General features: G+C 43.0%; 1 protein-coding gene across 1 annotated transcript; it reads left to right on the forward strand.

Moving 5' to 3' along the window:
* Positions 1-4,988: 4,988 nt before the first annotated feature.
* LOC147885137 (uncharacterized) lies at positions 4,989-56,101 on the forward strand. The gene is made up of 13 exons (XM_087397556.1): positions 4,989-5,257; positions 5,715-6,805; positions 7,530-7,639; positions 16,170-16,275; positions 16,386-16,474; positions 16,566-16,643; positions 22,875-22,939; positions 25,698-25,764; positions 25,874-26,056; positions 41,719-41,775; positions 42,079-42,174; positions 55,392-55,568; positions 55,697-56,101. Exons 2-13 carry the CDS (start codon positions 5,722-5,724, stop codon positions 55,721-55,723), a joined length of 2,139 nt encoding a protein of 712 aa, XP_087253682.1. The 5' UTR covers positions 4,989-5,257; positions 5,715-5,721; the 3' UTR covers positions 55,724-56,101.
* The last annotated feature ends 15,988 nt before the right edge of the window (positions 56,102-72,089 follow it).

Here is a 72,089-nt window from a genome sequence, read left to right on the forward strand (position 1 = left end):
GAACTGATGTATTGAAAATGCTACTACAATGAATGGATGCTCAAGAGGGAGCCAATATGACAAAACCCTAGGGCTAAATGCCCCAACTGGACTAAGTATCCTAACTGTCCTATGCGGTACATGTAGTAACTGTACCATCTAACCTAATTGACTATAACTAGGCCTACAAGGTACATACAAGGAATGAATGGCACCTATGGATAGCCCATAGAATGGCCTACAAACCCCCCTCCATGGTATGGGCTGAAGTATCTTGGACATGACTAAGAATATGTGAATATCAAATGTCATGGTTGAACATGTTCATCCTATAGGGATATAGCAACCTATGATTATACAGAGTACAACTCATCAAGTCACAAAGGTACTAAGCTTGAAGCTTGCCACTGAGAAGCTTCAATGTTAGGTCGAGGAAGAACCTTTGTAAAAAGATCTGCCAAGTTGTCTTCAATGGTAAGATAAGACAACTGAATATCACCTACTAATAATCTCTCTCTGACATAGTGATAGTGAACCTCAATATGCTTTGTGCCCCCTTTGTGCGAGCATGGAAAATAGGATTCCGTGCAACAACCAAAGCACTCTAACTATCAATGAAGATGACGGTAGGAGCATCTAACATGCATAAAGATGTGCAAGTAACTTTCAAAGCCAAACACACTCCACAGTAGCTGTAAAAGCTACTCAGCTTCACAACTGGAAGTAGCAATTGTACTCTGCTTCTTGCTGAACCAAGAAATGCATGAAGTACCAATCATGAAACAATTGCCACTATGTGACACAGGGGTGTCTGAATAGCCAGCCCAATTACTATTAGTGAATCCATGCATAACAAGTGAAGAATCAACCTCATCAAGAAGGCCCAAATGCTGAGTGCCTTTGAGATACCTGAAGACACACTTCACAGCATGCCAATGGTGGATAGAGGGGCTGTGCATATATCTACTCAACTGTGAGACTGCACACTAAAGATCGAGTCTTGTTTGGCATAAGTAAATAAAAAAACCAATGGCCTACTAATAGAGAGTGACATCACATGCAACGCTGTCATCCTCAAAAGAGAAGTAAAAACCAAGCTCTAATGGTGTGGATACTAGCTTGCAATCCTCAAACTGAAAACGTTGCAAAAGCTGTCCAATATACTTGGATTGTGATATGCCCCACTCACTACTAGCAAATTGGATGCCCAGATAGTAATGCAAAAGACCAAGATCAGACATAGCCAATGTCTTTTGCAAATCAAGCTTTAAAGCTGCAATTTGCTCAGCATGTGTCCTAGTCACAAGCATGTCATCCACATAGAGTACTAAAATCAGCAAATCTATCCCCCTCTTGCAGATGTAAAGGGTAGCCTCTATAGGGCTATTCTGAAAGCCAAATGTGAGCAAGTTAGTATGAATCCTGGAATACCAAGCCGAGGGGCTTGCTTCAATCCATAGAGGGCTTTTTTTAAGCGGCATACCTTGCTTTTAGAACCTTCAACCTCAAAGCCAGGAGGTTGGGAAACATAGACCTCTTCCTGCAAATGCCCATGAAGGAAAGCTGTCTTGATATCAAGCTGATGGACGTCCCAATGAAAGTGGGCAGCAAAGGCAATAACAATGCGAATAGTAGTGATATTGGAAGTGGGGGCAAAAGTCTCCTCAAAGTCAATGCCTTACTTCTAAGCATAGCCCTTAGCAACAAGACGAGCTTTGTCACGGTCCACTGAACCATCAACTTTCCATTTAATCTTATAAACCCACTTAGTTCCAATGGCATTTTTGCGAGGAGGCAAGTCACACAACTCCCAAGTGTCATTTTGATAGATAGAATCCAATTCAGCTTGCATAGCCCAACCAATAATCATTTTGAAAGGCATCCTTGCATAAGGGCTCTTAATTGCATGCTATAGCAACCAATGCACAAGCAACCAAATTAGCATGCTCTTTTTGGACAGCTGCTCTAGTATGGGCTGGCAAAGGAGTAACTTGTATGCTGTCTTTCAATGTGTCAAGGAGCCAATAGGGGAACTTCTTGGGCTCCCGGATTTTAGCTCTTTCGTGGTCAAAAGCCATGTGCATAATGTCCTAATCAAGTTGAGGCATAGCAAGTTGTAAAGGAGGTTGAATATCATGTTGCACATGTGGCTGCAACTGACCAATATATGGAGGAGGTATAACCTCAAATGTGACATCATCAAGAGCATTTGATGAAAACAAAGGCATCAAGCTATCAAAGATATCTGGGGCATCAACAATGGGATGTTTTTTACAGTCCAGCAAAGGCATATTGGAGGATTCATCAAATAAAATATCCCTACTCACAAAACACTTGCCTGTGCGGGGCTAGTAGAGCTTATAGCCCTTGCTTTCTGAGATATACCTAATAAAAATGCATTTGATAACTTTATCATCTAGCTTTGTGCATGTCGAAGAAGGCACATGGGCATATACCAAGCATCCAAAGTCCCCATGTGAGAAATCTGAGGCTTATGACCTATCGAAGCCTCATAAGGTGTGATGGTCTACAATGCCTTTGTGGGACATCTATTTAAAATGTAATTAGCACACATAACGACATCCAACCACAACTTGTTAGGCAAATACTTGCCTTTCAACATACACCTTGCCATCTCCATCATTGATCTATTCTTCCGCTCAGCAATGGGATTCTATTGAGGAGTATAAGGCACCGTGCACCGATGATGAATGCCATGTGAGGCCAAAAAAATAGCAAACTCCTTTGACATATATTCAACCCTGTTGTCTATATTAAGGTGATGTGTAGCCCACTCTCATTCTCAACCAAGGCAATAAAATGTTGGAAGCATGTAGAAACTTCAAATTTGGATTTCAAAGCAAAAATCCAAGTATACATGGTGAAGTCATCAATGAATGTAACAAAATAATAGAATCCTCTAAGAGCTGCAACCCTCGTGGGTCCACAAACATCACTATGAACCAAATAAAGCTTGCGTGAGGCACCAACTCTCCCATCCTTGGGAAATGCAAAACAGTGCATCTTACCAAGCAAGCAGGGTTCACAAACATGCTTTGAAGGCATATGCATTTTTAAAGATCAACAACCATATCATCCCTATATAACTTCACCAAATCCCCAAAGTTGACGTGATCAAACCTCTCATGCCACAAATGGGTGTCTGCCATGGTAGAATGCAACATCATCGAAACATCTCTCATAAGCATTAAGTCGATGCAAACCTCTAATCAATGTGCCAGTCAAGGCCATGGTAAAGACGTGTGTAGCACCATACAATGCACACCAAACACCATAAAAAAGACCCTGATAGCCACATGTAGCTATGGCTAAAATAGAAATGAGGTCCTTGCAAATGCCTAGAACATAAAGCACATTCTCTAGTGTGACAAGACCATCAGAAACATAAGTAAGAGCAACTTGCCCAACACCTTTCACTGTATATGATGCATTATTGGCACATGTGACACTGCCCCCCTTAGATGTATGCTCAAGTGAGCCGAATAACTCCCTGCAGGAAGTAATGTGGTTACTAGCACCACTATCAAAGAACCAAGCATAAGATACATCAGAAACTATCGTGCAGGCATCATGAACATCAGGATTATACTGACATGCAACCAAAAAAGCCCAATGCTGGTCTTGTGCAAAATTAGCTGACTCATGTCGATCTTCTGGAGGAGGAGTGCCAAAACTGCAAGACTAGACTCTTTCTTCTTCTTTTCAGATGCAATTCTCTTCCTACATTCAAAGATATCATGCCCAGGTTTCTTGCAATAGTTACATCACTTCCTCTTCTTGTTATCCCCCAAAGAAGAGGCACCATGAGAGTGACTAGCATGTGAATGAGGGGATTTAGCAGTAGTTGAAACCTTGCCTTTGCCCTTGTTTTTATGTTGGGCAGCAAAGGCTTGATCTCACTAGCCATAGAAGCATTGCAATTTGCAGGGCTTTGTTCCTCCTGAAGGAGAAGAGCAACAAGCTGGTCAAAGGAATAATGGTTGGAATTGCCACCTACAACCAACCTCAGCGTAGTAGCAAACCCTGATAAGAATCAAACAACCCATGAAGGGTATTAGAAACAAGATGAGAATCAGGCATCACCTCATCAATATTAGCCAATTGCTTTTTCAAATCCTTCACACTACTAAGATAGGCATCCATATTACCACCCTCTTCAAGCTTCAAGTCCTTTAACTGCTTACAGAGATAGGCAACCCTCGCCTCATTCCGCACCTGATGTAAGGAAGCAAGCTGGTCCATGTTTGCTTTGTTGTCTTGCAAGACCGCATATGAGGGATACTGGCCCTTTTCACTAAAAGAGCAATCAAGGCATGTGCTTTGGCATCACGACAATCCCACTGAATCTGCTCCTACTCACACACCCAAACTCCCACATTCAAGGAAAGGGGTGGCCATAGCCCTATACACAACAAAGCTAAAACATCCCATGTGGAATTAGATGCTAGCAAGTTGCTCAACATGTGGTTTCCCCTTGACATATGAGGCCCCTTACACACCAAGCACCCATGCATGGGAAATAGGGGCATTTGGGTACGTGGTTGCCATGTGTTTGAATGCACAAAAAGGGGAGTGCCCATGCAAATGGGTAGCCTCAATGCCCCTTGTCCAACCCCTGCCCATTTGAATTTTGTGCTAGCAATGGCATTTCAATGCTCTTCAGCTAATGGGATTCTTATTTGTTTGGTATTATTTTGTTCCTTTTTTCCCTTTGACAAATATGGGGCAGTGTATAGATGCCTTGAGCTACTGCCCATGGGTGATGTGTGTGTAAACTTGAAAGTGTAAACACACCGGTGCCTACCGGCATAAGGGAAGGGTTGGATCCTTGAATAGGGGGGCACCCATGAGCTTGGGCAACAGAGACCCCTTGACCAACCCCGACCATCCCCGATAATTGGTCTGCAAGACTAGAGCTGCCAATCAAATTTCGTTTTCATCTTAGGCAATTTGTCAGGTACTTGATTTTTGTACCCACCCGTCTGCAACACACACCGCCCAGCCCGGTTCTCGGATGGGCGGGCATAGTGGTGTAGCCGCCCTGAGATGTCATCATAGCGAGTCCACGTGGCGGTAGATGAAGTAACATTCTGCGATTTGTGATTCTTCCATTTTGGCATTTGCCAGGTTCTTCATTCATTCATTGCCAGCATCATCTTCAACAACAAGGTGCTCTGCGCGACCGATTTTCACCGATCGCTTCTCAGAATCTGCTGCCTCTTTCGTATCATCGACATTGCCTTCTTTCGCGTATCAGGTCTGTGGCAGCGCGCATTCGCTTTTCTACATTTCATCTGCATTGGATTTGAAAAGTTTTAGCTGTGTCATTCTTTCGCGCGTCACATGAAGATAATGCAGCGCGCTGAAATGCAATACTTGCAGTTTCCCGTCCCGCCATTTGCCCGAGGTTAACTAATAGAGACTGCAACATGTAAGTCCCAATGAAATGCTGCGTATAGTTTCGTATAGGAATACTCATGCAGTATAGTTTGCGGTGGGATGAAGACGATGTCCATTGACCGGATCATTAGGAAAAGTCGGGTTGCTTACTGCCACAAGGTAGAAGCTGCCTCGCTAGACACAAAGGTCATGGAGTAAATCTGTGCATTTAGCACTCAGTCCAACATGCTTTTAACCTACTTGGACGATGAACTGTTATGAACCGAATCTGGAATTTCTATACAGCACCACTCATTGAGTTTTTCCTGAAACAGAGGTATCATGGCTTGCATTTCTGGAGTTCCAAACGATGAATCTATTGATGCGCTTGCAAGAAACTTTCCTGATGGAGATGCATTGCCTGACGGATTTTCTGAGTGCTTAGCACAAGCACCTGGCGATGATGTTTCAGCCACGGACCTTTCAGAAGAATCTCCTGTATTTCAAGAAGGTGAAGTTCTCTCAAGGGAGAGTGATGGTGTTTTGGAGATGAAGGCAGAAGAAGCTTCCAAAAGAGAATCTATACAGGCTCTTGCAAGAAAGCTTCCTGAAGGAGATGCACTGCCCGATGGATTTTCTGAGTGCTTTACAGAAGGCTATGATGTTTCCGCCATTGATTCTTCCTCAAAAGAATCATCTACACTGCAGGAAGGTGAAGATTTATCTGAGGAAAGAGGGGCTGTTGTTCTGGAAATTAAGCGGGGGGATGAATCTATTCAAGCGCTTGCAAGGAAGCTTCCCGAAGGAGATGCACTGCCTGATGGATTTTCTGAGTGCTTTACAGAAGCATCTGGCAATAAATTTTCAGACGTTGATCTTTCCAAAATATCATCTGCATCCCAGGAAGTTGAAGTGCTCCCAAACGAACGTGAAGGTGTTTCGGAAATAAAAGTGGAAAGCTCGAGGGGTCTGGGGATCTTACCAGCAGAGTTTACTGACAACTATGGGGTGACCGGCTCTCTTGCTTCCAGCCAGAGGTTTCCTCCCGAATCAAGTGACATATCAGTGGATGTGGAAGGTGGGTCTCCTTGCTCCTCTCCTTCAGATAGGAAGAAAGACAGAAGGGAGAAACTTAGACGCTTCCCAGTTCAACTTTCTGATAAAGATTCATCGAACCATATGAATGAAGAACTTGTTGATAGAAAGGGGGATCAAACGTCAGAGGGTCATGCAGATAATTCTGAAAGAACATGTGTAGGGACCGATTTGGACACGTGGTCTGATTCAAACACAAATATGTCTGCAAGACTGCATACTGATACTACCTTGTTAAGCACCAAGAGTGGGCCAGATTTGCAGGTTTCTCAGAACATTGACAATAAGCAGTGTGTTGATAACTGTGGAGATAAAGCTGCAGAGGAAACAAGTATGTGCTTTTTTAATATCTCAGACTTTTTGTGAGGAAGATGAATATGCATAAGGCTGCTGCTGAATATTTGTATATTAGAAAAATAGGGAGTGGTCTTGCTTTTATTTGAAACTACATCTAATAAACGTATAATGCAAATTGGCATCTTTTGTGTCTTCATCTGTTAGTCTAATACAACATTGGCTGCTTTTGTGCTGCATCTTCATCTGTTAGTCTTATTAACTTTGGCTTCGAGCTTTACTTGAGTGCAAATACTTACAGCCTCTCTCTCTCTCTCTCTCTCTCTCTCTCTCGCTCTCCCATCCCTCCACCCCTTTCAATAAAAACATCTACTGACTAATATTCTGCAGCTCCTTTGGGGGGCAGAATGTTTAGCTCATTGCCAAGGAAAAAATTGTGTACGTGCATGGGTTCAATACAACATCAAATGGATGTTCTAAGGTCCCTGGTTTGTGCCATGAGTGCTAAATTTACTCACGATCATCATTTACATCTCATCCTCTCTCTCTCTCTCTCTCTCCCTCTCTCCTGGATATAGCTTATTTATAGATGCCAGGATAACCCTTTTGATGCTGGTTCAGCTAGAAGATTTAACCATGGTTTAGAAAACAGAAATTTAAGGCTTTATGACAGATATTTTACTCAGCTTTCTATGGTGAAGAACTATCTTTAATACGCTATAGTTTTGAGGGATTTGACATTGCTGCTTTCCTGTAAATAGCCAGCGGAAGTCAGCAAGGGGAAGCGGATACCAATAATGCAGTGCTTGTTGAAGGAGGGCTTTGTTCTTGTGAGACAGTGCAGCTAAAGGAGCACGATGTTGTGCCCAAGGTGATCAGCATCTTAGATTATGAATTGCTAAATTATTTTTAAAAACAACAAAATTATGTCACTGGTATATTTTGAGTGCCTAGATTGAAGTGGTTTTAACAAGTTTTTTCGCTAGGCAAATGAAATACAGATCTGTATTATACTGCTAGACTGGTCACGTTACAGGCAAATTTAAGGCAAATGAAATATTTACGAAAGGGCTAGTACTCTGAATCACGAGGGGGCTCATCTGTGTTCTTTGTATGTCATGGTAGTTTTATTTCTTGTCCTTGTCTGCAAACATGATAGAATCTGAAGGATAAATCTCAGAAATGTAAGGAAATCCTTTTTCAATCTCCCAGCCTTGCACGCCTTTTAGTTTCCTTGATCTGCTTCTACTCCATATAGTCCTTCAAGTCCTAAAATTTTTCCTTGGAGAATCATTGGTTTTATCGTGGCACCCGCTGCAGGGATGTTTTGCTGTTTCTCTGCCTTCCCATCTTGTATGAATTTCCAGAGGCCTAATCACTGTATAGCCTTAATTTTTAAAGCTTGGGCCAGAGCCCAGGCACCTATTTCAATGTGTGCCCTGAACCTCAGAACCTCATGAGCAAACATTGCTTGGTTGCAGAATCAACAGTGGTGGTGTGTCCAGTGTTAATTTTAAAAGATTGGCCAGGGCCCAGGCACCTATTTCTCATGAGCAAAGATTTCTTGATTGTGTCCACTGCCCACCTGAAGGCCCTTTGGTCATGTTTTGGTTTGTTTCTATGAGATAAAAGCCCCCTTAGAAGATAAGACCTGGCCATTTCCCTAGCTTTGAATGTTATGGTTATGGGCTTCTGGTTTGGGACATAAGAGAACTGAAAACCTGCAGTTATGTGAGTTAAAAAGAGGAGCAGGAAATTTGTCTAAATGTATGCATGAGTAAGCATTCAAAGCCAGATCTGTGAGGGAGAAGCAATGATGTCAGTCTCGCATTGTTCTGCAGGATATTAGATGGTGGAGCACGAGAGTCCCCCCTTCAACAGCAGCTCCATTCAGCAGATATGTCCTTGGAGGAGGTGTCATGGCAGAGGTTTAGGGTGATTGGCAAGGGAAGCATTGGGCTATAGATCAGAACCCAGCTAAACCTAGGCAATCTGCGAGGAAGAGGCAATGATGTCAGTCTCTCATTGTTCTGCAGGATATTAGATGGTGGAGCACAAGAGGCCCCCCTTCAGCAGCAGCTCCATTCAGCAGATATGTCCTGTGAGGAGGTGTCTTGGCAGAGGGTTAGGGAGATTGGCAAGGGAAGCATTGGGCTATTGACTTAGAACCCAGCTAAATCTCACTACTCCCAGTGAAGTCGGGAGGGTTGCCCACTCAAAGAGACTCAGGGGAGTAGTTTTGGTTAGAGCAAGCCCTCGGCTAGAGTTGGTGCCAATTCTTCTCCGATACTACCCACATGAGGACGCATTCAGTTTCCTCCTCTCCATGGTGACCCTTGTGTGAGGTGGTGGCCTCAGTAGGGAATTCTAGTTGCTGACCTCTCCAAATCTTGGACCTGGCTCTAGTCGTGAGGAATGTAATATTTCTTACTTTCATGCTTGTCGATTGCCAGCTGGCCCATGGGTGGAGCAAATGGGGAAAGAGCAATGGGGCAGTCAAAGAGGCTGCATTAGAAAACTCACAATATCTGAGGGAACATACTCAAGGTCATTGCTCACCTCTGAGTTCCTTATAGAGGGTAACTTGCTTTTCAGTTCGAGGCTAACAGAGGCTCCCCAACCTGCATAATAGAGGGGGCTTGGAGGTTGTCGTAGTGCACCATTCGGGTCACACCATTCCCCACCCAGCACTTTGATTGCCTACCCAAGGATGGTTTGCGGGAGATGGTGGATAGGATCACAGTTTGGCTTAGGTGGGTCGCCTATTGCAGCTGATGGGTGGACATGAAATTTAACCTACAGCCACCTTAGTGAATGTTGGGCCTGGTATGCATAGTTTACACACTGCTCTCGACTTGGGAGCAGGGCTAAGAACGCTCTTAGTGTGCATGTTTTTGGAAATCTTGTCCTTTAGGCACCTTTTATACTTTCACGAATAGAGGAATCAAATGGTTGTACGGTCCCGAACACTGGCTGTTAGTGTTTGCTTCAAGGATACTTTACGCAGTGAGCTAGAACCTTGAGATACCAACTACAAGCAGTCTGCCTTTTTCTTGTTTCAGTGTGCCCTAGTGGTCACCTGATCATTGTATGGTCTCTGGAAAGCATACTAGAAGTGATTCATTTTTCATTGAAAACAAGTTGCTGATCAATGGATGTGTGTGAAAGTTTGTGTGTACATGTGTGTTATATTGATTGTGCTCACCATTGGGTGCTGCTGATGTCACTACGGATGTCAAAGTGGCGAGTTTGTGTTACTTCCCACATATGAAGAGAGCTCGGGGGAGTGACAGCTATAGTTATTAGGGGGAATGACATCACAGGGGCGTGAAATTCTAAGTACTTTAATGTACTACAAGACCGTGACAACTTTGGTTTTAAAAGTCCAAGTGTGGGCTTAATAATGTGTAATTAAACGCGGCATGGTGCCTAGCACATAAGCGTAATTAATCCCTACGCCCAAAGGCATTCCAAGGAATTAAAAGAGTGGTTGTTGGAAAATGATAACGTGGCATTTTTAATGGGTCCCCTAGAGGGCCATGTACCTTCAGTGGCCCCCCTAGAGTTCCAGGTGGCTCTAGTGCCTTCTACATGCTCCTTTGCTATTTCTAGACCTTCTGGGCTTTCTAAACTTCACATGTGTGGTTTTCTCTCTCATCTTCTCCCTTTGTTGAGATTTTGGACTAGTTTTTTAGGCTCCTTCAGCTGAATTCCGTTTTTCTTCATAACTCCTCACCTGTTTGGATTCCTCGACTTTCGTTTGGCCCGATGGCTTCCCCTCTGCCTCCCCTTCGCAGTGATATGCTTTTTTTCCCTCCGTGCGTTTGGTAGAACGGGCAGAGCTGAGCATTTCTTTTGCTTGTCGAATTTGCAAAAGTGGCTTTTTCTGGACCTTTTTGCTTCTATAGCGTCTTGGGTCTCTCCTCTTGCAAAGCTACAGCTTTTTGTTGAATTTTGAGTGGTCCCACGTGCTGGTTGACTGGTTTTTCTCAGTTTTGGAGGACTTTCCAGCGATGAAACTTCTCCAAAACCTTCTCAATGCTTTCCTCTCTAAAGCACGCTTCTTTTGAGCCCAAGAACTGCCACTTCTTCACGACAAAAGTGCTTCTTTTCGCATTTTTCAGTGGAATTCTTGCTGGTCGGCTCTTGTAAATGCTCTTTCTTCATGCCTTTGCACTCCTCTTTGGCTGAGAATGCAATTGAGCATTGGCTACTATGTCCTCTTGGTGATTGAGGACTTGGTTCGAGTTTTCAGGGCTTGGTGAGTTGTGATTTTGCTGCTGCAATTTCTTTTTGCCATAAGCTATTGGTTGGCCTTATGCGCCGCCTCTTTCTTGGTTTAGTTGGGCACTTCGCTGATTTTATATTGGAGCTTTGAAAAGCTTTGTGAATGCCAACTGGAAACCACTCAAAGAGAGTCCAGTTGGGGTGCAGTGTGATTGCATCTTGACAGCCAATGGATGCACTCGGAAAAGAGAATGCCTTTGGATTGAGCCTATGGGTTAAGTGCTTATGTGATGGTGTTCTATGCTTGAAAGCCTTGCGAAGGCTCAGTGAATTGGGGCTGCGTGCTCAGTTGCAGGGAAGGTCTCCTAGATGCAACTTGTAATCATTTCACTGTGAAATATAAAGAAATACCGAAAGGGGCGCGACGGTGTTTGGGGCCAATTAGGTGCACTTGTCTATGTTTGTTGAGCAGGGGCATTCTAGCCTCCATCCCTTTTTCAGTGGTTTTGTTTGTGAACAACTGGGTAAATGCCAAATGGTGATCATGCAATGGTTAATGGTTGTGATATATGCTTTGTGAGCTGTAAATAAGTGCTGAAGTGATTAAAGGTTTAGTTTCATTGCCCTTTGAGTGATTAGAGGCTGGTTTCATTGGTTCCATTGCTGGGATACCACACACTCTTCCTCAAGAGGTGGGCCTCGGTGGTTTGGTGGAATGATATCTTTGCTGCACTTTTTGACAGCTGAATATTACAACCATAAACATGGTGAGTACCCATGAGCAAGAGAGCTCCACAACTCCTCAAAGGAGAAGGCAGGAAAGCCTTAATGATCCAGCTAGTGTACAGCTGCAGGGAGCACAACAAATGCCTTTTGAGCAGGCCACACATGAAGCTACAACTGAGTTCAATGGTAATACTAGTTCCAGCAGTGAGTCAGATGATGCTACTATGTTGAATGCACATCTTGCAAGTGCAGTGACTGCTTTGACTCAGCTGACTCAAAATTTGGCTCAGATTGTGCAAACAAATGCCAAGAAGAAGAAGAAATCAAGAAGGCACAAGCACGGAAAGAGTGAGTACGCACATGCATCAGCTTCTCATGGCGGACCACACACTCATGCATCAGTTTTCCATGAGGGACAACCATAAAAAATGACTCAGAAAGTGACTTCCAAGAGAGAGGAATCCCCCAAAAGAGCACTTGAGAAAGAGGTACAAAAAGTACAGCTAGTGCAACAGTATGAGCAGCTAGCACAAGGCCTTGGTTTGGGTACTTCTACTCCTCAAAATAATAATGTGCAGTCCATAAATGTGGCTCAGCCACCTCAGCCATATTTGAGGCAGCAACCTGAATATTTTGGTACAGATTCTATCTTTGATGCTATGTTGATTTCACCGCCAATTGGGCATAGAAAGCAAGCCATGTATGACGAGTTTTCCAAGAGAAAGAAATTCAAACATTTTAAGGCTTCTTAGAGCTCCTTTTCAAGGCCTTTTCTGACCTCGATTGAGCCCACTTGAGCTGTGTTTGTCATCAATCATTGTCTTGAGCCTGTCCATTGACAGTTTGGAGCAGCTAGTCTGAGCTGACCTAGTGCATTGCAGGCAAACAATTTGCAAGGTCGGGACATCTATGATGACTGTTATACTTTAGACATTTAACTTTTTAACATGGGGTAGTTGTAGGATGTGGGAATGTTATTCTCTACAGATTGGAAACATGCATATGGAATACAAAAGACGGGAAATAATTCAATGTTAGAACTAAGGCCTATGCAGCCCAATGTTGAGCTTTAATGCAAACATGTAATTAGTCAATGCCTAGCATTGACAAAGACAGATGCAAAAAGGGTTGTTGATAGAGATGCAAGGAAATGAGATGACATTCTATGCTGAAATTGGAGGTACAAATTGACATGACCACGATCGCTCTTGGGAATCCGGACCTACACACAAGCACAAACAACTGATCATAGAACCACAAAGAGAGGCACATGCATGCTCCCTCTCTTATCAAAATAAATTATGCATCACTTGACCCTTTAGACAAATTGTAATGGAAGAAAGGCACCAACCACCATATATGGGACATAGGGGAGTGACTGCCACTTTACTAGTGATAGCAAGAGAATTTCATTGGCCTACTATAAGAAAAGATGTGAATAAGTTTATAGCCAAATGCATCACTTGTCAGAAGATAAGAGCTACAAAGGAAAGACTCCTAGATTGCTAATGCCTTTGCCTATTCCTACACAACCCTGGGAACAGATATCCATTGATTTCATAACAGGTTTGCCTACTACAATGAATCAAAATGATATGATATGGACGATAGTAGATCGCTTTAGTAAGCAAGTCTATTTTATCCCAAGCAAGAAGACTTTAACTGCTTAGCAAGCTGCACATATATGCATCAAGCATAGTTGCACATCCGCGACACGATCCAGGATTCAGACGAGCAAGGAAGAGCTAGACCTGCTTTGACTTGCGTGAATGAAAACTAAACCCTTGGGCCCCTTATAGGCTCTAGCCCAGTGTTGTTAAAAATAGCAAGAACCCTAACTCGTTTGTTGTCCTTGCAACCCAACCTGAGGCCTCCCCAGGCTAGCAAAGCTAGTCCTGTGCGCCTAAGCACATGTCAGATACGATCCATGCACATGACATACTCCCCTTCCTCTAAGAACTCACTCCTGAGTTCAAAAGAAAGTGCAGAAACTCCCTCTGAAGGTTAGTCAATGTCTCCCATGTAGAGTTCTTCTCGACGCGATCCTTCCACTTAATCTTGTATTCTGTGATCGTCCTATTTTCAACTCGATTTACGAAATCGAAGAATACCCTCGGGCTCGTGTGGTATAAAGGTTAAATCTTCAACCTCTTTAAGTTCCTGAGGAGTAACTAATTGATCCTCAGCACCTAGTACTTCTTTTAGTCTACTGACATGAAAAGCTTGAGGTATCTTTACATCAGGAGGTAAATCCAACTCATATGCAACTTGGCCAATTCTTTGGATAACCTTGAATGGACCATAGTATCTGGGGGATAATTTTCTAACTCTTCCAGTATTGAAACTCTTGGATTCCTCGGGAATACGCAAGTATACCATCCTTAATAGAAAACACTATAGGAGAACGTTGTCTATTAGAATAAAATCTATCCCAGTCTTGGGCACTTCTAATAGACTCCTTGGCAAACTGCAACATCTCTTGCATGTCTTGCAAGAATGTTTTTGCAACATCCTTCTTTATTCCCTTGAATCCGACCATTACTGGAGACTTAGGTTGAAACCCGTACATAAGCATAAAAGGTGTGAATCCAGTACTAGAATGCTTTGAACTGTTCCCTTGACGACTGCCTCTTGGAAACATGCCCGAAGCATATCCTCCAGATTTTGGCTTACAACTTCTGTCTGGCCATCAGACTGGGCATGTTTAGAGGAACTCAAATTAAGAGCGGTATCCAACTTGTCCAAGAATTCACTCGTAAACTTAGATTCCCTATCACTGACCATGTCAGCCAGCAACCCATATAGATGAAACAATTGGTCAACGAACCGTTGAGCCAATTGAGTCGCTGTGATCGTGGATCTAATAGGTAGAAATCTAGCCATTTTTGTCAAGTGATCCACGATAACCCTTATGGAATCATGACCCTTGCGCGTTCGTGGCAATCCCGTAATAAAATCCATGGAAATAGCAAGAACCCCAACTCGTCCATTGCCCTTGCAACCCAACGTGAGAATCGCCTGCCTAGCCCCTAGCCTCCTAAGGGTATCAAAGCTAGTCTTGTGCGCCTAAGCACACATCAGATATGATCCATGCACATGACACAAATGCCATAGATCAGCCAACTATTGTTGAAGCTATGATACCTAGAGGGGTTATGACAAACACTAAGCGGGCCTATTTAAATAGATACTAACGCTTGTATCAGAAGTCTCCGACTGTGAACTATGCTTTGATGGTTCAGATTCAACAAATCATGGAATCGAGGACCTTTGAGGAAGCAAAGGCAAGTCCAGAGCGGTGGGCTGCCATGGAAGTAGAAATGGAAGCCATTCTGAAGGACCTCACATGGGACCTGGTTGCAGACCTCGAAAGAGAAAGATCTTTGGAACCAAGTGGACTTATCGTGCCAAGTACAAATCCGATGGGAACTTGGATAAGTACAAAGCAAGACTTCTCGTCAAAAGCTATGCACAGGCCGAGGGAGTTGATTGTTTGGAGATTTCCCCTCCACCCTTATAAATAGGGGGCATTGGCACACTCCTCCTTATTCAACTGAAGCCTGATCCTATGCTACACAGGAAAAGGATTGTCAACTTCATAGTTCCCTACAGTTCTCAGACTTCAGTGTTTTGAGCAGTCCCTTCTGACTGTGGTTTTACCAGAATTCTGCTAGTAGATTGTAGCTCTGTTAAGAGCAGTTTTTCTTAGTTGTGTGGATGAATATATGCTCCACTATCTTCTGCTTCAGATTTCTGAGTGTGGGGTTAGTGTGTGTGCAACAACAGTGTAAGAAATCCGAGAGAGATTGATTGTATTTCCGCTGCGTAGAGTTACTCATTGGGCATCTCGTCCATGAAACCAACAACCTTGGTGGTTCTGAGCTTTATGAGTGAACTCCCAATTTCTGACATAGTAAAGACTGCACAGATTTTGTTCAGGATGCTAACTGGGGAAAGAGACTCAACTCTTCCATGATAAAGTTTTTTGCTGTAATAGCAGACAGTCAAATTGCTTAAGAGATGTCCATAATACTTGCACATTACTGGGTTTTTCCTTCTGTTCATATTTAAGTGATGTAAATGTCTCTTTCAAATAAGAGCTGTGATGCATGCATTTGATTAGCTCTCATTTTGGGTGCCAGCTGACTGTATATGCCAGATTGGGACCTGATATTTGAAGGATTACATTAACATATAGCTGATGTGGCATGATGTGGCGTGCTAATGTAGACTGAATCCCAAAATACAAAAATTCAGGACTCCAGACTAGTCTCTTGGCTGCACAGTAACTCCATGTCCCGTTTTGCATTCATAAGGGGCATAATGCAATAAGGATCATGGATATCCCTCTCATGAGTGCAAAAGCTCATGATTAATAGATCTAGGTTAATACTCCATAGAAAACTTTTGCAAGTTAGGCGTCTAAATTGAATGTTTTATCCTCTCAGGATAAAGACAGGGAGACAGAGGGTGACATTCATGTTACTGCACTGGAAGATGAAATTCTCAGTCTACGCCATCAGAATGAGCTTCTGATCACTGAGAAAAAGATTAGTAAGTTTGTCTGTTGCATGGACTATATCACTGCTGTCATGTCTTGTTTTGTGCACAAGAAAGATTGTATCCATGTAGAAAACTCGTTACAAGTGCACCGTGTTTTGCAGCTTCTGTGGAACTAGCTAAAAGTCTTTTGATCAGGGAGAAGCTCGAGTCTCTGTGCAGGGAATTGCAAAGACAAAACAAGCAGCTCAATGTAAGATATCTTCTCAATTATAGTATTGCTTTCATGTCAATGGTTTTTGTAACAGTAGATAGCTGGTAAAAGTACATTCATGTTTTTCCAGGAAGACTGCAGAAAGATTGCTTCAGAAGAGCAGCAGAAGCGATTGGATCTGTCTACAAGATTTCATGATGCTATTAAGGTTTGTGGACACTGGATGCTGAATCTAGTACTGTTAATGCCTTAATATTACGCTGACCTGCAAACTCCTCAATCTACAAGGTAGAAAATGCTGCTAGCCCCTCTTGCAGGAGAAGGGAGGGGGAAATACCCCAATTCCTTTGTAGCGCTCCTTTCAAAAGAAAGAACTGTTAGAATTATAGATATAATTCAGCAGTGACCAATGTAATTTAATAAGCTAGTTAGGGGCACTTTTCCCTCTTTAGGAGGTTTTTCCCCTTAACCGCAGTTAGTTCACTAACTATGGTTAGTGACTACTAAGGTTTTGTCACTAGGACAAAACCTTATCTCTCCACATTTATCTCACATTTGGTATCAGAGCAATTGATCTCGCTCCCTGCTTCTTCCCCGTTCAGCTCCAGCCTACAGCCCACGCTCCTGCTGCTGCATCTCGCCCGTACAGTCCGTACGACTGTACGGAATCCGTACTTGGTATCTGCACATCCGTACCCTGCCGTACCGTACCCGCCGTACAGATCTGCAACACGCGTGGTCGTCGTACATCATCGTCCGTACAAGTGCCGTACGGTTTGTCGCCAGACTGTACGGTTCGTCGTACAGTTCCGTACCTGCGCGTACAGTTCGTTGCCACTAGTTGTACAGTTTGCTGTCACTGTCTGTACCAGCACGTACCTTTTTCGTACTGGATCTGTGTTTTCGTACCGCACTGCGGCGCCGTACAGTTGCAGTCCTCCGTACATCGCTGGATGCTGGTTGCCGTACAGTACGTACGGTTGTTCACAATCTTCCGTACATTTCCGTACAAACTGCCGTACAGACAAACTGATAGTTCCATACTATCTGTCCGTACAGTTTGCAGGTGATCTAAGCAGGCACATCTTGCAGACAGCCATTGTTTGGCTCAGTTTTTTGGAAGAATTTGGGGCATCCTGTTTGTTGCAGACATTGCAATCATTTTGTAGTTTCGGAGCTACACTTGGAGCAAACATTGCAGATTTGGTCTGAAATTTGGGGCTTTCTGCTGAAATTGCAAAATTTGGGGCTTTCTGTACTTCTGCCCCTTTCTTGGGGCTTTCAATTTTGCAGTACAATTTCTTGAAGAAATTTGGGGATTTTGTAATTACACTGCAATTTCGCAGTGAAATTTGGGGCTTTTGCAGACAGAGCGCAATTCTTGCAACATTTGGGGCTTTTGATCAATTTGCCCCTTTCTGGTTGCAATTTCAGGCCTATTTTGGGGCTTTTGTGCTGGGAGAGCAATTTCTGGAGATTTCAGTTCATACTGTCTTTCTTGAAGTGTTTTGCAGCACTTTTGGCAGATTCTGGAGAGTTTTTGATGCTTGGATAGATTTCTGACAGTGCAAGTACAGAAATCTGAGTTGCATTTACAGCCGGTGCTTGGTTGTGTTTTTTGGGAGTTGTGCATTTCATTCCCAGTAAGGGAATTCAGTTTTGTATCTGCTTAAATCTCTTTCTCAGATATGGCGCAGCAAAATCAGAATGACTTCTAGTTCGGTGGTCTTTCACAGGAAGACAAGTTGGATGGTACCAACTACTCCCTCTGGAGTTTTATGGTACGCAACATTCTGATTTCTCGCAATTTATGGGATTATGTGAATGGGGGTGAGATCCGACCAGCAGGTATGGCACCTAATACCCCTCCTTAGCAAGGAGGTGGAAGAGGTCGTGCACAGGGTGCAGCTGCAAAACAAGTTGTTGGTGCAGCTATAGCCACTACTCCAGAGCAGGAGAGATGGGATTCACGAGATGCCTTAGCTTTGTCATGCATCTCTCTTTCAGTGAAAAGATTTATCATTCCGCATATCCGGTCGTGTAAGACCTCGAAGGCAGCGTGAGATATTTTAGAAAGCATGTATGCAGCCCGGAATGATGCAAGGGTATCTTTCTTGAAAAGAGAGTTAAGTAATACACATATGGAAGAGGGTGACTCCATGTCAGTCCACCTCACAAAGCTACAGGATCTCAGAGAGCAATTGTTAAACATAGATGAAATTATTCCTGATTCAGAGATGATTACAACCACTCTGAATTCTCTTCCTGAGTCTTATCTCAGCTTTCATACCTCGCTGAACTTATCATTGAGGGGGGGTGCAAATCCTCTCACTTTTCATGAGTTGATAGGACTTCTGCTTCAGGAAGAGCAGACCAGGAAAAACTTGGTTTCACGTGCAGGTGAACAAGCTATGCTATCAAAGTTTAAATCAAAAACAAAGGGACAGGCAAAGACATCAGTAAATCAGCCTTCCAGTGGGTCAGGACAGCCTTCACAAAAGGCTAAAAATGATGCAAGTAAGTCTAAGAAGAAGGGTTTTTGTCACTACTGCAAAAAGCCAGGTCATCACATTGCAGAATGCAGGAAAAGGCTTGCAAAAGAGAAGAAAAACAGCTCCGGTATGGCTGTTTCAGATTCAGCTCCTCATGCATCTGACAGTGGGGATGCTGCAGCCAACTTTGTTGGACGGGATTATGCCTTTTTATCTTGCATTTCAGATTCTAGGCTGGCTGCTCTAGATGCTCGGGATAGTACAGCCACTTGTAGTGATGATACATATGCATTTTTGACTTGCAGTTATGACTCTTCTACGGATGCATCTGCTTTCAGTGTCAATGAAACACTGAACACTTGGTATTTTGACAGCGGTGCATCCAAGCACATCACTTCTAGGAAGTGTCTTTTTACTTCCTTGCATCGACCTCCCGTTGGTAAGAAAATCACTTGTGCCAATAACTCATCATATTCAGTACGTGGCACAGGAGATGTTGAGCTCACTGCCATTGATGGCTCAATTTTCAGACTTTCAGATGTCTTATATGTGCCTGGTATAACCAAAAATCTTCTTTCAGTGTCCACTCTTAACAGAGCTGGATTTCAGGTCATCTTTGAGGATGACAAATGTGCTGTCCGAGACAGGGAAGATGATTATGCCTTAAGATTATCTGGTACTCTGCTGCGTGGGCTTTTTCAGCTTGATCTTTTTGAGAAAAGAGCAGCCCATGCTCTTGCAGTTTCTACCCCTACAGCTGCCATGCAGAATGCAGAATTATGGCATGCCCGATATGGCCACATGTATTACAACAGCTTGATCAGAAGCATTCCATGGTTGATGCATTGCCACCTTTTGAGATACCTCCTCCACATGCCTGTGAAGGGTGCATTTTAGGCAAGATGCATAGATTCCCCTTCAAAAAGGATGGTTCAGTTAAAGCTGTCCGCAAATTACAGCTTATACACAGTGATGTCTGTGGTCCCATGAGGACTCCATCATTGGGTGGTCATCTCTACTTCGTTACATTTATTGATGATTACTCCAATTTCACTTGGGTCTTTGGGCTGAAGCGCAAATCAGAAGTGTTCATGGTGTTTAAACACTTTTCAGCCATGGTTGAAAATGAAATCGGACTCAAGATACAGACATTGCGCACAGATAGAGGTGGGGAATACTTGTCTGTAGAATTTGATGCTTTTCTGAAAGGCAAGGGTACTGTGCATCAGCTCACAGTCAGGCTGACTCCTCAGCAAAATGGCAAAGCTGAGAGGAAAAATAGAACTCTCATGGAGATGGACAGATGTATGCTGAAAAGCAAACACATGCCTCACAAATTCTGGCTTGAGGGTCTGATGTGTGCCAATTACATTTTGAATTGGGCTCCCACTAAGGCTTTAAAAACAAAAACTCCCTATGAGGTCTGGAATGGGAGAAAGCCTTCAGTGGATCACTTTCGAGTCTTTGGATGCCTTGCTTATGCTCATGTGCCAGTTGAATTTAGGCACAAGTTGTCAGATAAAGCCATTAAGTGCATATTTGTTGGGTACAGTGCAGAAAGCAAGGGATACCGTCTCTACAATCCTGCTACACGCAAGATCATAGTCAGTAGAGATGTGATATTTGCTGAAAATTCAGTTCACACTCAGGCTGAATTTCAAATGCCTTCTTCTTCATAGGATGTCTTTGAGGGGTTGCTACCCATTGCCTTGGGTTCCCCTGCTGATATTTCTGATGCAAATCAGAATTTACAGCCACCTCCAGATGCTTTAGTTCCACCACAGGATGTCTTGCCCCCTCCACAGGCAGTGGAACAGGTGGTGCAGCAAGAAATTGCAGACATACATGCAGCAAAAACAGTCCCAAACTGGCTGCTACAGACTCTCATGGAGAGTAAAATTGATGCTCCGTTACCTGGTAGGACTCGCAGTGCAGCAAGGCACATGGAAGGTGCTAATTCAGTGGAATCAGCATATGCAGGTACTCTTCTTGATGAGGAGGAGCCTGCCACATTCGAAGAGCAAAGGACAATGTGCATTGGATGAATGCCATGCACGATGAGTTGCAGTGCATTGAAAAAAATCAGACTTGGGATGTTGTAGAGTTGCCACCAGGTAAACATGCCATTGGCACCCGATGGGTTTTCAAGGTCAAACGGAAGCCAGATGGCTCCATTGACAGATACAAGGCAAGGTTGGTTGCTAAAGGCTATGCTCAGAAAAAGGGCATAGATTATGAGGAGACATTCGCTCCTACATCCCGGATGACCACCATCCGATCAGTTATTGCAATGGCTGCACATTTTGAGTGGAATGTTCATCAGTTGGACATAAAAACAGCCTTCTTAAATGGGGACTTGCTGGAAGAAGTGTGTATGTCAAACAACCTCCAGGCTTTGAAATTACAGCAAGTGCACTTCAAGTATGCAAGCTAAACAAAGCTTTATATGGGCTGAAACAGGCCCCTCGTGCATGGTATGCCAAGATTCATGCCTTTTTGACCAGCAAGGGGCTGCACAATACTCCTACTGAGAGCACCCTCTACATCAAGATGGATGGGGGGGAAATTTTAGTCATCCTTCTTTATGTCGATGACTTACTGCTCACAGGGTCCAATGAAGACAAAATTGCAGATTTCAAAGCTGATTTGCAGACCAACTTTGACATGTCAGATTTGGGGCTGCTTCACTTTTATTTGGGGATCCAGTTCTCTCACGAGAGACGTGGCACTGTTATGTCTCAGTCCAAGTATGTAAAGAAACTCTTGGACAGATTTAACATGCATGATTGTAAGCCCATAGCCACTCCCATGGAGCCGGGGCTGAACTCACAATGCATGGTGCAGGAGAATTAGTTGATGCCACACTAATAGTCAGGCTGTTGGATGCCTCATATATCTCTGCAACACTAGACCTGATATTCAGTTTGCAGTATCTCAGGTGAGCAGGTACATGCACAGCCCAAAAACTATGCATTGGCAGGCAGTTAAGCGCATCTTCCGTTATTTGCAGGGCACGAAGTCTTTTGGCTTGCTATTTCCTAGGGGGGGTGACTTGCAGATGCATGCCTACAGTGATTCAGATTGGGCTGGTGATTATGACACTAGGCAGTCCACTAGTGGTAATTGTTTCTTTTTGGATAAATCTTGCATTTCCTGGCTGAGCAAGAAACAATCTACAGTGGCTACCTCATCCTGTGAAGCTGAGTACAGGGTAGCTTTCACAGCAACAGTTGAATGTGTCTGGCTGCGACGTCTATTTGCTGATCTTCATCTGTCTTTGGAGGGTCCTTCTCCAATTCTCACTGATAGTCAGAGTGCCATTGCAGTGGCAAAGAATCCAGTGTTTCATGCTCGCACGAAGCACATTGAGGTTCACTATCACTACATCAGAGAGAAGTTGCATACAGGAGAGATCAGTATGACCTTTGTGTCCACACATGACAATGTTGCAGATATTTTCACCAAAGCACTACCACGTGAAAAGTTTGAGGCATTTCGCAGTGCCTTGAACTTATATCCGTTTGGTGATTGATCAGCCTTGTACATGACATTGGCACTGCAGGGGGGTGTTAGAATTATAGATATAATTCAGCAGTGACCAATGTAATTTAATAAGCTAGTTAGGGGCACTTTTCCCTCTTTAAGAGGTTTTTTCCCTTAACCGCAGTTAGTTCACTAACTATGGTTAGTGACTACTAAGGTTTTGTCACTAGGACAAAACCTTATCTCTCCACATTTCTCTCACAAGAACTTATAACTTTGTCAGGATGATCACTTAAAAATAAAGAACTTAATGCTTTGTCAGGATGATCACTTTGCTCCGGCTTGCACAGGTTTTCATGTTAGCATTTGCAACTATTAAAAGGTCTCTTTTTTGTAGGCATAGTATGCTCAGGTTGTCATTTAGGGCACTGAATTTGAGATTGACAAAATATGTGTATGGTTAGGACGTCACTGTCAAGTTGGAGGAACAAGGAGATGAGCGCCTGCAGCATATCAAAGAGAATGAGATGTATGTATTCTTCCTTCTGCATAGTACATTCTAGAATTTTTGACAAAAGGGATCTTATTGAGATTTAATATACATGGGAAAAGTTTTTAAATTTACATTAAGGTACGACAACTGATGTAGGGTAATGCCTGTGATGATTCTCTCATGGTGACCCACTGATAATTGTGGGGGTAGGGAGCTCTTAAACTTGGGCTCAGATGTCCAAATGCTTTCCTAGTTAGAATCGTCATAAATTTTAGAGCACTTTATCCTCGAGTAGCACAATTTTATATACTTAAGTTTGTACATTATATTATGGGCCAATGGTCGAAGAATGCATCTCCTTGTGTGTATTTTAGCTGGCTTATTAACAACTAAGGTGACTGGCTGAAACTCAGTATGGAGACTTTGTATAAATGGATACTCAAGTATGTGTGGGTGTGTGGTGTGAGAGCATTCTACACCCATTGTTGGGCACTGGGATGACATCAGTGGGATGTCATAGTAGCTAGTCCCTGCTATGCGTGATGGAGTTTATGGTTTTCAACCCTATGAGTGACCATCATGAGATTGAAACTGCACTATGTTGTGTTTTTAGAAGATGAGTTCCTGGATTCATCTAGATATATGGTGACTGGCTGAACACTATACCAGGTGGAATATGCGGCTATCTGGTATGTCTAAGTTGCTACCACCATAGCAAAGATGTGTAAGACTTCTGGTGAAAACCATGGAAAAGATATCAATAAAACTAATGACGAGTGCACTAGATTTACTGATGAAGATGTGTGAATTTTTGTGAAAAAGAACAGCAGAAAAACTCAGAGGCCTTGAAATTGTGGGATATCTTTTTTGCATTATTGGTATGATTTTGCTGTTTCATCAATGAGGGCCGAGGCATACCCCAAACAGACTATGAACTGGTAGTCGCATGTTCGTAGTGGGAGCTGGTTTACTGGTTTGCAATTTGACAAGTGTCGATAAACAAAGCCTCTTTTGCTCCATTCATTTTTCTTTCTCTCTTTCGATAATCTGTGTACTTAGGCTTTGGGAAAGCATTACGGTGCCCTCTTTTTTGGTACTACATCTAGGCTTGTACTCATGTTGGTTTCATATGCCATTAATCTCTTGAACATAAATTCTAGATGGATTTTGTTGTCTAGGAAGGAAGCAAAACATGGAAGAAGGATGTAGGCGGCAGGCTCCTAATGGGGGCTAAGAATTTTAATATACGAAGTGGTGGGACTGGAGGTGGGCTAAGCATGTATCAAAGCATCAACTGGTTCTTCTAGGCTTTTAAGCTTATGCTACATATGCTTTTGTCCTCCGCCAGAGATAGAAATCCTATATAACATACTGTCCGCACTATTCTCTTCTACTTATATTGGATTGCCTTGGTACCATGGAGTTTACTAGAGCTAGCTGTGAGAAACAATAGCAGACCAAATGGTCCACTTTTTCTTTTTTTGCGAACTGCAGTTCATTGTTTGTCTCTCTAGTGCAGTCTCCATGTAGGGGAAAATATGACATAGTTCCCATTGTTTTATAGTGCAATGTCCTTGACATGATCCCCCATGATGCACCCACTGCAAAAACAAGAAAGCTGTCATATTTTGAGAGAAAGGCCCCATAGCAATTTGCATGTTCGGTCAATGGTTTCGCAGTCATACCTGTTTCTCCTTTTTACTTCGTCCACTTTCACCTCATGGAACACTCTATGCAATAAACTTTGTATGCCATCTACTTTCACCTCGTGGAACATTCTACTAGATTGTTGTACTGCTGAGTGCAACTTAGCAAGGACTGCAAACACATCACCAGAATTTTGAGCCATCTTAGATAAATGCACAAATATATGACCTCTGAAAAATTCACTTGCTGTGAATTAAGCTGCAATAACAAAATGCAATGCTCCACAAGCCAATGCTTAGCTAAAGTCTGCCCAAATTGGCTGAAGTTTGACTTGTACCTGCAAATAAAAGTCCCCATGCCACGAGGGCCAACAAATGCAAGCAATGGAGATGGAAAGCCCCAACTTTCAAAGATACTCGAAAAGCAAGAGGAATAAGGCAAAGCTGGGCATGGAAAGTTGGAACCTGTAAAGCATCCAAAAGACGGCCTCCAAAACAGCACCAGAACAGGTTGATACTGTTTAGGACTGCAATAGATTTGCTACCAGATTAGGGTTTAATGCAGGAACTTGAAAACAGAACATGGCCTGTATGAAACCCTTAAAAAGGTCCTAAACCCTAAAAACGGGTCCAGAACACATTTGAAACCCTAAAACCAGGTATGTAATCACTCCAGAATAGGACTTCCTAATAATGGGTCTGTAATCACTCTAGAACAGGTCTCCCTTCATTAAATCAGATGTAGCAGACCAAAATCAGCCTTAATCTGCAGCCATAGCTCTAGTATTATTATTTCCACTTCCTTGATTTAATCAGATGTAGCAGCCCGAAATCAGCCTTAGTCTGCAGCCATAGCTCTAGTATTATTATTTCCACTTCCTTGTCTTGGTTCCCTATTCCTCCATATTATCTACTCCAATTCTATTGTAGATATATTGCAAGCTTCTGCCTTGTGTTTGAAAGTGGGTACAACAAAGCATATGTGATAATTTAAACTTGTTGCCATGCTTACTAAGACATTGACTGTTTGAATCACTTTTCACATTTCGTGCCCTCTTCTAAATCTGCCCCGCTCGTCCCCCCCGGGGTCCCCTACCCCCTCTCTCTCTCTCTCTCTCTCACTCTCATGAAGCTATAATTTTTCTCAGGCTTCAGGACAAGTTGAGACATTTCGCACAACAATACGAATTTCGTGAGCAACAATATACGCAGCAGGTATGCATAGACTCATTTTAGTTGCGTATTGTTTCTAATGAGGATTTTCTGTCACATTGTAACATTTAAGTGCTTGATAACTCACATCAAACAAAACTGTTTTTTGTAGCTTCGAACAAAGTCGCTTGAACAACAGCTTTTGGAAGTGAAGTTAAAGCAGCAAGAGGAGTTGTCCAAGCAAGGAGAGGCAAAAGTCCAATTGTATATGGAACAGATTACACAGCTTCTCAAAACTGAGCAAGATCTAAGGGGACGCCTTGCACTTTATGGGGATAAGTTCCTACAATTTCAGGTGCATGATTGAAGTTTAAATTCATTTGTCAAAGTATAACCTGGAACTTTCACAAAATGAATCCACTTCTTAAAAAAGTTGTTGTTTGAATTTATTTCATGTTCTTTTGCGTCTTGTGGCCTAGATCTTGTCTTTGTCACTTTCCCCTATCCACCTACATGGTCCCAACGTTCACAGGAATTTGGCACCTTCAGCTGCTTTTGGTGTAGCATGGTCCTACGCGCACTTTATTGTGGTAGAGAGTCTCCCACTCAAAAAGAGTATTAGTGAAAGGACCCATAGCTGCTTGCCTCATTGCAGAGGCACCAAACACTGAGCAAGAAATGCAACGGGCTGTCCTCAAAGAATGTCTTGCAAAGAGAGACTGCAAATCTGCAAATGTCTGTCAAAGGAAATGATCCCCCTCTGCAAAGGACTGTCCTGCCGCAATGTATGAATAAGTCAGCCCCCAATGTACCCAAAAATGACGTCCTCAATGTACAAAAGGCAATGCAAGATGACAGGAGCAAAAGCCCCAAATTCTTGCAAGCTGAGTGTGTGAAATGAAGAGGATAATGTCGGACCAGGCAATCCGAGAATCAAGAAAGGCAATAATGGCAAAAGCCCCAAATCCTGAAGAGGCAAATGTGCCAAAAAGAGTGCAAAGCTGTAAAACCTCCAGCAATCCTGCAAATGCGACTGCCAATAGTGGCTGCTCAAACAATGAGCAAATGCACAAGGTGTCCTCCAAAATCTGTCCTGCAAAGAAGGTTCTGCCAATGATGACCAGTCCAAATCAAAGGACAAATAACTGCAAATCTGTCCAATCTGAGTACAATCTGCCTTCAATGGTGGTGGAAAGTCCTTGTAATCAACTTCCGAGGCACAAGAGCCGATTGGAGTGCACAGGGGTTAAAAACCCCAAAATCTGAAAGGCAGAAAACCCAACTCAAAGGGAAAATGCAAGAAAATACCAAATTTGGCTGCACCGAGCAAAGATCACTCAAAATTCCAGCAATTTTAGCAAAAGCCCCAAATTTTGAAAGGGCAAAATTGCCAAAAAAGGGGCAAATGTGAAAATGCCCCAAATTTCACTGCAAAAATGCAAATGTGATCCAATGTCCTGCAATGTCTGGCAAATGTCACCTAAAAACCCAAAATTTCAGATCAATAAGGCAAAATATCACTGCAAAGGGCAAATGTGATACATTATGCCTCAAATCGGAATTTATCTTGCAAACTCCGTGCAATTTGCTTGCAATTTGTTCATAATCCCAAATTTCTGTGAAGAAATTGAGCCCACAAAGAACCAAAATTGAATAAATTCCTGCAAATCTGAGTGTAAATTGTAATCTTCCTGCAATTGTGTGCAAATCTGAAATTATCCAGTAATCTTCCTGCAATGTACTCAGAATCTGAAATTAGCTGCAAATATGTGATTTGCCCTGCAATGTTTGTACGGAACATGTATAGACAAGCAAGTGTAGTTGACGATGTGTTCGGCACTGCCGCACATGTACGTATGGCGCGACATACATTTGTACGGATTGGAATGTTCGGAGCGATGATGTAGGCACAAACCGTTTGTACGACGTGTGCTGTTGTACGGAAGAGTACGTGACACATATATTGTACGGAAGTGCAAGCGATGACACTGGTGGCGATTGCTTCCGTACAGTCATACGGATTGTATAGACGACAATAGCAAGAAGTGATGTATGGATTGCACGATGACGACGGCACATGTACTGCTTCTGTATGGATGACTTGCACAGGTTGTACGGGGCAGGATGACATGTTGTAGATGGGGGTAGAGGCTGATGAGGGTGGACAAACAGGAGCAGGGGGGAAGCACTAGGAGCAGGATGAAGCTCTGACACTACTGTTGGGTGCGGGAAGCAATGAAATGGGAGTGAAAAACAAGAGCAAACAATAGGGGAGAAGGAATGGGAGTGAAAAACAAGAGCAAACAATAGGGGAGAAGGAACATAACGTATTTGCAAATGGATAATGAAGCAATGTACAAGAATGGCCTCCATGTCAACCAAAGTGTTGACTAGAGAAGAGCCAAGGAGTTGAGTGTGTCCTAACTAGCGTACAAGGCATACTAGGGCATAAGTGCCAACAACAAAGAGTATAGAGTGTTGATCTCTATGATTTTGTGAGATAGCAATCTCACGCCCAGCCTCCATTGAAAGAAGTCCCAAGCTGGCCCATGGTGATCCATACTGCATGTGAAATGTGAATCTGAAAGTACCATAGTGCGTGGATGAAGCCATCCTCACCGAGATGGAGGAAATGCTATTTGTAGACAGCCATTTTTGTTGCATGTGGTTGCAAGATGTTCTATGGGTATATACTTGCCATGAATTATCCCTAATGAGTTGATGAATCTCTTGTTGTGTCAAGCACAAGAAGGGAGCATCTAATGAATATTGATATGGTGGTAAGTGGCTGATAGGTATGCCTTGTGAGACTCGTGCGTACCGACATTGCTCATCTCCCTAGGCTGCAAGCTGCTTAGATGTTGAGAGAGCCAGCCATGGTAATCTCTGTCATTTTAAATGTGTCCATCTAAACCACTCTGACATGATCTAGATAGGTGATGATTTGGAAAGGTGGATTTATGTAGAGGGGTCTTGCTGCAAACTCTACTAGGATAACTTCATGTGGAGTACATATCTCTCCTTGGATCATGTGGGATAAAAATCATGACGTGTAGCCTCTCAAAAGAAGTCTGCACTTAGGTGTCCACCAAAGGGGCTAACTCATCAATGTAAAGGCCAAAGAGAGTGGGGTAGAAGGGACATCCATGCTTCCCACATCGATGTTGCTCATCTCTTGAGAGAGCTTGAGTGGGGTGTGCTCTCTTCCTATAATTCTCTTGTACAAGGCCATGACTACCCATATAATATTGTGTACTATGTCCAAAGCTTGGAGTCGTGCTATGAGGCGATCTCATGGTATTGAATCAGAGACCTTTTGGAAGTACTCAATAGCAATATACTCTATGCTTCCGGTGTCAAGCTTCTCTATGCGCACTAATGTGTATCTATACACCTTGGACATCAAATGACCAACCATGATAGTCCGGTAGACTCTAGTTACTTGCGTCCATGGGATCCCTTGCCCTACGAAAAGGTATTTGTAATCGAGGAGGTCAATGTTTGTAATTGATGATGTATGAACTCCTTTGTAGAAAGCCTCATTGTACATCTTGTCTAGGATTGGAGCAAGTATCCGACAATTGTGGGTTAGGAATTTTGCATGGCGGCTCTCCTGATCATTAGCTTTGTTGTTCTATAACTTTTGATGGTGCCTTTTAGACAAGTTGTGGTGAAGAAGGGAATTGGTGGAGTGAGGGATGTCATCTAGGGTGGGCATATAAGCGGTGCATCCACACTGTACTAAAAGGGGGGAAGTTGGTCCATTTGAATACCATGATTGGCAATCCATGTGCATACACATGCATAGTATAATGTATGGACCCCGCTCTCTAGTAGCCGTCTGGATTGTAGTGCTGTAGTCTCCAATGGGATAGGGCCCAAACTCTGTGGAGGAATGTCATTGTCTAAAAAATGGCATCAACTTGGAGAGGTATCATGGCGAAATTTGCGTGTATTGTCTGATGGTTAGGGCTTACACCGAATCATCCTAGACCCCATAATCACTTGTAGCTGCTCAAATCTCCTCCACTCTGTCGTCGATAGATCACTCCCCCTAAAAAGGTATTGTGTACAGGACAGCCGGCCTCACTAGGGTGTCGAAAAGCCAGCCCTTCGTCGACGGATCCTAAAAGTGTGCTTGAAAGCACTGCATCTCTAGTGGGGCTATAATTCCGTGTCCTCGTGTGGGTCATGCCCTGACTGCATGGGTCATTGTGAACATTGGCAGTGTGAAGACTGCTTCCAAGTATGTATAAGACTGCACTATCTCCACTGGCTCACTTCAATGAGTGAAGCTATGTTAGTGGAGCACTGCACATGAGGCGTTGAAGATCATAACCTTCGTCTTCTCAAGGTTGATTGTCAAGTCTCTCTATTTGCAAAACACCTCTAGGGCCTCTAGATGTCTCTGTAGTCTCTCTGCTGAAGATGATATGAGGACTATGTCATCCACATATAGCAATATTTGTATCATCAAATCAGCTAGCAGTGATCCCTCGCCTTCTTGGTGTCAATAAAGGATGTGATATCATCAATGTAGAGCTCGAAGAGAGTTGGTGAAAGGGGGTGATGTGGCACCCACACACGTGTGATGACATGGCAGGCTTGCAGAAAGAAAGAAAGAAAGAAAGTTTATTAAAGTCTTGGGAAGACCGATGGGTCTATGAGACTGTGAAAATCTTGATACAACAAGCTGTGGTAGTGGAGCTACTAAACGAGCGTCCATACCAATGCAAAATGCAAAAAGCAAATGATGTGGTAGGTGATTGACACGTGGCACCCAGTTGGCAGACCTGTGGTTGGTGTGGCCTTGGTCAAGTTAACCGCAATTAGTTGGCCCTGGTTAGAGATCTGGTCAGAGGACAGCCTAACTAGACTGTCTAATTAACTAGACTAGACTGGTCCAGTTAACCAGTTTGGTTAAGTTAGTGGCCAAGTTACAGACTAACTAGTCTGTCAATGTAACCAGACCAGAATAGGACTGATCTGGTTAGTGTAACCAGCAGTTACCCATCTAGTTACTGTTTAAAAAGAAGAAGAAAAAAAAAAGACACTTGTAGAGGCTGTTTCTGCTAGCAGTTTTCACCTACCACAGAGAGTATTTACTGTCAGAAAAAGCAGAAATCAGGGAAAATCAGAGATTTGCAGAAAAAGAATATGCATGCCTTGAGCAGTGACAAGAGGGAAAAACAGATGCTTTTTGAAGTCATTTGCAGCAGCCAGAAAAGGAGCACACAGCTTTGAGTTTATGCCTTGAGTTGACAGCCCGGCATTGGCATAAGTTGTGAATGCAAGACACCTCTTGTTGAGGTAATTTTCTCTTTGAAAAGCAAAGGCTGCGTGCATGAGTTGCATACACAGTGTGTGTGAGAAACTTGCATATCTCAGACAAGTTGTAGGAGAATGGCTCAATCACCTATCCAGTGGGATTCACAAGATAGGGATGCACATCCAAGACAGAGAAGTGTGCAGCAAACGCAGCAAGAATTTGAGCAGATGGTATGCATTCGTACGCAGGAGATGGAAAATTTCAGAAGGGATCCAAGAGCTCAGCATTTGTTTCAAGCAGAAACTATGCCTAATTCAGCTTATGATGTGCCAATGCCAGAGGCACACTTTCATGTACAGCCCAAGAGAGAGGGATCTCATAGGGGACGGTCTCATAGCAAGAAGAGATCGAGGCATCATCACCGATCTCCAAGCCCTTCACCGTCTACCTTGAGCTCAACTTCTATATCTTCTTCTTCATCAGATAAATCATCCAGGAAAAGAAGGAAACACAAGAAGTCTTGGAAGAAGTCTAGGAAGAGCAAGTCTTCCAAGACTAAGGAATTCAAAGATGGAGGTAAACCTGTCAAGTTTATGACCTATAATGGGCAATATGGTCATACAGACAAAGCACTGCAATTCATTAGGCAATTTGATGCTGCATTTGGTATAGAAAAATTTTCAGAATCCTCCAAGTTGAGAATGGTGAGTTTGCACTTGACAGTGATAGCTAGTGCATGGTGGAGTGCACAGATCACATATGGGTCAGCCCCAAAGAGGTGGAAGGGCTTCAAGAAAGCCTTCTACCAGTAGTTCATGCCTAAACAGTTTAGAGATCATGTTCTTCAAGATTGGGACAGTTTGCATATGGATGCAAGAGATACAATGGATGTGTACAACCAAAAGTTTTGGGATGCTTATTTGCAGGTTGCACTTTTCAAAAAGATCTCGAAAAGAACCCAAATGAGAAAGTACAAAGCAGGTCTCAGTCCAAAAATTCAGGCAGTGGTGAATGCTTTGGGGGCAAAGAACATTTAGGACATTATGCATTTAGCTTCAGTAGCTAGTCTCGTGCCGTTACAAGATCCAGCCACAGTGCTATCCTTGCATGCAGGAGGTACTGAAAGGAAGAAATCTGATTTTTCAAAATCAGAAAAGAAAGAGTATCCCAAGGTTGAAAAGAGAGGGTTTTAGCCTCAGAAGCCGAGGGGTACTCAGCTTTCAAAGTCATATAAAGGCAAATCCCCATTCACTCTTGAACAGATAGCTGAATTCCGCAAAGATGGAAAATGCTTTAGATGTGGGAAAGAGGGCCATATGGCTGCCCAGTGCCCTGAGAAGCCTTCGGGTTCTGAGGAGCAGAAAAAGCACAAGTACCACCGAGACCAATGGTGGGAGCAGTCCCAGATGTTTTGGGTAGTACCTTAGACCCAAAGGAAAAAGAGCTTTTGCTATCATGGGGGAAGGTAAGAGATTAGCAAGCATTAATCCTATTTGATCCAGGGTCTATAGACAATTTCATATATGAAGATTTAGCCCTGAGATCAGGGATTAAAACTGAAGAGCTAGGCAGAGCTCTTGATGCTGATCAAATGTTCAAGGGAAATCCAGTGCAAGTTACTCCTTTGATTGGAAAGCTTTCTGTCCATGTGCAGAGTTATGAAGATCAGGAGGACTTCTTAATTTCTCCTCTCAAGCAGCATGATGTTGTACTTGGTACACTGTGGTTCCATCGAAAGGAAGTAAAGGTAGAATACCCTGAGAGGGTGCGGAGTTTTATCCATAGGGGGAAAAACCAGCGTTTAGTTGCCAAGAATAAAGGGGAAACTATCCCCATTGTATCTAATGTTACATGTGGTAAAGCAATAAAGTTTGCAATTTTTGCATACATGTTTTTTGTAAAAGAAAAAGAGAATGATATACATGCTGAAATGATTGATGCAGACAAAGATAAATTTCAGTTTCTTGTAAACTTTAAAGATTGTTTTTCAGATGCTTTGCCAGGGGAGTTACCCTCGGAGAGACCAGAGGATCATCAGATAGAGTTAATGCCTGGTAGTGAGCCACTAAATAGACCACCTTATAGAGTCAGTGCGACTCAGAGAGAGGAGATTATGGCTCAGGTGCAGGACTTGCTGTCCAAAGGGTTGATTCGGCCCAGCTTGTCTCCTTTTTGCTCACCAATACTTTTAGTACAGAAGAAAGATGGTTCTTTTCGAATGTGCATGGATTATCATGCATTGAATAAGATGACCATCAAAAATAGATTTTCGATACCACGCATAGATGGTGTGCTTGACCGGCTTAGAGGAGCAACAGTTTTCAGGAGGATAGACTTGAAGAGTGGTTATCATCAAGTCATAATATAGCCACAAGATGTGCATAAGACAGCTTTTCGCACTACATTTGGGTTGTATGAATACTTAGTGATGCCTTTTGGGTTGACAAATGCTCCAGCCACATTCAATAGAATGATGGATCGCATCTTCCGAAAGTACATGCACTTCATGGGTACCTTCTTTGCTGATATTCTAGTCTTTTTAAAGACAGAAGAAGAGCACAGGGAACATCTTGCTTTGGTGTTTCAAGAACTTCGAAATCATCAGCTTTTTGCCAATAGCAAGAAAAGTGAATTCTTTTTGGAAGAGATCCATTATCTGGGGTACATAATATCCAAGAATGGGATACAGATGGATCCTGCAAAGATCCGAGCCATTCAAGAATGGCCAGAGCTGAAAACTGTGCATGAAGTCCGTAGTTTTTTGGGACTTTGCTCTTACTACAAGAGATTCATGAGGCATTTTGCTGATATCGCAACTCCACTACATGACCTTACTAAGAAAAATGCAGCCTTCACGTGGGAAATGTCACAGACAAAAGCATTCAATACACTCAAGGAGAAGTTGACTACAGAGCCTATTCTTGTAGTCCCGGATCTTTATCAACCTTTTGATGTTGATTGCGATGCCTGTGGAGAGCGTGTTGGGGCTGCATTACATCAGAATGGACATGTAGTAGCATACGAAAGCCGAAGATTGCGTGATGCTGAGAGATATCTGGGAATCTATGAAAAAGAATTGTTGGTCATAGTTCATGCTGTGAACACATGCAAGCATTATCTTTTGGGTGCAGATTTTACTGTTAAAACAGATCACCAAAGTCTGAGATATTTTCTAACTCAGACAAAACTTTTCGAGAAGCATATGAAATGGGCAAATATGCTGTCAATGTATCATTTTCAGATTGTCCATACTCTTGGAGTTCGGAACAGAGTGGCAGATGCCTTGTCCCGAAGACCCCAAGTCAACAATGTGACTATTGCTTATCATCAGGACCTGGAAGGCATGAGGGAGCAATATGCTAATGATGCAGATTTTGGTGAGATTTTACAGCAAATGCAAGAGGTATCTAATGAAAGATGACTGCCTATACATCACCCAAGAGATGAGGAAAAATATTTTGGAAGAATGCCATGCACCTCCCTATGCTGGACATAGAGGAATTACAGCAACAACTCTAGCATTAGAGAGGTATTTCTTTTGGCCAGGGATGCGGAAAGATATACATGAGTTTGTTACTGAATGCCTTACATTTCAAAAAGTGAAGTATGATAGACGGAAGGCACCTGGCCTACTTATGCCTCTTCCCGTGCCTCCGGCACCATGGGAAAGTATTGCAATGGACTTCATTTTTGATTTGCCAAGATCAAAGTTAGGGAATGATGGGTTTTGGACTATCATCGATAGATTCAGCAAGCAAGCTCATTTCATTCCGGTTTGCAAAACCATAAAGGCAGATCATATGGCTAAGCTTTTCATGGCACAGATCTTTAAGCACCACCATGGTATGCCTAAGTCTGTTTTGGAGAGCTTTATTTGATAATGTGGGGATGAATTTGAATTTTTTTTCTTCTTTCCATCCCCAGATGGTCAAAGTGTAGAGCGAATTCTACAGCATTGGATATGCTGAAATGCTACGTAGGTGACCAAGGTTCAGACTGGGAAAAGTACCTACCATTGGTAGAGTTTGCTTACAATAATATAGCACACAGCTCTACAGGGAAAGCCCCCTTTGAGGTCATCTATGGGAAGGTGATTCTGCCACCTATCCTAAGGACCAAAGACAAAATATTTGCAGCTGATCAGTTTGTGAGAGACCTCTAGACAGCTTACAGCCAAGTCTGGACAGCAATTGAAAGGTCTCAAGAGAAGCATAAAAGAGGTGCTGATAAGCATAGGAGACAGTTAGATCTTAAAGAACGGGATTGGGTACTTTTAAAGTTCGAGAAAGCTAGGCTCCGCAAGTTTAAAGGCAAACAGAAAGTGTATGCAAAGTTATCTCCCAGGTACTATGGCTCTTTCAGGGTTACAGAAAGAATAAATGAGGTTGCATACAGGTTAGAATTGCCAGAGCATTGGAGGATTCACAATGCATTCCATGTGAGTCTTCTAAAGAAATTTCAAGGGCAAGAGCCTACAGAGGTAATATTAGAGGATCCGTTGGAGGAGGTCCTTCAGCTAGAGCAGATTGTGTACCACGCAAGGGCCCACAGGGCAAGGAATTTTACAGGTACCTTGTAAAATTCAAGAATTATACGGCATTAGATGCCAAGTGGATGGATGAAGACATGTTGTCCGATCATCCACAGCTTTTGGATGTTTACAAGGAAGCTTTTCAGTTGAGGTCAACTGAATAGAAACCGAGGGGATGACACCACAATATAAATATCCTAAGTCAAAGTACAATTGACCATTTATTTGATCATAATTAAAGAGTTTTCCATCTAGGTTAATTATGGTCAAAACAGTTCTTCTATTGGTCAAAGAATTAACAACAGTCAAAGATACTTGACTTCGGTCAGGAAGACTTGGTTTATACCAAGAAGGTTAACTGTGGTTAACCAAGATGTGCCAACTTCGGTTGGAGAGACTTGACTATAATTAAGGCGCCTCGATCCTTGGTCAAAGCCCCTTAATTATGATCAAGAGCGTTGACTCCGGTCAACCAGATAATAAATATATTTATATATATATTTGTTATGTGTGTACATGTGTTCAGTGGGGATGCCCATCGTGACTAGAATTAGTCCACAATGTATTATTTGCATGCAAAGCGCTAACAATTAATGGGTGCCATGGTGATGCGCTTTAATTAATTGTTGCATGTACTAGAAAGGGTTATTTTCCCAAGCGCTATGGAGGCTAACAAGCATCTTAGGAGGCTGTTCGCGTGACCAAGTGCTTCGAAGACTCTAGAGTTGCCCTTAGTGGCATGTAATTAGGAAATTAATGTAGAATTTGACAAGTGCCTTGTTGCCAAGAAAGAGAGCCTAAGAGCTCATGTAATTTCATTCACGTTTGGATTTGTATGAACATCTTCCATGCTGAACTCATGTACTCCAATTCTCTCTGATGAATAAAAACCCTTGGGGGGGGTCCAGCCCGATGATTGTCCTGGGCCCTAGTGTATCTGTTGAGAGAGGGAGAGCTTTTGAGAGTGTCTTTGCTGCTTTTTACGAAGGAGGTTTCATTGCATATGTGTGCCAAACATTCGGGTTTGTGATGGTGGGGATAGGCATCTTCCTGGTTGGGACATGTGCTGCGGATCGAGTCGTAGGAAAAGATCTAGTGGCAGTGTTTTGTATCATTGAGACAAGGGTGTTCGAGGCATGGAGGAGGCCTACATCATCTCCAAGTAGGGCTGAAGCTCGTGGGCTAGGCGCTTCACATAGATTGGATCAAGAGCACGGTCGAAGTGGATTTGGACACGAGAGGGCATTGGGGAGGGGCTCTTCCCGTGGCTGGCATAATAGCTGAAATGCAAAAGGCTACGTATGAGTGGTCAATGACGATTGGGGGAGGAGCTACAATGAAGTCATGTATCTGTGAAGCAAAGACTAAGGGACCCATTAGATAATCCACTGTACTTGTTCCCCCACCATGCGGAAAACAAGTTAGCCCACTGGATGATGGCCATCTCTGGAAGCCGTTATATATAATCAGTTCATGGGCAATCCCTAGCTCTAGTAGATGTCGCCCATACCCTGTCACATGGGGTGCATATGTTGAGTGTCTCACTATTCCAAGCTGTGCTGCATCTAGCTCCGGTACTATGAGGGAATCATATGCGAAGTCTAGCAAGCCCACTTGTCTATCTCCTGTACGTGCGTTAAAGTCACTAAGGAGGGTATCTCCCTGCCGGGAGAACTCCGTGATGTCATTGTAGGCCATCTTCTCCCGGTTGTATTGATGCCCTCTGGGCCCTGGTATGTGCCATGTAGCTTTAGTTATTGGCACTTACGTCACCTAGTACTTTTAGTGTCTTATGACACCTAGTACTAGTGGTACCACTAGGACACTAGGTTCTAGGGTTCCCTTTTATTGTACTTTGTACTTTCATTTCATTCATAGTTGATGTGATGGCTTTCACTCCTTGCTCCACTCTTTGCATCCTTTCGCTTCCGTGAGCCTACAGTGGTATCAGAGCCAAGTTGCTCTTGGAACCCGTATTTCCCTTTGCTTCCGTGCAAGCTGCTTTCATTGCCTGCATCTTCAGCTAGCATGGAGCTGTCGCTCAGTGTTAGCAAAGTGTATGTACATATCCGTACAGTCTTCCGTACAAAGACCTATGTGGACTGCATTAGCGTCGTACAACTTGCGTCAACACCAGACACCTCTTGTACAAAGTTGCGCCATCCGTCCGTACAACGTACAAAATCATCTATACAACCATCGTCGTCTATACACGCTTGTACCTACAAGGCTTCAATACACGCATGTCATTCCTACACGTCCGTACGATTGACGCATCTATCCGTACGATTGACGCCAAAGCGCTAGTTTTCAGCTCCTGGTCACTTTTGCACATTTTGTCAACACACTTGACCTGTGCATGTCCATCTTCCCAGGTTTTAGGGCCTTTTGCAGTATTTGCAATTTGTTGTATCAATTTCATCTCCAAAATTGGGGCTTTTGAGTGCTTTGACGTCAGATTGTCAATTTGCAGCAATTTTTGGGGCCTTTTCCTTAATTTGGCTTCTTTTGCTGCAATTTGCCCTTTAGAAATTGGGGCTTATTACATTGAGCTTCAATTTTGCAAAGGACAAGGCCTTTGGCAGATTTGCACATACTTTTTCTCTCAATTTGAGTGAGAGAATCTGTCATTTGCTATCTCTAGCAGTCAGATTCTATTTTGGCATTTTTGCAAGACATTGCAGTCAGATTGCAGGATATTCTCAGATTTGCAGGTTATTTTGCCACATTTGCTCAAATAGCAGTGACATTTACTTGCTTTGATCTGAAATTGGCAGTTTTCAGTGAAATTGACAAGAAATTGCAAGACATGGTCACATTTGCAAAGTTGCAGCTTTTTCACATTTGCCCTCTTTTTGACCATTTTGCCCTTTCAGATTGTGGGGTTTTGGCCTTAGCTTCTATTTGCAGTGATTTCATTTGGTCACATTTGCAGTTGAAAGCCTTGAGGCTATTTTTGCATCACTTGGTCAGTGCACTTTTACTTGCTTTTTACAATGGCTGGCAACAACAATGATTTGTTTGGCGTTCTTAGTTGCAAGAAATTTTTGGAATATTGTTTCAGGTATTGATTTGAGGCCAGCCAATGCTCAAGTGGCTTCCCCTACTGTTGGCACTTCTCAGGGGGGAATCTTTCTGACTCTTCTTCCTCTAGTACTCCTGTCACTACTACTACTACTCAGGATCAGATGGGACTCCAGAGATGCAAATGCACACTTATGTATTGCCTTATCATGCAAGAGAATCATTATTCCACACATCCGGTCATGCAGGACAGGAAAGGATGCTTGGGATAAGCGAGCTTCTCTTTATCAGGTTCGCAATGAGGCACGGGTTGCATATTTGAGAAGACAATTGCATGAACTCAGCATGCAGGAAAGCGACTCAATGGATACATATTTAACAAAGGTCAAGGACCTCATGGAGCAACTTGCAAATATTGATGAAGTGGTGCCTAATTCTCAGCTTGTTAGCACTACATTGAATGGATTGCTAGACACATATCAAGGGTTTGCTACAACCCTTAGACTTGTAGCCAATGGAAATCCTGATCACTAATTTGATCAGTTAGTCACTTTGCTTTTGTAGGAAGAGCAAAGTCGTGCTAATAGGCAAGCTACCATTCCTGATCATGCATTTGCTTCTCAGCAGAAAGTTAAAGGCAAGGCTTCCAAGCCTATGGGCAAGCCTAAATATGCGCCTAACAGTGGCAATTCCTCCACCAATGTATCTCAAAATACAGCAGATAAGTCAAAGAAGAAAAGATGCAACTATTGTCGCAAGCCAGGGCATGAAATTTCAGAATGCAGGAAGCGGAAAGTAGGATTGAGAGTAAATGCCTCACATGCAATTGAATCCCATGAGCTAGTAGATGCCTCACATGCACATGCTCTCCAGGATGATTGGGCATGGGCTGTCCTTGCTCTTTTGATCTCTCCAAAGTTGATGCATTCTTTTCTGCTAATGATGCTCAGTCTTGGTATTTTGATAGTGGTTCTTCCAAGCACGTAACCTCTTGCAGACAGTTGTTTCATTCCTTGGCTAATGCTCCTCGAGGAGGGACTGTCACATGTGCTAATAATGCTTCCTATGATGTAAAAGGAATTGGAGATGTGCAACTCACATCCATTTCAAGCCATCGTGTCACTTTGACAAATGTTCTTTTTGTGCCTGGAATTGAAGTCAACTTGATTTTAATTTCAGCAATTGCCACTTCAGTTTTTAGAGTGACTTTTGATGGATACAGATGTTGAGTATATGATCTTCATGATGACAATGCCATAGTTCTCACTGGCACTTTGAAAAAGGGGCTTTATCACCTTGATTATCACTCAGCTGCACTTTCTATTGAAGCATTTGCTATTTCAGATTCACAGCTTGCTGAAACTCATCTTTGGCATGAGAGAATGGGTCACCTAAATTATAGAGCTCTTGCCAAGTTACATTCACAGGGCATGGCAAATGATGTACCTCAAACTTACACAGTTTCCAAACATGTGTGTGAGGGTTGTCTTTTGGGTAAGATGCATCGGTTTCCTTTTCAAAAAGATTGTCCAAAATTCTCACAAAGGAAATTGCAGCTAGTGCACAGTGATGTCTGTGGCCCAATGAGGACAAATTCCATTGGTGGGTACAAATATTTCATGACTCTTATTGATGACTTCACAAGATATTGCTGGGTATACGCTTTAAAGCCAAATCTGAAGTGTTCCCATGCTTTCAGAGGTGGCTGAATATGGTTGAGAATGAATAAGGATGCAAGCTTGTCACCCTCAACACAGATAGGGGGGGAGAGTATATGTCACAGGAGTTTGAAGCAATTCAGTCTTCACGAGGCATTGTTCACTCATGTACTACTCCTTACACTTCTCAGTATAATCCTGTTCCTGTCATGTACCATCTCAGCTGAGACATAAGCTTGATGATAAGGCAATCAAATGCATATTCATTGGTTACAGCGAGGAGAGCAGAGGGTATCATTTGTACCAACCAAATACTGGGAAGATTATTGTCAGTAGAGATGTAATCTTTGTGAACATTCAGCTTCTCCTCTTGGGGACTGCAAAGCAAAGCCAGAAGTTGACATGTTTGATGCCTTTGACTCTTGGTTACCTCTTCTCCCCTCAAGAGGGGACCTTGACCAGCAACATGAGCCTCCTGCAGGCCCTCCAACAATCAATGATCAGTCAGCACCCCATGCTGATTTGCAGGGGGACAGCAAACAAGATCAACCTCTTGCTGCCTGGACAAGATCAGGGAATAGACAGATGCATGGTCACTTCATCAATATTTGCATGACCAGAAAATACGAGGTATTCTGATTGGCCTTCTCTTTTCTCCATAGTGTCTTATCCACGTGCTTTTTGTTAAGAGGGCCACATTTGTGGCTTCCAAACTGTCAATTTTCTCAATCAAGGCTAGGCATATCTTGTTGACGCTGTCCAGGACATTGGTTGTTCCTGCTGAGTAGGTTGCCATAGCATTTTCCAGTGCTTGTTTCCCCCAAATATACTCAACACATCCTCGTGTAGACATTGTGCAAAAGAATCTTTGTTGCCTCTGCTTATTTGCAGAAGTGCAGAAATAGATAACTTCCTCATGGCCCGGAGTGATCTTCAATCGTGCTGGTTTGTCCTTCCTCTCCCTTTCAGTAATGCATTGCAAAGACTTGCGGCTGAAGCTTCCTCTTTGCACTTTTCTTGATTCGAATCTTGATCTTCATGGTGTTTTTGCAGGTCTTGGGATGGCTGGAGTACGCAGGCAGAAACAGAGGGCTGGGGCAGGTGTAAGAGCAGGTGGAGAGGTGTAGAGGTTAGGGAACATCCCCGTGAGACAGGAATATAGAGGCCTATGGGCTAAGGGGGGGCTGAGAGCAGCCCCACGATCTGATTACAGGTGCAGGGGCCTGTAGGACAGCCCCGCACTATAGCATGATAGAAGCAGCAGCCCACGGGAGGCCTGGAAGGTCTGACGCAGCCCATGGGGTCCTGAAAGGCTGGCGCAGATGGCACAACAGCAGCAGCAGCCCACGGGGGCCTGGGGATCATGAAAAGGGCGAAGGGGGGGGCTTGGGGGGAGAGAGAGAGAGAGAGAGAGAGATGTAATGTATATATGTATATGCATAAGTCTAATGTTGTGTTAAATTGTTTTAAAGTGTTTTTCTGGTAAATGATTTCTCTTGGATGATTCTTTTAATATTTTTGAATGCGGCTTTCAGGATACCTTGACACAAAGCAATGAGGTTTTTGCATCATTCAAGATGGAGATGGAGAAGGTAACATCTAAGGCTAAAAGAAGTATGAACATTGACACATGATTCATACATGCTAGATGGAGACGGAATGCTTCCTTTCTGAGCTGGATGGTTTCTTAGTGACCCTAAAATTTCTTGTTGTTATGCCTAAACCAGCTTTCTTTTCACATATTGCGTTGATCCTGTGTAACTTGTTTTTTGTTTTATTCATTGTGTGAAGACTGGTGGGAGGGTCCAAAATGGTCTTTGCCTAACCATGTTCTCCTTTAATTGGATGAAGAAATTCTCTGTGCGTATTGTAAATGCCTGTGCATTCTCTGACAGATGTCTAAGACCATCAAGAAGCTTGAGAAGGAGAACCTCTCTCTTAAAAAGAAATGCGAAAAGTCAGATGTTTCTCTGATCGAGCTTGTTGATGAGGTACATATAATCTCCAGCATCGAGTTTGCAAAACAGGGAACTTGAGGGCAGGGGAATTAGGAGCAAGTATTATAATATCTCATGGCAACTTAACTCTTCATCTTTCTCAAACTTGTGTTTTGATCAAGTATGTGCTAGAAAGGTATTCTGTGGAAAGTAAGTAATACAACATCTCATAACTTTCTTGCTATATACTTGATTTAGCCTACATTTTTTTCCTTGCATCACTGAATAAATGAAATACTCTATGTCATGTTATGATAGAATGATCTAATATCTGCTGTGAATGGGAGGTTTGTTGGATCTGGACCCTTGTGTGTGTGTGGTGATGTCTTAGTGGATAGGTCTTGTGTGAATGAGTGTGTTGCCTCTTTGTGAGTGCAAGGGTTAGTAGGTCTAGGGAGTCATTGATGAGACAGAGTGTGGATTATAGATGAGGTCATTGGGATCCTTATGAAAGATCCATAAATGCTCTCAGTTGGATAACAAAAATCATTGAAGTTCAAAGGTCAGCAAGCTATGGAAGAGCCTAGGGGCATGGAATTGAGGCTGAGTATGGGCAGGTCTGCCTGGGCCAGTGGCAGCCAGCCACGTGGTGATGTTCATTCATTCCCTCATCAACCTTCCAATACTCTGGAAAGGCTGGTTGGTACACAATATTTTGATCGATATGCCAAGCATGCTCGCAATCATCATCACAAAATCACATCCATCGAGATTTGGCTTCTCTAGGGTTAAGGTGACGCTATTTTCTGAGTAGAAACATGGAGCCACCGCCCCTCGAGCACATTGTTCGATATACCAGTCACACTTGGTCTTCTTATCTATGAGCCCAATACACTTCACCGTGGAGTTTTGTGCTATTCTTCATATTGCCCACATCGATGGTTGATAGCCTCCTCTATGATACTAGGATCAATCTCTCTATTTTACAAGATGTCAGCCATCCTTGTTTGCGTGCTCTCTTCATTTGCAGCTTCTTCTCCATCATTTGCAAATCTAAGTTTGTGTGGTCTTCCTCTAGCAGGCAGGGCTAGCCAAAGGGCTGCTAATGAGCCCCCAAAGGTGGTTTTATAGGCTACAATGTGTGGGTCGGTTGGGAGGCTGTTTGGGTCGGCTACAGGGGCAGAATGGGTCGGCCGTTTTGAGGGGGCAACCAACAGCCCCTATAAGAGAAGGCACTTGAGCCCCCATTCATTCATCACTTGCACCAGCAATCCAAGAGCAAGGAGCAGCAGCAGGAGGACAACCCTTGGGCCTATACACAGGAAGTTAAGGTGACCTACAGAGGGCTGTAGACTTAGCTCAAGGAACTGCTCACCTGGGCTGAGTTATCGGACAGCAAGGTGGAAGAGATCCTTTGGATGGAAAGTCTACAGAAGCTCAGTGGGCCACGGGGGCTCAGAGATCTAGAGGTGCCAGTCATATAGTAGGAGGACCTTTTTGGTATTGTATCTTGTCCAATTTGTGACGTGCACACACATGAACGGTTGTGAAGTACACACATGCTGATGAAACTTGATTCCATAGTGTGTAATTCTTGGGCTAATCTATCAGTCTTCCGCTGCGGGATACCCTCTGGCGGGATTTCATTTTCTAACATGGTATTAGAGCCTTGACAGGTGTTTGAAGGATTGTACACAGCCAGGAGGCTCAAGTTGAGGCGAGCGTCTGAAGGATTGTACCGAGGTGGGAGGCTCAGGTTCAGACATGTGTACGGCACTCTTTACGTCTTTGAGTTTAGTATCATTGCGAATAGATACCAGATCTCAAATTTTGGTGAGACAGGCAAGCTCGACAGGAACAATTACCGTTGTGGAAAATGAAGGTTCGGAGCCATGTAGTGTTGAGGGAGTCGTGGGGGGTTGCGACAGGGATGCAGTTGATACCTCAGGCCATCGTAACTACTCTGGCAACATCATCCTCGGCGGCGGTGACAATGTTAGCGGACCCTGTATTAGTAAGAGCATGGCATATCCAGGATGCGAAAGCGTTGGCTATCATTGTGGGTATGACAGCGGATATGGTTTGATAGCTTATTCAGATGGTGAACACTTCTTTCAAGGCCTGGATGACATTGAGGGATATGTATGAGCTACAATGAGGCGAGAATCTTGGACCTCAAAACAGAGCTATACGACATGAGGATGGATGAAGGGGATCGGTACAGAAACACATGACCAAGATGAAGGTGGTGCGGGATCAGCAAGTAGCATTTGGTCAAAGGACGAGCTTGACCAGAGGATGGCAAGGTTGTTGCTTAGAATGCTCCCTCGGAGCTAGTAGTTTTGTGACTACGATGATTGCAAGGCATAGGGCGGCACCGGTGACTTTTGAGGAGCTAGTTCCATTATTGCTGCACAACGAGAAGCTTGGGAAAAGAAGTACGATGGTATTGATAAGGATGACAAGGCCTTGATAGCTCAAGACAGGAGCAAGGCAAGGGCAAGGATAAGCCTGGTAAAGTCAAGCCCAAATCTGACCATGGAGCAGACTCTTCAGATGAAGACATTAAGAAGAAGTGAAAGAAAGAGGGGAAGTGCTTTTATTGTGATGAGCCATGACATTTTGTGAAAGATTGCAAAAAGAAGGCGGCTGATCAAAAGAAGATGGGTGCCAGCTTAGAGTCCTCACGATTTTGTTGCTGTGGTTTTTCACACTTGTCCAGTGCTCCATCCCTCACCATTGTTGCATGCATCCCTTCCGTTGAAGCCGTCAAGCACACAAAAATGACCGTCCAGAGGAGTCAGCTCAGGTGGCGGTAGGGTAACTTTTCTTGGTGGCAACTCTGAGTGCTGCTGAGATTAGATATGTGGACCAATCTTGAAGCCTGTCTCTAACATTCAATGTCGGTATCGGAACCAGAGGGAGTAAGAGATCAGCAATAGCTTTCCATATAGGTCTATGATGCATCCCCAGATTGTGGGTTGTTGAGCTGCAAGGGGAGAGGAGAACACAGCACTCCAATGAATACTTTCCATTCTGAGTGAGGAATCTGTAGAAGTAGGAAGGGGAGACCATTTGATGTGCGAGAGTACTTGCTTCCAGTCCTGTATCAAGGAATTAGAAAATGGACAGCGAGGTATTTTACCTTGAAATTTGCCTAGTACTACTTCCGATGGATCAACTAGCCAATGTCCATAAGCATTTGTGGTCATCTGTCCACACAAAAAAGCCAACATAATGGACCAAGGCTGCTCTTGTTGAAAAAATGTCTTGAGCATAGTGATCTTTCTTGCCAACACATGAAATTGGATGTTGATTATATTCAAACCACCATGCATTCTTGGTGAACAAAGCATATCCATTTTGAGCAGCCGTAAAGCTTTTTTATGAAGCTTTGTTTTCCAAAAAATCTCCATGGCTTGAGACATAAAGGAGGTGAGATCTCGGGATGACCAATGTAATAGAGGAAGGTAGAACTGGACATAAGCTAGAACAATAGATTGGACAATTCGAAGCCGTACATGCAGAGGCCAAGTGGAGATTTCCAATATTCTAATTTGTCCTGAATTTTGTTTGACACCCGTGACATTTGTTGCTTATTTCTGATTTTCCAGCCAATGGGATAGCCCAAATGTCTTACTATGTTTTCCGGATAAATAATCTGGCCTGGCCACAGGGTAGCATGCCAATCACAATGCTTGAGAGGCAAGAGTTTTGATTTCTGAAAGTTGATTTTAAGACCAGCCGCCAACCCAAAATCTGATAGGGTATCCATCAAAAGGCGAATCTCCAAAGGGCTATTCTTTGGCATGAAGAATGAATCATCTACATAGGCCTGAGCAATGAAGGGTCGTGAACCAGAAATCTGAAGCCCCTCTAGCTGTCCAGTATCAACCATGTGATCCATATAAAGAAGCAAAGGATGTGAAGCGATGGCATATAGCAAAGCACTGAGAGGGCATCCCTGTCGAACTGAACGTTCTGTGAGGGAAAGAGAGAGGGAGTGGAACAAAGGAGACAGAGAGAGGGAGACACAAGAAGTGTGGGTGTGTAAAAGTGTTGAGCCACACCACAAACTCATAGGTTTTATTAGGATTAGGCTTTCACCCTATGATTGTCTTAAGACAGTCATAGGTGTCGTAACATTTTAAAGGGTGGCAATGTGCCTTTACCCCAACAACCTCCCACCTAAAGGCCAATGTGCCTAAAGGGGAGAAAAGAATAAAAATTACAGCAATATACAGTTACTGTATACAAGACCATAAAATAAGAATGGTCTCATCCTAATCCCATGATGTGGCGACAATGTGCAAACCGCTCTGTAGGCAAACTCTTAGTGAGCAAATCTGCAGGATTATCATCAGTATGCACCTTCACAAGCTCAAGCCGCTTGTCTTCCAGTACCTCCCTGATGAAATGGTATTTCACATCTATGTGCTTGGTCTTCTGATGAAAGACCGGATTCTTTGCCAACATGATAGCACTCTGACTATCACAATGCAAAACTGGCATATCTCCTGTAATGCCCAAATCTCCCACCAGCCGAGTAAGCCATATTGCTTCCTTGCAAGCCTCAGTGGCTGCAACATATTCAGCTTTAGTGGTTGACAGAGCAATGCATTTCTGCAACCGAGACACCCATGATATAGCACCTCCTGCAAATGTGAAAATATAACCGGTAGTAGACTTCCGGTTATCTGCATTTCCTGCATAGTCTGAATCTGTAAAACCATGCGCCAATGCATCCTGCCTACCATAGCATATGCACAAGTCTTTGGTACCCTTGAGATACCTCAAGACGCCTTTCACTGCTTCCCAGTGCCGCTTGCCTGGATTTGCCATATACCTGTTGATGACTCCCACCGCAAAAGCAATATCCGGACGAGTGGCAACCATGGCATACATCAAAGAACCAACTGCAGATGCATACGGAACCTTGGCCATTTCAGCCAGCCTTATCATCATCTGATCTGGGGCTGTCCTTACTGCTGAGTTTTAAATGTGGAGGCAATGGGGTACTAATAGACTTCCCCCCCTCCATTTTAAACCTCTGCAGTACTTTGTCAATGTACTCCTTTTGTGACAGAAACAGAAGTCCGTTGGACTTGTCACGAATAATCCGCATACCAAGAATATGGTTTGCATTACCCAAGTCTTTCATATCAAAAGACTTATGCAGTTGTTTCTTCAAAGCACTAATCTCCTGCTGAGATTTGCTGGCAATCATGATGTCATCCACATATAGAATGAGTAGCATCAAACTGCCATCCTTTGCCCGTTTGTTGTACAAGCAATGATCGGTCTCACACCTATGATACCCTTGGGACTGCATGAAGGCATCAAACTTCTTGTACCATTCTCTTGGCGCCTGCTTGAGTCCATACAAGCTCCTCTTGAGCTTACACACAAGCTGCTCTTTCCCTTTAACAGCATATCCCTCTGGCTGACTCATGTAGATCTCATCATGGAGATCTCCGTGAAGAAAAGCAGTCTTCACATCCATCTGACATAAATCCATGTCCTCATGAGCAACAAGAGCTAACACTGCTCTCAAAGTAGTCATCTTGACTACAGGGGAAAAGATTTCATCAAAGTCAATGCCCTTCTCCTGCTTAAATCCCTTGGCAACCAATCTGGCCTTATACCTCGGTAAAGCATTTGAATCCACTTTGACTTTGTAAACCCACTTGCATGGCAAAACCTTTCTGTCTGCAGGTAGCTGCACCAAGTCCCATGTATCATTTTGAAGTAGAGAGTCCATTTCAGATTGCATGGCTTTCTCCCACTTTCTTTTCTCTGTTCTTCCCATAGCTTCCTTGAAGCTACAAGGCTCACCACAATCTGTCAGCATGATAAAATCAGCCACATTATTGGCTCTTGGAACAAACCTGTCAGGAGGCCGTTGTACACGGTGAGAGGGAAAGAGTGAGGGAGTGGAACAATGGGGAGAGAGTGAGAGAGAGGGGAGACACAAAAGATGTGGGTGTGAAGTGTTGAGCCACACCACAAACTCATAGGTTTTATTAGGATTAGGTTTTTCACTCTATGACTGTCTTAAGACAGTCATAGGTGTCATATCTTTAATAAAAGGGTGGCAATGTGCCTTTACCCCAACAACCTCCCACCTAAAGGCCAATGTGCCTAAAGGGGAGAAAAGAATAAAAATTACAGCAATATACAGTTACTGTATACAAGACCATAAAATAAGAATGGTCTCATCCTAATCCCATGATGTGGCGGCAATGTGCAAACCGCTCTGTAGGCAAGCTCTTAGTGAGCAAATCAGCAGGATTATCATAAGTATGCACCTTCACAAGCTCAAGTCGCTTGTCTTCCAGTACCTCCCTGATGAAATGATATTTCACATCTATGTGCTTGGTCTTTTGATGAAAGACCGGATTCTTTGCCAACATGATAGCACTCTGACTATCACAATGCAAAACTGGCATATCTCCTTTAATGCCCAAATCTCCCACCAGCCGAGTAAGCCATATTGCTTCCTTGCAAGCCTCAGTGGCTGCAACATATTCAGCTTCAGTGGTTGACAGTGCAACGCATTTCTGCAACCGAGACACCCATGATATAGCACCTCCTGCAAATGTGAAAATATAACCGGTAGTAGACTTCCGGTTATCTGCATTCCCTGCATAGTCTGAATCTGTAAAACCATGCACCAATGCATCCTGCCTACCATAGCATATGCACAAGTCTTTGGTACCCTTGAGATACCTCAAGACACCTTTCACTGCTTCCCAGTGCCGCTTGCCTAGATTTGCCATATACCTGCTGATGACTCCCACCGCAAAAGCAATATTCGGACGAGTGGCAACCATGGCATACATCAAAGAACCAACTGCAGATGCATACGGAACCTTGGCCATTTCAGCCTTATCATCATCTGATCTGGGGCTGTCCTTACTGCTGAGTTTTAAATGTGGAGGCAACAGGGTACTAATAGACTTCCCCCCCTCCATTTTAAACCTCTGCAGTACTTTGTCAATGTACTCCTTCTGTGACAGAAACAAAAGTCCCTTGGACTTGTCACGAGTAATCCGCATGCCAAGAATATGGTTTGCATCACCCAAGTCTTTCATGTCAAAAGACTTATGCAGTTGTTTCTTCAAAGCACTAATCTCCTGCTGAGATTTACTGGCAATCAGCATGTCATCCACATATAGAATGAGTAGCATCAAACTGCCATCCTTTGCCCGTTTGGTGTACAAGCAATGATCGGTCTCACACCTATGATACCCTTGGGACTGCATGAAGGCATCAAACTTCTTGTACCATTCTCTTGGCGCCTGCTTGAGTCCATACAAGCTCCTCTTGAGCTTACACACAAGCTGCTCTTTCCCTTTAACAGCATATCCCTCTGGCTGACTCATGTAGATCTCATCATGGAGATCTCCGTGAAGAAAAGCAGTCTTCACATCCATCTGACATAAATCCATGTCCTCATGAGCAACAAGAGCTAACAATGCTCTCAAAGTAGTCATCTTGACTACAGGGGAAAAAATCTCATCAAAGTCAATGCCCTTCTCCTGCTTAAATCCCTTGGCAACCAATCTGGCCTTATATCTCGGTAAAGCATTTGAATCCACTTTGACTTTGTAAACCCACTTGCATGGCAAAACCTTTCTGCCTGCAGGTAGCTGCACCAAGTCCCATGTATCATTTTCAAGTAGGGAGTCCATTTCTGACTGCATGGCTTTCTCCCACTTCCTTTTCTCTGTTCTTCCCATAGCTTCCTTGAAACTGGAAGGCTCACCACAATCTGTCAGCATAATAAAATCAGCCACATTATTGGCTCCTGGAACAAACCTGTCAGGAGGCCGTTGTACACGGGTGCTCCTCCTAACCAAATGTTCCGGATTAGGCTGCTGTTTAGCCTGGTCGTCATGCATGACGGGTGGCTGTACCACCATATTTGGCTGTTCTACAGCCCCATTTGCTGGCATATCCAGTGGTGCATCATTGGCAAAATTATTTGGCTGATTTTCAGCCTGTATACCCTCTTGAACAGGGTTATCTACAGCAGCCTGCTGCTGCATATTAATGGGCATTCTTTGCTGTCCGACATCATCATAAACAACCCTCCTGTATTCCACAGGTTGCACGGGTTCTTTGTGTACACTATCCTCTTTGAAGATGACATCATTGCTGCGTATAATCTTCCGTTTGACGGGATCCCATAACCTGTACCCCATTTCACCTTCGTCACCATAACCCATAAAGATGCATCTGGAAGACTTTGGCTCTAGTTTGGTGCGCAGTTCTTTGCGTATATGAGCAAAGCACTCGCAGCCAAACACACGTAAGTGCTTATATGAAGGTGGCTTGCCAGACCACACCTCCTCTGGCACTTTCAACTCCAAAGCCTTGTTCGGCGACCTGTTAATTATGTGAACTGCTGTTTGCACGGCTTCTACCCAAAAGCCATGGGGCAATGCAACATAAGACAACATACATCGAACCTTCTCCTGAATAGTTCGATTCATCCGCTCACTCACACCATTTTGAGATGCATTATGAGGGGTTGTGAGTTCCTGTTTAATGCCCTTAGCTTCGCAAAACTGTACAAAAGCATGTGATACATACTCACCCCATTATCGGATCTGAGGCATTTCAGGCTGCAACCTGTCCGATTCTCAACTTGAGCGACAAACTTCTTGAAAGCATCTAAGGCATCGCTTTTATGCTTCAAGAAATAGACCCACACTTTGCGTGTGGCATCATCAATAAAAGTAATGAAATACTTTGCACCCCCTAGTGATAGCTGTGGCATCTCACACAAATCAGTGTGCACTAGATCAAGCGGTGCTCTATTTTGGGGAGTTCTCCTCTTATGAGGAGTCGTAGAATGCTTTCCAAAAATGCAATGATCACAAGTAGGCAAATCTGAAAATGAAAGAGACGGCAGATAACCCAAACGTGACAGTTCTTGCATTCCTTTAACGGACATGTGTCCCAACCGGCTATGCCACAATGAAACCTTGGGCAGCTCGGTTATGGCAACAACATGATTACCTACACTGGAAACATAAAGAGGGTACAAGGTATCACTCTTATAACCCTCAGCCACTACAACCTGGCCATCAGTAATCACTTATTTGGAATCCCCAAATGTGGTGTGGTAACCACTGTCATCCAACAAGCCAGTGCTAATCAGATTTTTCTTGATTTGCAGCACATGGCGAACACCATCAAGCATAAATATGCGTCCATCAGGGAATGCTATCTGTATACTGCCAATCCCTGCAATCTGACATGCATAGTTGTTCCCAAGGTGAACAACTCCATGAGTACCTGTGTAGGAAGTAAACCACTCCCTATGAGGAGTAACATGAAAAGAAGCACCTGAATCCAAGAGCCAGGTGTGCATGTCATGGCCATCAATAACCAATGTATGTGCAATTACAGCAGAAGAGCATAAAACATCATGTCTGTCACTATCACTGTCCTCTGCTGCAACATTCAGTGCATCCAAGTCATCTGCCTTGGCCTTGCCTTTGCCTTTGCTTCCACTGCCTGCATCCTTTGCCTCAGCCTTCTTGGCTTTCTGATCCCGTATAAACTTGAAGCACTTAGACTTCACATGTCCCTTCTTGCCACAGTAAAAGCATTCAATATCCTTTTTGCCACGGGAGTGACTGCGGGATTTGGACTTGCCAGCAGATTGCCCCTTCTGCTGAGTCCTGCCTCTTTCCTGTACCTGCAAAGCATTGGAAGACTTGCTGCCCGCATTATTCTTCCTGCTCATTTCCTCCATAAGGAGAGAGCTCTCCACATCAGCATATATAAGAGTGACATTTGAATTAGACAGGGTGGTCTTGAAAGTGTCCCAACTCTCAGGGAGGGTACACAACAAGAAAGTAGCCTTGAACTCCTCATCAAGGTTCAATCCCTGTGCAATCAGCTGTGTAAAGATGGCATTTTACTCACTCAAGTGTGAGGTCATAGTTGTACCTTCCTTCATGCGAAGATCAACCAGCTTCTTCAACCAATAAACCTTACTGGCTGAACTCTTTTGGGCATACAACTCTGCTAGCCTCTGCCATAGGCCATAAGAGGTCTTTTCAGCCTGAACATTGAACACAAGAGAATCAGTGAGAGTAAGCATGATAGCAGCCCTAGCGGACAAATCAAGCTCTGATAATATCATCTTCTTCACAAAGGGGAAGACCTTCCTTGACTGCATTAACCCATGCCTTCGAGATGGGGTTGCTTGGAGAGGTAGAAGATTGTCCTGGAGAAGGAGCAGAGGCATCCCAATTACGAGATTGGAGTGGTCTTTGTTTGAGAGGCACCGTCTTCTTTGCAGTCTGCCATCCCTCGTGAGAAGATGTGTTATTTTCCCCTAACTTGCTTTTTCCTTTTTCCTTATTTTGCCTGGCTCCCTGTATGCAGTGAAGGCTTTGCTCCTTTAGCCTCAAGTTTTTCCACATATGTCTTCTGAGCTCCTTTATTAGAAGGCAGAGGGATAGCTGCTAGAGGAGGTGGATGAAGGATAGAGGGACACTCTGAAGCACGATGCCCAAACTTGTGACAAGAAAAACAAGCTCCAGCAAAAATGCCCCATTTTAGAGTGAAATATTTCCTTCCCAAATTAACACCCTCAATCTCAACTGCAATAGAGGAGGGGGTTGGTCTATTAGTATCCCATAAGATGCAAAAACGATTTTTATTACCTGTGGGACGAGGGGGACAGATGACTTGTCCCAATGTCATGGCTAAACCTGGAAGCTCTGTTCTCATGTAATCTGGAAAATCAACCACTTCAACCCATACAGGGCAATGATGCTTGATAAGGTTCTGGTAGTCCTTATTAGGGGACCAGGGCATAATATGCACCATTTGTCGACCAAAAAATAAAGGGGACATTTCCAGCATCTTTTGTTTTGTCAGGGCATCCAAAAGATGAACTTCATAAAATCCTCGGGAGGCAAAATAGACTCCTTCTACATAGCATCCACCTAGCAGAGAATTCACCCATTGACCCACATCATTAGCAGAAGGAATTTTGCATGGAAAAAAGATGATAACTGCAGTTTGAGAAAGCTTCTTCAAAGGATGTACAAGAGAGAGCAACTTCATTTTGTAAGTGAGTTCCGGAGCAGGTTGACTCCATTCCCTTCTACTTTGTTGAAAATCATCATTCAACATATCAAACACATAGGAAGCATCTTCAGATGAAGGAGATATGGGGGAAGAGGTTTCCCTTGATTGTCTTTTGGGTTCAGGAGAGAGAGCTCTCTTGACATAATACTTATTTGCTTCTGCCATGGAGGCTAAGGGTTTTCAACCGATATCAAACGATGAGGATGAGTTAGGACTGAAGCGCTGTGCGAAGGAATGGGGAGCTGACAGAACTGTACGGACGTACGGAGAACCTGAATAAACTGTACGGAATGATCACACGGTAGATCTGACAGAAAGGTACGGAACAGAGTTGCTGACGGGACACAAAGGGGCAAATCTGTACGGAAGAGTCAGGGATGTACGGACGTACGGAAGAGACGGTGAACTCGTGCACTGTACGGACGTACGGATTAGCAGACGGAGCAGTACGGAGGTTTCACACGGAGTATCTGACAGGACTGTACGGAGCAGAGATGCTGACGCTAGACTGTACGGAAGATTCAAGACAGTACGGACACACGGAGGAAACATTAGAAGGGGAAAAACGATGGCAAGGTAGAAAGCAACGGGATCTGTCAAGGCTGCGCAGGGATGACGAAGTCAATTTGCACCACCGTACGGTGAGCGTATGGCGTCCGTACAGATGTACGGACGGAGAGGGGAGCTGTACGGGGACCTACTCTCTGCTTCGACCACACACACACACACACACACACACACACACACAGACTTTGATTTCTCTCTCTCACACACACTTTTTTTTGTGAAACCAGTGACTATAAAATTAACATAAAATCAATGTACATGACATTAGACTCCAAAAGAGAGCCTAATGGAAGCACTCAAAAACAGTGAGAAAACACTTCTAAGGTTAGTAGCATCCAAATCCCTCACAGCATAACTATCATATAAAGATTGCTTGAGGGACATTCTGAAGAAAGCATATGCCTGAGGGAACTGTTGTCCCATTCTAAAATGCCATCTGTGTGTCCAAATAGTCCATAGTACCCAAAAATGAGTCCAGTGAAAGAAAAGGAGGAATGGAGACATCTGAGATGAGAAGCATCCAAACATCCAGAAGAGTTTCCCCGAATCTGATAGAGGGAAACCGAAGCCGCAGCAAATGAGAAACATGAGTGATCAATATCCGAGAGTGCGGGCAAGACCATAACAAATGGGGAACTGTCTCACGATGATGAGAGCAACAGGGGCAGGAAGAGGAAGCAATACGATGTGCTTCCAATTTCACCCCAATGGAAAAAGCTCCCACTATACATCTCCAAAAGAAAAGCCTCTGTTTCAATGGCAATTTAGCTTTCCAAATTTTCTTGAGTTTTGATTGCCACCAAGATAAAGGCCTATCCAAATTCCAAAGAGTGTTGGCATGCTTATCAATCCATGGCGGTGGAAGAAGAAATTTGTAGACCATCGAGGATGTCAAATTATGCATTGAAAGTGAACGGGAAGGAGACAAGGAAGTCAGATTCCAGTGCAGTAATCTATCCTGTATAAACAACGGAGGAACAGGAACAAAAGGCTGCAACATAGAGGTAAGTAGCCTCCAAATGGGCCTATGATGCAGACCCAAGGGGAATGTCCTGCAAGCTTGTGGAAATGAGAGCACATAACCATGTTGATCCACCACATCTCCAACAAATCTTATGCCCAATTTCATAAGATTATATGCTTTAATAGGTGCTTGTAAAGCAAGTGGCGAATCAAATACCTTGCTCCAATGGATACTTTCCAAACGAAGAGAATTACCATGATGGGAGGAAGCACCTGACCATTTAGCGTAAGAGAGAATTCTCTTCCAATCATGAATAAAAGCAGTAGAAACATGACAGCCAGGAATTTTCCCCTGAAATGTAGTCATTACTCTCTCTCTCTCTCTCACACACACACACACACGCACGCACGCACGCACGCACGCACGCACACGCACGCACGCACGCACACGCACGCACGCATGCACGCACGCACACAATTTTTTGTGTGTGGTGAAATCCAGTTGTTCTTATATTACAAAGAAGTCACACACCCACATGCGCGCAGAGAGAGAGAGAGAGAGAGGTGTTTTAAAACTCTCAGCTCATATTGAAACTTAACCATGGAATCATTTGTCCTAACAGCGGGCATCTCTCAAAAAACAGCTAGAGACTGCAAAAAATAAAAAAGAGAAGCTCGAAGCATTGTGTCGGTCCCTACAAGCAGAGCGTAAACAGCGTAGTCTTTTAATGGCTAGTGTTGCAGCTTCCACAGCTGCTACAGGTGTGGTTTCTGTGGCAGAAGCTTTGAAATCCGAGCAGGTAGACCAAGCGTTCTGCAAACAAGTCTGCATTTTTTCTGTATTTTTTAAATTTGAGCTATACATGTGAACCTGACTGCTATTTCACAAGAACTGGTTACTGAAAGGGCTCTTGGATTACTATCTCAGGTAGCTGATGAAAGGAATGGAGACTAAAGACCCTTTTTTCCTATCCGAAGTGTGCAGGCAAGGTTATCCCCATTTTATTTTCTGCTCGGTAGGTGTACAATTTGATATTTTACATATTTCAAGGGGATCTATTGTTGAGGAGCTTCACAACTGGGTATGTCAGAAAATGTACTGGACCAAATTATTGCTTGTGGATAGGCATGGATAGTGATTCTATGGTTTTACCATCTCACTGCCTCTTGAATGGTCGACCAAGCTTTTGCTCACACCTTCATAAAATGAATGAAGAGCTTATTACCCGCTAATATGAGAAGAGGAGCATATAGATTCTGTTGAAGTGATATGAAAGCATTTATTTCAAGTCCTCTAAAGAGGGTTTATGTCCATCTGTTTTGATATTATGTTCCTTATCTGTTTTGATATTATGTTCCTTATAAGAGAGAAGTCTTCCACAACTTTTCAAGCCTTGCATTTGACATTGAGCCTGACTGAAGTGAGTATAGGGTACCTACTACCATTTTCTAGGACACATTTGAGCTCATTCAGATTGCAGGCGTAGGCACATGTAGTGTTAGATCATTCCGTTTATGCAAATGTGTCGATATGTTTTAAGCAATGGTTTGTAAAGCATTGGAATAAACTTCTATAATGTTAGTCCTTTTGTTTAAGCTGTATATCTGTCTCGTAAAAGTGAAATCTCGAGCACATATATATCAGGTTGATGTACTGTTTAGGTTGTACTCACTTGTTCTACATTATTGATGATTATTTGCTGTAACTTTTTAGCATAGATTGGCTTTTTCAACCTCTGTTCTATTGCTTGGGGTGGCAAAAAAGGTGGTCCCTGTTGGAGGGGAGAGAGATTAGCTCGAAGAAATAAGGGGATATCAGAAAAAAGGCAGTTGTTGGTGCTTTGATGGATGATATTTTCTTTCCTGGCAATGTTCAAAGTAATCAGGATCAGGGTGCATGTGATGAAGCTCATATTGGAGCTGGCCATTTGTATCCAGGGACTTACATTAAGAACTTCAATTTGCTGTGTACCTTTTGATACTTGTTTTGTGTTACTTTTAAGGTCTTTGGTCCTATTTCCTGGTTTTAGCGTAGTACCAGATTCCATGATTGGGTCTGGGAGCAGCCTTGAGTGTCAGCTTGTGTTGTGAGACTAAGCGTTGAATCAAGTAGGTCATTGGGTTATTTTGAATTGCATTTCTGCGCTATGAGCTGGAAGAGATCTGGTTCAATGTATCGTGAGAATTCTGAGCTCAGAAAGCTTGTAAAGGCACATGAGAGGAGGTCAAGGCCTTGAGCCGTTGCTGCCATGGAGAAGGTAGTGCATTGCAGGGACATTGATAAAGAGCCTAAGCATAGCGGAACAGAACAGTATAGCTCATCATAGCAAGATGGCCAACTGCAAAATGTGACTCACGGATGATAGGTGTCAGCCAAAAGCCCCAGCAACAAGCTTTGACACGAGTATCATGGTCTCCATCACAGGATGAATGATGTAAACTGTTTACACTGTAGTGGGAAGTGATGTTTCACTTGCGAGTGCTTGTCACAAATGGAAGGACTGCAGCATGAGGAAAGGAATGGACGGTTTGAGGTAATGCAGGCATTGTTGCACAGGAGGAATTTTGCAAATTGCTTATGCTGTTGTGGGAATTGATGGTAAACTTGGAAGTGCTTTTGGTGGTAATCATGTGAGTTGGGACCTTTGCACTATGTTGGATAGAGAAGTTTGCATGCAAGTGATGGTCACAAACCGAAGGACTCCTTGATGAGGAAAGGAATGGATGGTTCTAGGTAATCCAGGCATCGTAGCCTCCATCACTCGAGGAATTATGAAAACTGTTTATTGCAGGAAGTGATGGTAAACTATAAAGTGCTTTTGGTGGTAATCATGTGAGTTTGGACCTTTGCGCTAATTTGGATGGAAAATTCTCATGCTACTGGAATGATTTCAAATGGAATAGCAGTGTAGGGACTCATCAATCACATTTTTTGATAATTTTAAGGCAATTTCTATTTACAATATTGAATTTGTTCTTGATTACTTGAGAATACTTAAGAATTTTTTATTTGTGATCAAGAGTATTGTAGTATACTGTTCAAAAGTAATTCTTTAGCATTAGCAAAAAGTTGCGAAGGGGATAATTAAAAAGGTAAAATATTGCTATACTATTTGTTGAAATGTTAGTCACTTTTGTAAGGTATTTAATTATGTTAGTGGTTCCAACCTTTTGCTATAGCTGCTATGAATTATTTAATGAAACATAATAGCTATTCCTTATCAAAAAAGATTTTGTTACAACTTGATGCACAACTATTATTTCTTGCTAAGTCAAGACTTGCCAGCTTCCCTTTCAAGTAATTATGTCTTATAGTAGTTTAATCAAATTTAGTTTAACTCAATATTAGATAGGCTATACATGGCCATGCTTACCCATTAAGATTACAAGCATCTTACCAAAATTGGCTTGCACATTGAATTTTTAGGTTAATATTTGGGATGATGAGTTAGTTCAGAAAAATATACACCTTCATCAGATTTCTCAAGTAATAGGTACTGTACAAATGCTAAAGAACATAGAACAATACTATCATTGGTGGAAACACAAGAAGTGTGGGCATAGTAGGGCTCTAATAAGATACTAGTCATGCAACTCTCTTTTAATGATTGGTGTAGACTTGATGTGATTGAAAAAAGAAATACAAAAGCTACTATTTCACTGATAAATTGAATACTTAGATCCCTCCACTCTATAATGTGGAAGGATGATCAAGCTTTAGCAAAATTTGCCTAAAAGTTTGTAAATGAAGAGCCTATTCTTGGCATGCAAATTGATAACTCCACTTGGTCCTATATCTCCTTTGAATTTTGGGATAAAATGCTTCTCTCTTGATCGGTTGCAACAAGTCAATCCCAACATAAATTTTGCAACATGGAAGGATTGTGCCAAGTTAATAGTGCAGCAAAATAGGATATATAAAAGTTTAGCAAATTAAACTGAAGCACAAGAGGACATATAAAAATTAGCATAGCATACAATATGCATTGTCAAACCTATTTCCTATGGCAACTACCCTTCCCTTGTGGGGTTTTATTGGGAGACGTAAAAGTAAAACTTCACAAATTGAGAATATATTTTCAAACCATAGTTTTGATATCTTTGACTTTGGAATATCCTACCTTAAATACTAGGTTAACTGGAGAAATTACATCGCATGTGCAAGTACGATCATGCCATTTGGTTTATTTTTTACAGTTTGAATTCCCTCCTCCTTAGAATGCCAATCGAAGCAATTTTTAATTCCTTCCTACTCTCCATGAAAAAACTAGATTTGTCAAGGCCTCTACCACCTTTCACTCCGTTAGGGATTTAATGCTCACAAGCATGTTAAACGTAGCACTCTTTGGTGAGACCAGTGGTTCCAAGACCACAAGATGAGGACAAGGTATGGATAATGGAGGCAAGAGCATCTTGCCACTTGGCAAGGAGGTTTTATCCCACATGTGAACAAGCAATGCAAGTATGTTCCACTCCTATAAAAGGGACACCACTTTCATACAATAATAGAATGCAAGCTCTCAAATCTCTTTATGAGTAAAAGTCTCAATCTTGTAACCTAGTTGAACTTGAATCTTTGCTTCATTAGTCTAGCCCTTCATCATTATCTTATGCACTTAGGATCCACCCACCCTAGGTTAGTTAAGGCACTCACTCATGTTTTCACATGGTATCAGAGCCTAGTCATGCTTTCCACTACGGCATAGTGTTTGTGGGGAGATTGAGTGAGCCTTGTTTATTCTAAAGAGCGTGATGATCTTCTTTCTTTATTGTCATGCCTTTGACTGAGGCATAGTGTTTGTGGAGAGATTGAGTGAGACTTATTCATTCTAGAGAGTATCAACATCTTCTTTCTTTGTCAGTTTGAGTTTTGGTTATTATGAGAGAGAGATTGTTTTGTGTGTGCACTTAGTGTATTTAGTTTGAGTTGTCATTGTGAGAGGGATATTGGTTTAATGTGTGTACTTAGTGAATGAAAGACTATGGGTCTAAGAGAGAGAGAGAGAGAGAGAGAGAGAGAGAGAAAGAGAGAGGAGGAAGAGGAGGAGGAGGAGGGGAGGGAGGGGCTTTGAACCTGTTTCAGATTTAGTAATTCCCTCTTGCCCTTTGATCATGTGCAATTTCAAAATCTCACAATTCGAAGCTCTCACACTATCAGACTCCACTCTCCAACCTCCCATACTTTCTTAAAGCTTGCACTCTCTCAAGCTCTTAGGCTATCAGGGCTTCAATCTTAGAAACTTTCTATGTCTCACTCTTTTAAACTGTCACCCAAATACAATAGGACATTAGTGAGCTTTTGATGATTTGCCTGATTGGTATGCTATTTCAAAAGCATTCCTATGGAGGTTTAAATAAGAAATCAACGAATAAGATGTTCCCGCAAAGCTAAGTGAGCTAAAACAAAAAAAAGGAGAGTCCGTTCAACACTTTGTTCTTAGGATGCGAGCTCTTATCGATCAGTTGACTATTGTGCCAGATGACAAGTCTATGTGAGCCTAGTTGATTTTACAGGATGCACCTAGTTGGACTTGTGTAAGCCGAAAATAGTCAACCTAACTAATACATATGATGAGTTGCTAGACTGAGCTATCGCTTTTGAAAAAATTGAAGGCTTGAAAGGCTTTAGACAAAGAAGAAAGATGCCAACAATGATACTAAAGGAACATGACGGTGAAAGATAAGCTCAAGGCTGAGCTAAACAAGGCCTTGAAGGAATTGGGCATTCGAGGGAAACTAAGCAGTAATGAAAAATGGTGTAATAAGTGTTGTAGGAATGGACACTTAGAGGAAGAATGTAAAACAAAGTGTACTGCAATAGTTGCACCAAGTTTGGGCATGACGACTCGGAATGTTGGTTCAATGGTAAAAATTTCCAAGTATCAACAGACTAGGTGACCACTGATACTTGGCCAACCAGTGGCAAACCACCATACCCTAAACAGAAAGATAAGAGTACGAATGGCAAGGAGAAGACATATCTGTCCAAGATCAAATGTTTTTGCTATGGAGAAAACCATCTCCCTTCTGACTGTCCTATTTGGGCTAAACATTTATAGTTCCTCATAACTAATATGCAACAAAAGGAAGTGGATCCAAAATGCCGAGCAATTGTAGCTGAGCTACCGGATGTATGCTAAATTGATGTAGATAGCTCCATATTGTCGTGATTTTTTCACTTAGTAGTTTAAAGAATCTAAAGAGCAACCAATAGAGGTTGACTCTTTAGTCACTATACCTATCATTGACACCCCAGTGCTTAATGAAAAAGTACTAGTGATCACCATCAAAGTCAAAAAGGAGACCATACTAGGTGTGATAGTAAATGGTGAATCAAGAGTAAACATTATTTCTGAAGAAATTGCTAAGAGGCTGAAGTTCAAGAAATTAAAGCCGTCTCATTTTCGATTATAGATGGTAGATCATTGACCAATTGATGCAAAAGTTATGCTATAGGATGTTGGCATTTTTGTAGGTAGCATTTATTACACTGTTAGTTTTATTTAGTTGCCATGGAGCAACATGCCTACCCTATTTTTTTGGGATGACCTTGGCTTAAAAGTGAAAAGGTACTACATGATTGGGGTGTAGAATAAATGATCATCAAAATTGACAATCACAATGTTTGCATTCCTATCTAAGGTCACATGTCCTGATAATATGCCATGAGACAAGCATAGGAAATTAGCCTTGAAGGCTTGGAAATTCATTTTAACTAGTGGGCACCTATACCGCTAGTGTGTAGATGGTGTTCTCAGGCAATGGGTTCTGCCACCACACAAGCGAGCTATAATTTTGCAAGAGGCTCACTCGAGTCCATCTAGTGGACATTTCTAGGGAGAATTGACCTTGCTTCATCCATTCTCGCAACCTCTCATTTGATCTGGATTCCAATGACCTCTCATTTCTTTCTTGGAACCACCTCATGCAAAATCCCTTCCCTGAGCTCAAGCCAGGGGCTGAAATGCCCCAATGTTTGGTGCAAAACCATGCTCCAGAGATGGCATGCCAGTGCGCACTCATGCTCCAGAGAGGGCGCACCAGTGTAGCGCGCCCTCTCTAGGGGCCTTTTTTTTGCCTTAGCCAGGGTGATTTCAGCTCCTGGCTGTGAGCTGAAGCTTGGGGTTGAAATGCCCCCCTTCTTCTTCCCTTTTGCTATCAAGCGACCTTTATTTTTCATATCCTCAACAAAGCATCCATGAGGATTAAATCTGACCTGCAAGCCCTGCTCAACCATTTGACCAACAGAAACCAAGTTCTTGGTGATATTCAGGACATGAAATACATCAGACAGGTATTCTTTTTCCCATCCTGCATAGACAAAGGAATTTTATCAATCCGCACACTAGGATGTGCAGTATCATCACCAGTCTCCACAAATCCCAATCTTTCCATTTTCCTTGCATCCTGCATCCATTCTGATCCATTCTGCATAACCTGTCATGTGGTTTGATGCACTTGAGTCAACATACCACACATCATTGCTTTCTTTTCCACTTGTCACAGAATTGGTCATGTGCTGCACCATAAACAAATGCTCATTTCTGTCATCACCTTGTCTACTAGAGGATGCATAATTGCCTTGCTACAATTTTCCAGTCATGATGTCATTCTGCTTTTTATAGCAGTCTTTAAACATATGACCCATTTTACCACAGTAGTAGCATTCAACATTGCTATTTGCATTTTGGCCTCTCTACCATCCACCATGACCTCTTTGGCTCCCCCTGCCTCTAAAGTTACCATGTCCTCCTCCATAGGGCTGGTTTTCTTGAATTTCCTGCATATTCTGATTTCTGCCATGGCCTCCAGATCGACCTGCTCTACCTCTGCCTCTACCTCTTTCAGCATTTGAGTAGAAGACAGTTTCTTTTGAAGTTCCTCCTGAAGAAGATGCACCACCATTTCTCTGCTCTTTAGAAATTAGGAGAGCAATCAACTCCTCAAAATTAGGAAAATTCTCACGGACGGCAATGGGTGTACGAAATTGTGCATAATCCTTTCCTAGACCATTCAAGGTCACAGAAACTAAATCATCATCTTCCACTGGCAACCCAATAGAAGCAAGTGCGTCTGCAATCTTCTTCACTTTCATGTGGTAGTCATTGATGCTCATATTTTCTCTCTGCACATTATGCAACTCCTGCTTGAGTTGCATTTTCCTGGCTTGTGTATTTGTGCTATACATTTTTGTCAAAGTATCCCACGCCTCCTTCGGCGTGCTTACATCCTGAATATGTATAATCATAGAATCTGAAATACTAATAGACAGCCAGTACATAACTTTTCTAGCTCTCTCATGTAAGCCTTTAAATGCCTGCAACCCTGTTGATTGGGAACATTAGGAATAACTGGTTCTTGTTCAGCTCCACTAATGAACTCCCAATAGCCTTTTCTTTAAGGAAATTTGTCATTCTAAACTTCCATGCTTGGAAGTTGTTCTTGTCAAGCTTTTTAGTGACTATCTATGAAAGAGCATCAGATGCCATTACAGAACACTGCAAAAAACACAACTTCTGCCTCACAAGGGCAAATCTGCAAAATTGACGAAAGTGGTATTTGACCACACAGTCACTTCCTAGTGACGATTTTGCATCAACAGGCAATAAGAATGATTTTGTCACTCCCAATATCTCTGTGCACAGGCATACGATGCAATTGTTGTGGCAACTTTTCATCAAAACAGGCGTCCCAATCTGAGACAACAATGCACTCTTGCACTTTCCGGTTGTGCTACCTGCAGAGATTTGCTCCCAAACTCGAAAAAGGAAAGCAACACTGATCCTCTTACCAAGACACCGCAAACTTGGTTTGCTTTCTTGAGCTCCTTACCACGAACCGAGCTCTGATACCATGTGAAGAGAGTGGGAGAGAAGTAAGGAGTCTCACTTGCAGCTTTCTCACATACACAATGGGGGAATACACACAAAGGTGGAGGCTGAAAATAGTTTTCCTCTTCTTAGTTGTGAAAGCCAAAAGAACTCTCTCTAAGTACAAAAGGAATAGGTGAACCCTATATGTGGGTCTCAAACCAAACTCAACTAACCTAGGTGGCATACTAACTGAGCCACTAACTAGAGTACATAAAGATAGCTGTCATCCAGCTATTATTCATGGGCAGTGTACCAACCGCATCTGCAGCTAACAAGTCAGTGACATAAATGCACAACAGTCACCCTGGCATATCATGAGTGGAGCTCGATATCTCAACACTTTATGCCTACCCCACCAGCCACTATTGCAAGATATTGGATAAAGGCTTTATGTTGTAGTGGGATGGTTACATTTTTTATGTTATCCCCATTACCAAATTTGACAGAGATATCCTTATCTTCCTCTTTGAGTGACGAAGGGTCTTGTGTAGATTCAATCTCACCCTTGAAGCTCTCCCACATTGTATGGTAGTTTCTCAATAAGGTTCCAATTGGAATTGTGAAGGGCAACTAATTAAGCTGGCTAATGCGATACCTTCCAATTGGGTCTGAGGTGCATGCAAATCCATCACCATTTGGTTGGTGGTGTTCTAGTGGGAGAGTTACATTTTTTATGTCATCCCCATCACCAAATTTAGCGGAGATATCCTTATCTTCCTCTTTGAGTGATGAAGGATCTTGTGTAGATTCAATCTCACCCTTGAAGCTCTCCCACACTGTACGGTAGTTTCTCAAGATGCAATTGGAATTGTGATGGGGCAACTAATTAAGCTGGCTAATGTGAGACCTTCCAATTGGGTCTGAGGTGCATTTAGGTCCATCACCGTTTGGTTGGTGGGTCTACCTCAAATTGATCTTGTTCATCTCAACCATCGCTTCAAGGCTTGATACCGAGATTTCTCAATTTTTGTGTCAGGGTAGACTTTTTTTGCTTCTTGAGTAGCACTTCCCACAAGGCTTGTTTCACTCTTTGAATCTTTCCTTTTTGAGTGGAAGATAGTTTTTTCCATGCGACTTCTTTTTTCTTTCTTGTTATCAGTAGGATTGGAGCTCAAGGGTGCTCTGGAGGATTGGGAGTTCTTAATAGTTGAGGCACTTATGTCCTCATAGATATGGTGTTGAGCCTCTGCAATCTATACATTAGGAGAAAGTGTTGGCTGCTTATACATTGGGCCTAGTGCCTATTGGTATTTTGGGGCCTATGTTGTGCAACCCTTTATAAAGAAGCAAGTATTTACATCATGTCTTGAAACATTGCAAATTAGAAACCATTTAATCTTGGTGGTTGGGCCACTTCTAGTGCACTGAGTCTAGTCCTCAAGATTGGGCACTCATTTGTAGTGTGGTTACAGTGTGGACACTGCACATTTTCTCTTCTTGGTATTGTTGTTGGGGGTGGTAGCCTTCACCCCTCAATTGGTTGTGGAGCATGGTCACTTGTAGGGGTATGCATGCTTGTGGAGCATGGTCACTTATAGGGGGTATGCATGCTTGTGACATGTGTACTTGGAAAGAAGTTAATCCCATAAGCATATGTGGACTTGTGTGACCCTTGAAGGTAAAGAGACTTTTAGCCCTCCAGAGGCATCCCCTCCTAGGAACTTTTTAGGAGGCTCTAGAGTTGTATAAATGACTGTGGGGTTACACCTGGCCCATTTTTTGGATGCTATGTGTTCCCTACATGGCATTAGAGTAAAGATCTTGTGGATCATGCCTACATTTTGGTGCGCTTGTCGAGTGTGTGGCAAATGGTAGTGGTAGTTATTTTTAGAATTGTGTGTTGTGGAGTGTTGCGATCCATGGCAGGAAGCATTGCAATCTGACTTGGTGTATGCAGTAGTGGTTCATGACTACTTTCATGACATCGGCTTCCCATGGACCTTAGTAGGCTATTATTAATGGACTAGGTGGCAGCTACTCTTTTTGGCCTAGCCTTGTGTCTCATCATGGTCAGCTTGCTTTGGTTTCCCCATCCTTGGTTTGGTTGTGGGTTGCAATTGGTTTGATCAGCTGGAAACATTGTCTACTTTGGGGTTTGTTTTCAGGGGGGTGATTCAGGTGGTGGCCTTCACCCCTCAATTGGTTATGGAGCATGGTCTTTTGAAGGGGAGACGCATGCTTGTGACATGAGTAGTTGAAAGGGAATTCATCCCATAAGCATCTGTGGACTTGAGTGAACCTTGAATATAAAGAGCCTTTTAGTGCTCTAGAGTCGCTTGCCAGGGCTTTTTGGGAGGCTCTAGAGCTTTGTGGGTGGCTATGGGGTGGGATTTTAGAAATCCTCGCCCAGCCCATTTTTTGGATGCCACATGGCAACCTATTGTCGTTGAGAGACTCGTACCTTGTGCTCTATGACTTGCATCATTTCTTCTTTCACTCTTGAGGCCATGGCTTCTACTTGATCCTTAATGGTGTGATCCTTGGTGGAGGTACTTCCCTTCTTGGAAGACTTATTAGTGTGATGACTTGATTTATGGTCATCACAATCGATGCCAGAGTTGGATTGTTGTCCTTGATGTCAGTTGCATCTTTTCAAAAAAAATCACTTCTTCTAAATGGGCTTTTTAGTCCAAAGATGAACTATGCTATTAAATATTATCATGAGGACAAAAGACACACTTAGCTATCAACTTCTTCATTCTTCCCAAGTATTTTCTGACTTTATCTTTTTTGCCCTTCTTGATATTTCTCAGTTGGAGGGTAGGGTCATCTTATAACCTTTTGGTTTGTAATCTTCTTTCGAATTGATCAAAGAGAAGATCCCATGTGTCTCTTTCCTCCACAAGAAGGTCCAAATAGCTATATGAATCTCCTCACATGTTGAATCTGAATCTAGACTTGACCACAAGAAGATTTTGTGCCATCTAATTAGTCCCTATCACCACAACATGTTGTGCCAAAGAGTTGAAGAAATCTTTCAGAATCTCCTCACGCATTACACTTTGGTATTTCTAGTTTGCCAAAATGTCTTCTACCATTGTTGCTAGAGTTGTGGCATTGTTGATCGAAGAAATAGTCACCATCTGCATCTTCATGTGCTTCTCATTCATCGCATCATCATTTTATGATGTTGCATGTTGAGGGAGAGAGGTTACTTTGTTGGAGAGCGTTGAGAGGACAAGAAATTTCTCAAATAGGTGGGTTCTAGATTTCTTCTTGATCTCAGGTGCATAAACAATGCCTAGTTGTGGCCTTCAAGTGGGTGCATATGACTGTGAAGTCAGATTTTGATTTTGACCCTCGTAGGCCCAAAAATCAGTGCCTACATGATGATGTCTAATGGAGCCCAAAATGGTGGTAAATCAACTTAAAAAGTTCTTTTACCCTAGAACCAAATGCGGTGCAATTTGGCCTCCAAATGACTAAGAAAGGGACCCTCAAAGTAGAGGGTAATTTTGGGCAGTTTCAATAAAGGCTCCTTCCTTTTTTAACCCCTCTTTTTTGTTGAGGGGGGGTGGGGAAGGGTTAAACTAACCTAACATATTATAGTTAGGCAACTATGGTTAAGTTTTTGGAACCTAAGTGTAGTTAGGCTAATTATAGCTACTAAATTATGGTTAGGCTTAACGAATGATGGTTAGTACAAGTAGTTGATGAATAGGGTTAGTGTAACTATGGTTAGTGTAAGTGGTTATGGATAAGTGGTAACTAGCTCTAGTTAGTGTAAGTAGGTGGTAATTAGGGTTAGTTTAAACTAATTTTGGTTAACTTTAGCTATCTAACTAGCTCCAATTAGTACATAGACTAGGGTTAAGTTAGCTAATTAAGGGTTAATTGGTTAGGGTTGGGGATTTTTGGGGGAGGAGGCAACGGCCACCACCATTGGCTAGGGAGTTCGGAGTAGGGCAGCTTCAAAGGGAGGCACTAGTGATGGCTATGGTAGTGGCCAGTAGAGGTTGGGAGTAAGTAGAGCAGGGAGATGGAGATGAGGGGGATGCGGGTTGACAACGAGCAGTACAAGAACTGGGTATTGGGTTGAGTGGTGGATGACTAGGAGGAGGAGGGCATAGGTGGCATGGGGGAGGGTGGGCATAGGGTGGTAGAAGAGGCATTGCGACCACAGGCAAGTGAAGGGAGGTGGTAGGCCAGTGGCATCACACTGGTGACATCGACAATGGTGTAGATTTGTCATGCAATGGCGGGTAGAGTCATCAGGAGGATTGTGTGAGGGGCAAGCACCAACATGGCATAGAGTTCCAAGGCGTGAGTGACATAGATAAGCGACAACCATGTGATGGTGAGGTGAGCGATGGTGGTGGGTGCGTCATAAGTAGGGTGGTGAACAGCTGGCAGGCAACGATCATGATGAGGTGGTAGTGGCAATAGTGCACCATGGGGGGGCAACGAATGGGCAAGGAGCAATAGTAATGCACCACGAGTAGGGTGCCGAGTGGCCTTGCAGATGCAGCAGTAGCATAGTGGGCATGACACCCAAGCAAACCATGGGCAAAGTGGCAAGTTACATAAAACGACACGATAGGCGGTGCTATGCCCCAAGTGCAGACTGCTACAATGCCCAAGGGTCGTAAAGGAGGGCACCAAAGGCAACCAGCTACTGGGAGGGTTTCAAGGGAGGGAGGGAGGTTGGCAAGAGGCAACGAGTTGGATTAGAGAGGGGTTAGAGAGAGGCAGGGAACGAGGGGTTAGAGAGAGGGAGGAACAAAAGAAAATGGGGCAGAAAGAGGCGAAAGGAGAGGGTGGAGGGGGAGAGGGCAAAGAGGAAGAGAGAATGTAGGGGGGGGGAAGAGGAGTTAGAGAATGGAAGGGGGGTCATGGTCGACTTCTAGAAGGAAGGGGGGGATGGTAGAGTGACAGAGAAGGAAGGGGGGGTAAAGAGAGAGAGAGGGGTGATGTAATGGGGAGAGAGAATTAAGGGGGGGGGAGGGAGAGAGAGAGAGAGAGAGAGAGGAGTGATGGAATGGGAAAGGGGGTAGGAGGGAAGGGGAAGAGGGGTGGGAATTGATGGAAAGGGGGGAGAATGGGGGTGGTAAAGAAAAGGGGGAAAAGGGGGTAAGCGCATGCCCTAAAGTGGATAGAATGTGTAGGTGGTGGTGGAGGAGATCAACACAAGAAGAGGGGATAGACACAGAGTGGAGGAGCTCATGGATGGAAAGTGGAGGTGGGGGAGAAGATGGATAGAGAATGACACAAAATGTGGTAGTGGAGGGAAGGGGGTCGACGAAGGATGGACGAAACTTGGAGATGGAGGAGGGAGTTTAGAGATTCAAAGAAAGAGGGGTTTGCAAAAATAAATGGGGAAGGATTGAGAGGCAGGGGTGATGCTTTTGTAGGATGTGGGGGTTTAGAGGGTTAATCTTTGGGATTAGCCAATTTCGAGGGTGCTGATCAACTATGGTTATGTCGTCACTCACTATAGCATAGGTGTTCAAAAAATGTAGCTTAGGTCCTCGGCTTGTATTTCACTAAGAGGTGTACACTAAAGCATGGAAAACATTTTTGGGTCACGCTTAGGTAAAAAAGAGGAGTTTTTCACAAAGTTTGACAGGGTTCAAACAATTTAAGAAAGGTTTGCATGGTTTAGAAGGAGGATAGGGTTGAGAAAGCCAACTAGGGGTTCAAGGTTGAGAGAGGGTTTTAGGGTTGAGGATGGAGAGCTAGTCTCCTTCATGAGTTCATGGGGGGGGTTGAGAAGGAGTGAACAAGGTTGAGGAGGAGGACGGAGGGGTTGAGAAAGGAGGAGGACGGAGGCGGAGAAAGGAGGAGGAGGAGGAGGAGGAGGGAGGAAGAAGGAGAATAAGGAAGAAGGAGGAAGGGAGGAGGAGGAGGAGGGGGAGGAGGGAGGAAGAAGGAGAATAAGGAAGGAGGAAGGAAGGAGGAGGAGGAGGAGGAGGAGGAGGAGGGAGGAAGAAGGAGAATGAGGAGGGAAGAGAGGGAGGAGGAAGGAAGGAGGGAGGAGTTTGGGAGGGTGAGAGCATGCTAGAACATGTTGATAGTGTAAGGGACATGGACACTAGGAGATCAAGAAATGAACATAGAAGTGAACTAAACATTGAGCCACAAAGCGTGCGAGCTTTTTTGCATTGAAATATATTTATACATGTTCCTAAGTTTCCATTCTTATACAAAGTGTAAGTAGACTCTCTCTCTTGTAAGGACTCTCCATTTTGTAAGGATTTCTCTCTCTTGTAACGATCTCTCTCTCTCTCTCTCTCTCTCTCTTACACAAAAGTGTAGATTTAGTATGATCAAATGATAGATCTTTTATAGAGAGCATTGTGGCTATCCTTACATCATTAAATCCATCAAACTTCCTTTCAGTCTCGAGATATTACAAGCGAAACTTTGCCACTGCTCCACACATGCATAGTGGATGCTTTCAACTATGGTTGAATCCTTGTTGCCCACAGGGTTAACAAAGGTTATCCATCCAATAAAGAAGAAGTATATTATTGTAGCAATAGACAATGCTAGTATATGAATTGAGGCAAAAAATTTAAGGGATAGCATTGCAAGAATAACAAAATTGTTCATTTATAGAAACATCATATAAGAGTTTAGATGTTCAATTGAAATTAGGGCTCACGCTTCATCAAATGATGAACTCCTCAAATCGGAGAAGACATCCTCTACCTACTATCCGAGATAGCTTTTCTTCTATCTTGATAGTCAATCAACTTCTTGTTTCTCCAATCACATAGAACCTTTATTGTCTTTAAGGGATGGTTAGCCTAACAATGTTGGGTAGGCACTATCACCTTCCATTTGGATAACAAAAAAGGTTACCGTGAAGGAGAGACTTTGACTTTAATGCAAAACCTTTACCATCCCTATAGGATCTATAAGCCTTTGGTCTACCCTTCTCACTCTCAAAGGAAAGGCTTTACATTAAGTTCAGCCTTTGCCCAATTGATTCTAAAATGATATTCCCCTTGAAACTTCATCTATTATGGCATCTAAATCAAATATGTTTTTGAATTCACATGGAACACTAATGAATTGATTCTAAAATGATATTCTCCTTGAACCTCCATCTATGATGGCATCTAAATCAGATTACTTTTTGACTATTGTATTTGTTACTTCCATTAAATGTACCAGTTCCATTAATTCTACTCACTGTCATTATGGCGAGCAAGAAAGCAAGGAAGGAAGAGCAAGAAAGCAAGAAAGAGCAAACTTACAAACTTTTTCCAGGTACTTGTAAAATTTTCATCAATCACTATTCCACTTTGCCATTCCTAGGTTTACTTTAGCTCCAAAACTTAATGTTGGATAGTCCATTGTAGGTGGACCTTTCCTTACTTCCTACATTATTTCCTTGGCCGCTTGCTTTTCTTTCTTCCAAATTGAGGATTTGCAATTTCGCCTAGTATGTGAAGTTGGAACTGTCATCTCTTTGGCTTGTACTCAGGTCACCGTAGAGTCACCACATTAGTGTCGACCTCCACAATTACCAATCTTCTAGGTGGTGCTGCCTTGTATACCGACCATGGATTCATCCATATCCAACCTCACATATCTAGGTTCATAATATATGTCTTTCCTAGAAGTCATTGCATTGTCTATCATGTAGATGATTGTATGGTCTTTTATGTGGACAATCATCCCCGTGATATGTATCCTTTTCTTCTTCTCTTTCCATGTATCGATACTCGTTCCAGGACCAATCATCCCCGCGATATGTATCCTTCTCTTCTTCTATTTCCATGTATTGATACTCATTCCACTTCTCTTTCCCACTTGATTGATACTGAAAATCATGTTGTTCTTATACCAATATTTATTTGTCTCATGTCCTATCTTGTCACAAATGTTTATATTCATTTTCCTTGTGATCTAGGTTTTTGCAATGCCCATGCCATGCCTCACTTTTGCCAAGGTTTCCTTTTGGCATCTGTTTCTTTAATGGTCTTTCTTACCTCCCATTCAATCTTTCTTTGCATTTTCCTTCATCTTATCATCTTCCACTTCCTCTTCTTCCTTTTCTTCAAACTATATCTTCAACTTTTTCTTGTTTTCATCATGGGTACTATGGAGACTCACTCCTAGGTTTCTCCATTTTCAAGGCAATTTCTTTCAATCGCAATTGCTTTCATCTGCATTTCATCTTAAGTCTTTGTTGGATTTGTAATTTTTATTGTATGTAACTAATTTGTGAGGTTCCTCATTCTAGGTGTAAAGTCCTACACCCTTTCTCTAGGTCTCTACCTTAAATAATTTAGCAACATCTTCTTCACTTCTTTTGTCTTGAAACCTCTTAAAAAATGTTTCTTTTATCATGTTCCATGTGCATTCACATAGGGCTATCACCCCTTATGGTTCATAGTGATGGAGCATTGCAAGTCTTTAGTTTTCCATGTGTTGGTAATGATGACACAAGGGGATCTTCTTGTTTTTGCAAGCTAACAAGACTCACATGAGTGATAA

Source organism: Dipteris shenzhenensis, chromosome 26 (genome assembly GCF_047967505.1).
Source record: "Dipteris shenzhenensis isolate YYH24624 ecotype China chromosome 26, Dip_SZ_1.0, whole genome shotgun sequence".
Lineage (NCBI taxonomy): Eukaryota > Viridiplantae > Streptophyta > Polypodiopsida > Gleicheniales > Dipteridaceae > Dipteris > Dipteris shenzhenensis.

Coding starts and splice junctions, on each gene's coding strand:
- LOC147885137 (XM_087397556.1), top strand. CDS start 5,722: ATGGCTTGCATTTCTGGAGTTCCAAACGATGAATCTATTGATGCGCTT. Junction 25,765..25,873: donor AGCAACAATATACGCAGCAG/GTATGCATAGAC, acceptor TGTTTTTTGTAG/CTTCGAACAAAGTCGCTTGA. Junction 26,057..41,718: donor ATAAGTTCCTACAATTTCAG/GTGCATGATTGA, acceptor TGCGGCTTTCAG/GATACCTTGACACAAAGCAA.